Below are 72,089 nucleotides of genomic sequence, written 5' to 3'. Positions count from 1 at the left end.
CTTAGTGTCTTTCATGGTCTTCAATTTCCTGTTTACTGGCGCCTTAATGTCACCCTCTTTCGTTCCTGCATCTTTTTCCTCTAGACATTTTCTCGTCTTTTCGTTTCTTCTTTTTCTTTCCTTTTTTCCATATCTTCAATTGCCTTCTTAACATCACCTTTATTATATTCCTTCTTCATTCTTCTCTCTTCCCTGTCCTTCCTTCTCCTCTTGTTTCTCATTCCATTCATCATCCCTTCACATTTTCCACCTTTTGTATTGTGTTGCCTTATCTTCTTCTTTTTTTTTTTTTTTTTTTTTTTATCTCTTCCATCCTTCATCTTTATTTACTTCTTCCTTCATCCTTCCTCCCTCACTCTTTGTACTTCATGGCTATAGTATTCTCGTCGGTTGAGGAAGCTTTCTGACACCGTTTCTCAAGTGATTTATTTTGTCTGTTTCACCTTACTGTCCTCTGTGTTACATAAATCCTTCTAATATCGCCATACCCTGGGGAAGTAACGTACAGAAAGATAGTAACCATCCATATTCAATAATAAATCGCTAAGGAAAAGGTGCTAGGAAACTTTACGGGCCCATGTTCCATTATTTTCTTTACTCTTCTTCCTGTAACATTCGTTCTTTTCACTTGTTTTTCTGCCATTCATTCTTTTTCTCTTCTCCATCTTTGCTCCATGTTCCTCTTTATTGATTTAGTTTCTCTCTCTCTCTCCCTTCTTCTCTGCTCTCACTTCTGCCAAGCTTCTTCTCTGCCCCTCCCCTTCTGCCTCTCACTCTTCTAGCCCTTCTCCACCCACCTCTTCCTTTTCCCACTTTCTTCTCCCGACCACGTCTTCTCTCCCGTCACTCACTCTCTTCTTCGCCCTCTCCCTCCCACTTTCCTTTCCCTCCCACTATCCTTTTCCACGTCATACTATTTTTTTTTTTCTCTCTCCCAAAGTCTTTTTCTCACTTTCACCATTCCACTGATTTCCCTCCCTCTCCCATTGTATCCGCCATTCCCTTCCCTCTTACAGTCTCCTCTGTAGCTTTTCTCCTCCCTTCCTCTCCCTCACTCTCCCCTCACCCCCGTCGTCTGCTTGTATTGACAGGTAAGAATTATGACCCTGACCATCCCAGCCCAACGCCAGATACTGACTAGAGCAGCGCAGAGATTTTTTAACACAATGTACACGGATATATCTATGTCTATCTATCTATCAATCTATCTATCTATCTGTCCATATATATAATTCTTTCCATCTGCTAGCGATATTTATTCGACTTAGGAGAAACTTTTCTAATTGGAGGGAGTTAGATTTAGCCTTCAATAATACTTCAGTACTGGGGGTCTTTCATGAGGTGCATATAATTGCCAGAATGAACACACGTTATCTGAGTCACGGGGTTTAGCTGTGTTAATCCAGCGATTAGGGTGTATTATATACCTTGTTTTGAAGAGTAACTTGTTAGTTCTTGGTGAATAATTAATCAAATATAAACATGTTTGTCTGTGTCGTTCGAGCAGTAGTGTTAATCTGCTATTATTAAATGCTTTGCGAATAATGATATATATAAGCTAATTTTTGCCTGGTGTACTAGTGCAGTGGTAGCCTTTCCCAACCCTTTCACTTCAGTATATGTAAAAAAAAAAAAAAAAGTACATTACAGCCGTTCCAAATTGATGCATTATACCAGTTCAGTAAAAAAAAAAAAAACTTCAAGCTGCCACTGAATAAACCGAAGAACAAAATTATATTGCTTGCGAAAGGATTTAGTTTCATAAAATCACGAATTGATCCTGGGCTGGAAATAGTAATGTTTACACGGCAGGCTCTATGTATACAAGGTTTTGGTGACTGCTAGGCTGGTGGATAAGTGGTTAAGGTGTTGGTTATGTGGGTTATATATTTTTTGTTTCAGCTTTAGTTTTGTATCCAGCCCTGGGCATTGGTAGTCTGTTCCCTGAGGCCCAGCGATGTGAGGCCAAGATTTCGAAGGTTTGTGTGGCGTATGTGAATGTCTGTATGGCCCATTTCACTTAGTAGTCTTGTTGTGCCTCTGTTTTTTCCCCGTGTTTCTGGATCTGTCTCACCCCTTTTTTACTGTATGAGGTTTTAGCGTTTATGATGATGATGATGATGATGATGAAGGTTATATTATTTAAGACAATTGAAGAGGAAATAGCAGAGGTATTTACATAACATCACTGAGTTTTGTATATCATTGAAAACTGTTAAAACAATATTCAAGTCCTAATTTTGTTCTCTGTCCCAGCAAAAATTAATCTAGCTGTCTTGGAGAAATAAATCTTTTAGCCTTTTTTTTTTTTTTATACCAAAATAAGTAAGTTATCTTTCATTTTTGATATAATACGTTTGTTATAATAGCGCATGCTTAAAGGTAAGTAATATCTAAAATTTCCGTGTCGTTGCTTAACTACTGTAATTTTTGACGTTTTTATTGTTCGAGAAGATCTTGAGTTTACGTATTTTCACCATGCTGTTTAAATTGCTTGAGATACCCGGTACCACGTTTATTCATGTGTATTACATTTCATATGAATTTATTGCATTGCTAAGGCATCATCGAGACTCAACCTTCATGTAGTAAGAGTATGCATAACACACGTACGTAGACTAGAAATGCGAATCCTAATTGAAACGTTGTCTTTACTTTCATCCTGCTTATATCGGATTACCGCTATGATATTTATAACATTACTTGTTTCATCTGACTCTTGTTTTATTACTAGATATTTTCGTCTGTCATAAGTCCGTGTTAATGAGGTTCAGAACGATTCAATTATATATTTTTAATCCAGCCTGTGGCAACCTTTGTCTCCCTTCCCACACACCCCCTTAATCCCCCTCATCCTATCCCACTTCCCCCTCCCACACACCTCCTCAATCCCCTCATCCTGTCCCCCTTTCATCCCTCCCACGCCATCTCCCCTCTTTATCCTGCCATCCTATCCCACTCCCCCCTTCTATATCGCCCCTCTTTTGGGGGTGAAGAGCGATGATGGTGTGGGGGTGGAAGATAGCGGGTAGGAGCTGAAAAAGAGGGGAAAGTTTGTTCATTATTGTGGCAGTAATTATTTGGTTCATTAGCGTCGTGATGGTGTGTTGCCTCGTTTGTGGTGAGGGGAGAGACGGTAAGGTGAGAGAGAAGCAGGTGAAGGGGAAATAGGTGAGAAAGATGTACGTAAGGGGAGGAGGAAGGTGAGGGAAGAGGCAGCAGGTGAAGGCGAGAGGAAGGTATGAGAAAGAGGCAGGTGAGGGAGGATTTAGGTTAGGGGGAGAGGAAGGTAAGGAGAGAGGCTGGTGGGGTGGAGAGAAAGGTAAAAGATAGAGGTAGGTGAGGGGAAAGGCAGGTGTGGGGGAGAGGCAGGTGGGGGGGAGGACAGGTGTGAGGGAGAGGCAGGTAAGGCGAGGAAGAGGAAGGAAACAATTAAGAGATGATAAGGTGATGAAGAGAGGTCGATGAAGGTGAGGGGAAGGTAAAGCGAGGAAGAAAATAATTAAGAAGCGGTAAATGAAGAAGAGAAGCAGATAATGAGAGGCAGGTGTGAGGGAGCATAAGGTGAAGAGGAGTAATTGTGTTTGGTGATGGCGTGATGAGATTGTGGTAATTCGTGAGGGCTTAGTGAAGATGTTGTGGTGATGTCAGATTTTGATGATGACTGGAAGTGGTGATGGTAATGTGATGAAGCCGTGGTGATAGAGGTGAGGTGAGATCGTGGTTTTGAATGGTCAGTATTGTGACTGGTGTTGAGTTTGTGGTGATGACTGGCTGGTACGGTATTGAATCAGTATGTGGTGATGACTAATGTTGTGTGAGTGGCGATGACTGATTGATGTTGAATGAATGTGTAGTGGTGACTGACTGGTGTTCAGTGAGTGTGTAATGACCTGTGTGGTGAGGAGCAAGTGTGTGATGACAAATGATTGGTGATGAGTGAGTGTTTTTGGTGACCTATGTGGTGATGAATGTGTGATGAGTGACTGGTGTTGAGTGAGTGTGTGGTGACCTGTGTGGTGATGACTGTCCATTGTGAGGGAAACAAAAGCCACCACCGTCACTGTTTTTCCTTCATCATCCCTGGCTGCAAGTCGATACCTCTCTCGCTCCTCTCCTTTTCTTTTTCTCTCCCTTCTCCCCACCCCCCGCCCTTCTCCCGTTGTTTCTCTCTACCCATCATCTTCAGTCCCTGTTTGTATACGCTACCTTCCTTATTTCCAGCCTCTTCCCTTCTTTTTCCTTCTTTGTTTCTCTTCCACACCCTCTGTATCTCACACTCCATCCCTCCTTATTTCTTTCTCACCCCTTCTCCTCCTCCTGTCCCTGCTTCTTTACCTCCCTCTTTTCCTCCTGTTTTTCTCCCCCCCGTTCCTCCCTCTTTTCCCTTGTTTTCTTTCCCCTCCTGCATCTTTATTTCTTATCTCCTATTTCTCGCTTCCGTCTCCGCCTTCCCGTTGTTTCTGTCTCTTTCCCTTGTTTCTCTCCCCGCTCTCTTGCTTATCTTCCCCGTCCACCTTTCCAGTGCGTCTTTCCACTCCTCCCCTTTCTCTCTTGTTTATCTTTCTCCTTCTCCACCCTTCATGGCTTGTTAACTTTTTGTGGCTTATGTTGCACACAGTGTATAGGTGGATATGGAGGAGGCTTTGATTGGTGTGTTAATGCAATGTTTTACAGCGCAGCTGGCTTGTGCTGAAAAGCCTGTAAGTGTTGTAGATATAGTTTTTTCCATTTTTACAAGAAATTATGTGCCAGATTTATAAAAAAAATGCTGGAGAATTATAGGTACCGGTATGTAATTCATCATATTGAAGGTGTAATACATTTGTAATTAAAATGCATGTGAGGTATGTTGATAAAATGTAAGTATGCTGCCAAGTGCTAGCTAAGTGGCACATGCAACTGTGTCTTTACAAACGTGAGTGTGGGTGGATAAAGATAGAAGCAAGTATGAGTAGAAGTTGAATTGTACTTACGTAAGAATATAAAGAGATAACGATTCTAACTACTGTATACACTTGCATAGAAACTGAGGTTGGCAGTCGGAATATCCATTAGCCATACAGGTATCAAGGCAGTAAAGGGACCGGACAGAGGAGCCAGGGTAGAGTCCTGTGTCGCAGATTCTTCTTTTGTGTCCTTGTTTATCCTTGATTTAGGTCAGCCGGGTGGGACGAACTTGACACCTGCTCAAATATTGACACCTGCCGCATCCATCCCTCGCCTCCCCCCTCCCCCCGCCCACCCACTCCACCCTTGCCTCCCGGGCCTCTTGAGTGCCCTCACCCAAATATAAGCTCTTCGTCCCTCGGCGAAAAAATTGTAAAACTGAAATCTGCCCTGGAGAGATCTTGTCACCAGCGGCAACCTTGATCTGCTCTTGTGATGGTGCACCTTGACCTTTGATCTCACCTTCAGTGCAAACCCTCACCACCAACATGGAAATTAATAAGTAGAAACAAATAGCGTGTTCGGGAAATCATTTTAATACATTTTAAATGTTTTAGAACTATACAGTGTGTGTGTGTGTGTGTGTGTGTGTGTGTGTGTGTGTGTGTGTGTGTGTGTGTGTGTGTGTGTGTGTGTGTGTGTGTGTGTGTGTGTGTGTGTGTGTGTGTGTGTGTGTATTGTCCATCTATCTATCTACCGGTATCGGTCTATCTCTATCTATCTGTCTGTCTATCTGTCTATCTATCTATCTGTCTGTCCATCTATCTATCTACCTCTACGTATCTATCTGTGTCTGTCTCTATCTATCTATATCTCTATCTGTCTGTGTCTATCTATCTATCTATCTACCTGTCTGTTTACCTATCTATCTATCTGTCTATATATTTATGTATAGACATATACTGAGGGATAGAAAGATGAAGGGTGATGGAGATACATTCACTTATAAACGTTAATGACGCTCCTCCCAGCTCCTGTCCTCCTGCGTCGTCGGGTAATAAGCTCATTGGCTCAGATGTTCCTCAGTAATGAGACACTACTGACGACAAGCATCAGTGGGTTGCGCAACAGATTTTAACTTTTTCCCTTTGCAAATTCCGTTCCGAGTGAGTCCTCTGATGCTGGACTCGCTGGCACGAGATCCCATGACACACTTGACATTTGTGTATCAGGGTGTTGCGGTGTGCGTCGCTGCAACTCATGAAGAATGTATTTTTGTGTGACTCGCATCAGCTCTGTTTCACAAAGACTTGGTGAGACAGCCTGGAGCATTTCCCCGAACTACTCAGCATAGCGAGGTTAAATCTATCGACGTGGTGAATGTTTTAGAATTACGTAGCCTTGACATCCATTGTGTTTGCCCCTCCTCTTCATATGACACAACCATTACAGATATATTCTTCCCGTCATACTATTGTCAAACTAGATTTGACAAGATACATTAGGAGTAATAGATGCGAAATTACAAATGAAATGTAAAGTATTCTTGCATTTAGTGTTGTGATGTACGGTTTTTCGTGTTGTGACCTACTGTAATGTGATGTGTGTACTCGTTTTTTAGATGATCCCTTTGAAGTCGGCGCCGACCGTTAAAATATTGTTTTCTCTTTGCGATCACTTGCTCCTCATGTTTATTTTAGGCGATGGGATCAAGTCCCTCTTTTCACAGAAATGTTTACTCGCGATTCGAATGTTTGCTTACCAGTCGGATATTATTCCTGCATGAAATCTGTAAGACATGGCATTGGATGCCATCTGTAGGATAAAATACGGTAACTTCGATAAAATACAGTAACTGAAGGTAGACTGACTTTGTGAATGATTTTCTATCTCTTTCATGAAGTGCTGAATCTTAGTATAACATTAAATACATTCAGATCCCGCAATATAGGCATATTCCCCCCAAAGTTGCTGAATTCAGTAAAGCAAAGCTTGGAGAGACTATTTGAAATGGAGGTGTTAACCAGCCTGCACTTACCCCCTCACTGCAAGAGGTCTCCCAAAAGCTGAATTAATAATACGTCTAGAGGCAAAGAGAATAAATAATAAAAACAAAGAGAATAAATAATTAAGATACGTCACCGGTTGGAAGGGGTTGACGTGTATTATTTCTCACAGTCCTCATTTTGATGGGGTTCCTCCTGTCCTGAACAAAATCCTGTCAGTAACGAGTCTGGGTTCACGTCGTAAGCCCTATTGGTCGGAGCGTGTGATTCGGCGCTTCTCCCTTAAGAACCTAAGCCCCTTTTACGTGCTCTAATTGGCTCGGCTCGAATCGAATCGCCTTGGCCTCTAATACCTACATGCAAAATTTCTGAATGATGGGTCAACTCTTAAATATGGCTTTTGAGAAGAGAATGAAATGATTCTAAGATTTTTACGTTACCCCGCGTGCAACAAACTTAGAAACTTGACGAGATTATGGTGAGATTCGGCGCATAAAAGGTTGTCATCACAATTTCGTGGGTAAAAGTAAAGAGGCTGCATTCCCCAATTTACTTGCATGTGGGAAATAGGCTTAGGACGATGACGGTGATGAGGAAGAGGATCATGCAGGAGGGAGGTGGAGGGAGGAGAGGAAGAGAGGAAAAGGACTGAAGGAGCTGGAGAGGGAAGGGAGATAAAGGGAGATGGAGAGAAGAGGGAGTAAAGAGAGAGGAATGATGGAGCTGGATAGATAAAGAAGAGGGGATACCGAAAGTAGTGACGGAATTGGGGAGAGGATAGAAACAGAGGAGAGGAGTAATAGAGAGAGAGAGAGAGAGAGAGAAAGTGGAGGAGGTGGAATGAGAAGAGTGATAGAAGGACCTGGAGAGAGAAGAGGGACACAGGGGAAGGAGTGACAGAGCTGTAATAGAGCCAAGTTTATGGTGCGGGCGTGGGTGAATTTGAGCAGACTGAGCAGTAAGGGATGAGGGTAGGGGGGGAGGGGGTAGGAAAGAAGTTAAAGGTCAAGGAAAGACGGCGCCTTGGTTGTATTAGGTTCGCCTTGGTTGTATTAGGTTTGGAAAATGGAGAGGAAAAACATTAAAAATATGGAAACTGTAGGGGACGTTCGATTGTGGAGTAAAATTCACAAAAGAATAGAAAATAAAACAAAAGGAGGGCTGGAGGGTAAAAGGAGCTGCAGGATTTGAAGATCAGAGAGACAGGACACAGGGTTTGTTAAAATAGGTCTGGGAAATGGAAAAAGGAAAAAAAAAAAAGTGTGAAATCTGTACAGGAAAAAAGAAGTTTAAAACATTATGTATAGCTAAGCAAAGTAAGAGAATTCGAGGAGATAAAAGAGTAGACAGCTTTTGGAGGTCAGAGAGAACGATAAGGCTCTACTAGTGTTTTGATATTTAGATCGCAGAGAAGAAAAGATCTGTGACATGTAGGGGAAATTAAAGTTTGGAATAAATCGTATGATATAAAGAAAGCCCAAGGGTAAATCAGTGATCGGGATATGAAGGCCAGGGAGGAAAAACACCGCCTGGTTGGTTATGTCAGGTTTAGAAAATAAGAGAAAAGATGTGGTGAGTATAGTAAAGAAAATTAAAGAAAGCAGAGAGCAAGAGGATGAGAGGATTTGAAGATCAGAGCCGGGCTGGTTATATCAGGGATGAAAAATGCGTAAGAAAAGGTATGACAGCTTGTGGGGATAAAATGCCAGGAATAAAATGATGGAGAAAAGAAGCAAGAGGAAGCCGTGGGGTAAGAGGATAGGCGGGATTTGAAGGTAAGGGAGAAAGACAGCGCTCTGGGGTTGGTTATATATACAGTATTGTAAAGAAAATGGAAAACAGAGGAGAATAGGCAAGAAGACTGCAGGAAAAAGTAGAAGTATGATGAATAAAAACAGGAACAGAATGAAAATAAACCTAACACACACACACACACACACACACACACACACACACACACACACACACACACACACACACACACACACACACACACACACACACACACACACACACACACACACACACACACACACACACACACACACACACAGCTTCCTCCACCCTCTCCACATACACGCGCGTGATAGAAATAAGAAAGGTCAGAACTAATAACCTGGAGGAGACAGTGAGGCCTGGAGCGTGGGAGGGAGTGAGAGAGGGAGGGAGACAGGGAGTGAGTGAGTCAGGGAGGGAGGGAGGGAGTAAGGGAGGGAGTGAGGGGCTGAGGTAATTAAGAGAGGCCTGTTGGCGGTATAGGAGGGAGGCTTTGGGATAAACGCGTCTGTGTCACCAGGTCAATATTGGGACACCGACGCCTTCCTAATTGAAGCATTGGTTGCAAGATACCCTGGCCTTACTATCGTGTTAGTTTAGTTTACCACAGTTATTCTTTCTTTATTTACAGTTTTAACATCATTCTTCTTGTTCTTTCTTCATTCACGGTTATTTCCTTGGTGTCTTACTTTTTTTTCTATCTTCATTTACAATTTTAAGTGTCATCATCTTGTTCATGCTTTATTTACGATATTTTCTTAAGTGTCATTCTTCTCGTCCATTCTTCATTTACAACTTTTTCTTAAGTGTCATCTTTTTGTTCATTTTTCATTTACGATATTTACTTAAATGTCATATTTTTGTTTATTCTTCTTATACGATTTTTTCTCAAGCGTCATTATTCTTGTTCATTTTTCATTTGCTGTTTTTTTCTTAAGCGTCATTCTTCATGTACTTTTTTTTTTTTTTTACCCAGGTGTTCATTCATCAGTTACCAATTTTCTTAAGTGTTCATTCATCTTTTACGAATGTCGCGAAAGTGTTCATTCTTCATGTACGAATTCATCTTGAGTGTTCATTCATCATTATACTAATTTCTCGCGAGTGTTCATGTTCCATTATACGCACTTCTCTTCGAGTTCTTTCCCGGTGTTTTGTGTTGTTGTGTTCTTTGTCATGCTTTTATTTTATTATTTTTTTTACTATTCATTTTTCATGTACACATTTCTCTTAGATTTGTGTATTGATTTTTGTTTATTTATTTTTGTGCTCGTTATATTAGACATCTGTTCTTCACTCCTCTTCTTCTCTATTCTCCTAGTTACAAGTTTTCAGGGTTTCGAGTTCGTATTGTAAGTGGGTTTGGAGATGTCGTAACACCTTTTCCTTAGCGATTTCTTTTGCACGTGGCACCTCACTGTCCTCTTCCGTGTTACATGTGCAAACTAGGTCGATAAAATTAGCACACAAGACAATGTTAAGATGTATTATGCAAAATAAATCGCTAATGAGGAGGGCCAAAGTCCCCCAGTGCCACCTACAGTAGAACACTGCATCCAGTTTCATGCCAGCTGGCCATTGGATGCCTAACAACATTTCAATCACAGGGCCACCTTTGTTTATTTATTTTTTCATCTTCGCACACGCAATAGGTCAGTGGTATAAAGGAAGCCTGTACATTATTAAGGTTGTAGTTGCCAGTCACCCAACAAACCCTTGCCCCATAACGCATCACAGTTTGTATACGCAGTGGCTTAGTACTGTGAACGCCCTAGTGCTCTGCAGCTCTACATACACAGGACGACTATAGTAAAGATGAAGTCCAGTGATTTTCAAGGTTTTTGGTCACCCTTTGCACTACCCTCTCCCCTCCCCTCCCTTCCCTGTAGCTTCCTTCCCCTGCCATCATCCCGCCTTCCCTGCAGCTTGGTCCTTATATCCCCTTCCCTGCAGCTTGGTCCCCCTGTCCCTTCCCTGCAGCTTGGTCCCCCTGTCCCCTTCCCTGCAGCATGGTCCCCCTGTCCCCTTCCCTCCGGCTCAGTCCCCATGTCCCTTCCCTGCAGCTCGGTCCCCCTGTCCCTTCCCTGCAGCTCAGTCCCCCTTTCCCTTCCCTGCAGCTTGGTTCCCCTTTCCCTTCCCTGCAGCTTGGTTCCCCTTTCCCTTCCCTGCAGCTTGGTTCCCCTTTCCCTTCCCTGCAGCTTGGTTCCCCTTTCCCTTCCCTGCAGCTGGTCCCCCTGTTCCCTTCTCCCCGCTTCTACCCGGCCTGAGAGTTCACCCACACGGAAAATATAAGCAGATTGAGTCAAAGGTTCGAAGGGGATCTCTTCGCGCTGTCTCCCATCCTCATCCTTAGGCACTCCTGGACACTCTTTCAGTACTCTTAAAGTTTCCTTCAGTACACTCAGATTCCCTTTTAGTACACTTTGTTTCTTCAGCAATGTTAGATTCCCGTATCCTCCTCCTCTCAGAACTCTTAAACTCTCACTCCGTACTTTCAGATTCTCTGCATCATTATTCAGTTTCCCCTGCATTAATGAAAATTTCCTGTTGTACTTAGATTCTGCCTTAGTACCCTGAAAACCTCTCATCCTTGTTTCACCTTTGCCATTTTCTTAATGCTTTCAGGTTCCTCCACGCACCTTCCATGGTACTCAGAATTTTTACTTTAATACTCTCAAACGCCAAAATCCTCCTTCAGTAGTAGCCTACTCACAAATTCTTCAGTCTTCCCCTCTTGGTAGCCCTACTCTCACATTCTCCCTTCGTACTCTTAAATTCTCCCATCCTTCTCTTTGATTGCTCCTCATTTTCCCACTGCCTTCTTCCTCCTCCTTCTGACTGTCAGCCTTCCTTCTCTTCCTGTCTCATTCCTTTTTTTTTTTTTTTTTTTTTTCCCTCAGTGCCTCCCATCTTCCTCTCCCTGTCCCTTTCTTCCTCTTCCTGCCACCCTCCTTCTTCCCCATGTAACTCTTTCACTCTCGTGTCTCATTTTCCCTTTCCCTGTGTCCCCTTCTTCTCCCTATCCACTTCTGCCTCCCGTTGTCCCCCCTTTCTCGCTCCGTTCCTTCCCACGTCTTTTCTGCCCCTCCTCCCTTTTTCTCTCTCTCTCTCTCTCCCCGTCGTCCTCAATACCTCCCTCCCTGCAGCCATTTCTGTTTACTCCTCTGGCATCAGACGATTTTTTTCACTGAGAAAATTTATGCTTTTCAGATAGGTAGAGGCTTGAGAAAAGAAGATTAAAATTTAGCCTTCATTAGTAATACTTAGTCAGTATATATAAATTTTTTTTTCATACAAGTCAAACTGTGCTCAGCTAGAAATAGATATTAGTCGTAGGATGGAAGTAGGAGATTGTGAGCTGAGGGGCATCGTTCCTGAGAAGTATAGAATATTAAATGATGGGGTAATATACTGTTTATTTCTTCAGACACGGTAGTACAAAACGCCAAAGAATTTCATGTGCTACTTGATGGTTCCTAAATCTCAAGTTATCATTGTTTAGAGCCATAGATCATACAGAGATATATGCCATGACGATAGCACTGGTAATATTTGTGTTGTAATATATGTGCTTTGGAAACCTCTGCATGTGGAGAATTAGGTTTGTTTTATATTGTTAGATTATTACTCCTGCTATTGCCTGTGTCTGAGATCCAGTAGTCCACTATAGATCCCCCACACACCCATACACCCACACCCACACCCACACCCACACCCACACACACACACACACACTTCCTCTGGGGCCACCATTTTAGGACTATTGGAACAGTGTTATCCCGGGATTTTAGCCCACCAAATCTGGGAGTGAGGCAGGGCGACTGGTGTTGAGGTGAGGCAGGGTGACTGTGGTGTTGGGTGAGGCAGGGTGACTGTGGTGTTGGGGTGAGGCAGGGTGACTGTGGTGTTGGGGTGAGGCAGGGTGACTGTGGTGTGAGGTGAGGCAGGGTGACTGTGGTGTGAGGTGAGGCAGGGTGACTGTGGTGTTGGGGTGAGGCAGGGTGACTGTGGTGTTGGGGTGAGGCAGGGTGACTGTGGTGTTGGGGTGAGGCAGGGTGACTGTGGTGTTGGGGTGAGGCAGGGTGACTGCGGTGTTTTGGTGAGGCAGGGTGACTGCGGTGTTTTGGTGAGGCAGGGTGACTGCGGTGTTGAGTGAAGTTGGATGACTGAGGTGTGGGGTTGAAGTAGGATGACTGTGGTGTGGGGGTGAGTCAGGGTGATGTCGTTTGGTTATGATGTAGTGTGTTGATTAGTGGAGATGAGACTGTGTGAGTTTAATTAGGATGAGCAAGAGTGAGTGAGGTACTGAGGTTAGACAGAGTGAGTTAGTGGAGTAAGGCTGCAGTGTGAAACAGATTGGTCCTAGTGTGTGGGTCGCTGAGCAGAATGTAAACAGAATGAGACCATGGTGTGGGAGTCGGTCAGTGGATTGGGACGGGAAGGGAATTGAAGGGAAGGGATGAAAGGAATTAAAGGGAAGGGAAGGGAAGGGAGGACTGAAAGGGATGAGAATGGAGGGAATGAAAGGGAAGGAAAGGGTGGGGAGAGGAAGGATGGGAAAGGCAAGAGAAGGAAAGGGAAGGGAAAGGCAGGATTGAAGTAGAAATTAAAGAGAAGGGAAGAGCAGGGTAAGGAAGGGAAGGGAAGAGTAGGATAGAGTAGGGTAAGGAAGAGAAGGGAAGGGAAGGGTAAGATTGGAAAAGATATTAAAGTGAAGGAAAGAGTTGGGTAAGGAGTCGAAGTGAAATGAAGTGAAAGGAAGGGAAGGGAAGGTAAGGGTAAGAGTAAGAAATGGAAGGGGAGGGAAGGGAAGGCAAGGGTAAGGAATGAAATGGAAGGTAGTGGAAGGAATGGGAAGAGAAGGTCAAGTTTTAAGGTGGGTTAGATTGTGCTCCTTTACCTGGCGTCTACCTGTTGGATAAATGATGTCCGGCCTCACGTGTCGTCTCCCCCGCCCTCACAGTCTCACACCCTTTCTCTTTCACACACACACACACACACACACACACACACACACACACACACACACACACACACACACACACACACACACACACACACACACACACACACACACACACACACACACACACACACACACACACACACACACACAGGGGGAGAGGGAAACCTTTTAAAACCACTAGCACTTTGGGTCCGTTTTAGAAGCAGATTATCCGTACCGCAATTTCATTTATTGTAGAAACACTGTTATAAAGTTTTTCATGTGGCAGGATCCATTAGAGGGGCCTTGTACGTCTGTCGCTCACTAACTTTATTTGGACACAAGATGCCCCACTCCAGTAAATATTTGTGATTTTTGCTTGTATTGCGGCTCTGAAGTTCCCGATTTACACCCGTAGACTTTTACGAATACTAATGTTAGGACAGTGACGCATTTCGCATCTGTCCAGTCGTTTTGTATTTGTTTGAGATTGCGGTTGTCATTTTGTTGCTTTTTATTGTTCATCACCTCACGTAATTTGTGTATACTGGCGTCTCTCTCTCTCTCTCTCTCTCTCTCTCTCTCTCTCTCTCTTATCCTACACCTCCTCCAGCGCTGCTAAATCGCCATGACAGTATACCACTCTAGTCCTTCCACTCTTATTTCTTAGTCCCTCACTCGCTACTGTCATTCATTCAAGCCTTTCTTCTCCCTCTCCACACAAATTGTTCCCCATTCTGTCCATTTCTGTCAGCATTCTTACCTTCCGCCCCTTCCAGCTAATTCCTCCATCACACTTATTTCCTTCCCTCATAATTAGCTCCATCGATGACACGTAAGTTCTTTCGTTTCTCTCTAATTGACCTCCTTACATTTTTACATCTTTCCCAGTACACTTCTTCCTTCCTTCACTTTCCTCAGCAGCCCCACCAGTATATCTCTTCTTAATTAAACGTCTTTTGTCTTCAGTATCTCCTTCTCTCATATACTCTCCTCTACCCCTTTCATCATTTCCTCACTCTTATTACACTTCCTCTCCTTCACTCCCCTCCCTTCTCTGCATTCCGCACTTGTCCTGGTATTACTCCTTTTCCTTCATAGTACAGTTCTTAGCATTTCCATCGTACTCTATTCACTTTAACCTGGCCTAAAATTGCCATATCTCCATCCTGAATCCCGAGCTGAGACAAGAGATTATTACAAGACTATGGTGCTTCTCACGAAAAAGTGCTAAGGAAAGGATGCAGAGCCATAGTATTGTCTTATTCTGCTGTTGAAGGAAAAGTAAGAAGGTGCGGTGACGAATATTTCCACTGAATTAAGGAGGACGAACTAGAATTCTCCTGGTCTTATATTCCAGCTACCCCTACATTCCACGCCTACTCTCATTTTCTGTTCAGCGTTCCATATTCAGACTTGGCTCCTTTCTTCGCGTTCTCTTCTTTCCCCTACAATTCGTATCTGTATTGAAGTTTTTTTTTTATTATTATTATTATTACTTCGTTTATTCCCATACTTTTAGAGTCGTTCCCCACATCCTTATCGTCACTCGTCCTCTGTTTCTTCCCCTACACTTTAAGCTCTCTCTCTCTCTCATACTACTTCTTATACCCTTCAGATCGTCTTCTCCCCCGTCCACTTCTCCCTCTCCCTTTCTCCCTCACACTCTCTTCCTTCCCTCACACTCCCTTCCCTCCCTCACACTCCCTTCCCTCCCTCACACTGCTTTCCCACCCTCACACTCCTTTCCTCCCTCACACTTCTTTTCCTTCCTCCATATTCCAAGTCTTCCTCCTTTGCATCTTCTCTCTCGCCTCCCATATTTTCTCCTGTGAGTCAGTCCCTCATATATGTACACACCCATCTCCCCCAATTTCTCCACCTCATTCTGGCATCCCATGAATATTTACATAACGTCACGCCTCTTTCCCCCCTCCCCCTTGCCCTTGCTCCTCCCTCCCCTCCTCTCATCTCCCTTCCCCTCCTTTACTCTACCTTCGCTTTCCGTTCTGCTATGCTGCTCTCTTCTTCCTCTCCTTTCCCGACGCCACCCTCCTCCCTTCCTCTCCCCTCCACTCATCTTTCTTCCGTTTCACTCCCCTCCTTTGTTCTCTTTTCCCTCCCACCATTCCACACCCTAACTCTCCCCATCTTTCCCTTTGTCACATTTCCTTTTCTTTCCCATCCTGTTTCACCGTTTTCTTCTCCTGTTCTCCCTTGTTTCCTTCCTTCTGCTTCTTTCTTTTTCTCTCCTACTTCCATCTTCGTTCCTTCCCCTTCACCTCACTTTCTTCCTGTTCGCATCGCACTCTACCTAACTCTTCGTCTATGATTCCCATTTCCTGTTTGTCTAGTCGCTTTTCCCATCTTCTTGTCACTTTCGTTTTGCTTTCATTCTGCCAACTTTCCCCAGCCTTCTTCTACTGACCTCTGCCTTTTCTCTCTCACCTCCCTCTCTTTCATCACCTCCCTCTCGCACTCCTCTTATCCCTTCAGTTTTCTGCTTCTCCCCTACCTTCCTCTCCCCTTCCTCCTCTCCTCTCCCCTCCCCTTCCATTCCTAGCATTGCTTCAGTCTCCTCCCTCTCACTAACTTCCTTTTTTCCTGCCACGTCTTCCAAGTCTCCATCCCTCTCCCATTTCTTCCCATTCTGCTTCCCCTCTCACCTTTCCTCCAAGTTTTCCCCCCATCATTCTCCCCTCTCTTCACCCCTTACGCCTCCTTCCTCCTTTTCTATCCCTTCGCATTACCCCCTTCACACCTAATCTCTTCCCACTTCACCCTCTCACATTCCCCCCTTCACACCTAACCACTCCCCGCTTCACCCCCCTCACATTCCCCCCTTCTTCCCCCTCAGTTCCCCTCCCATTCGGCTACTCAGCTCTGAATATTCTCCCCACGCCTCCCACTATAACTTTTCTCCTCTCCATCACCCTTAACAGAAATCTGTTTGTACTGAGTTTGCTTTCTCCCTGTTTATTTCTTCAAGCTCCCCAGTCTCTCTCTCTCTCTCTCTCTCTCTCTCTCTCTCTCTCTCTCTCTTTCTCATATTCTTTGGCTCCGTCTGCTAATTCGCCCCATCACTCCTTCCTCTTCTCCTCTCTTCCTTCCTAACCTTTCTTCACTCTCGAACGTCTCCGATACCAGAATCATTCCTGGGTCTTTTCCTCTTTTTTCTCCCCACATATTATCATCCCCTCTCCCACATCTTTCCTCCTTTCTTCTCTCTTCCTCTCCTTCCTTACTTCACTCCCCTACGTCGTCCTCTCCCATCGCCATCGTCTTTCCTCCTTTCTTGCTTATTTCAGCTTCAGATTACCTCCACCCCCAACGCTTCCCTCTTCCACAACCATCATCTTTCCTTCTTTCTTCCTCTATTCCTCCCCCGCCTTGTCTCCACCCCCTGTGTTTCCCTCTCCCACAGCCATTATCTTTCTTCTCTCTTTCATCCTCACGTCTAGACCTCTACGCATCCCTCTCCAATCGCCATCACATTTCCTCCTATCTCCTCTCCTCACCTTACCTCATTCCCTGCGTCTCCCTCTCCAATAGCCATCATCTTTCTTCCTTTCTTCCTCTCTCCTCCCCCGCCTTGCCTCAGACCCCTACGCCTCCCGGTCCCGGAAACACTGCTCATCCATCACCCCGGCACTTTATTCAAATGCAGCCCCCCACGGCATCCATCACACCCGGCAAAATAGTCCCAACCATCAGAAATTTTATTGCTTCCGCTCTTCTCTCTGTCTGTCTTTCATCTTACGTTTCTCGTTTCTCGTCTCTCTCTCTCTCTCTCTCTCTCTCTCTCTCTCTCTCTCTCTCTCAGAGAGAGAAAGAGAGAGGCGAAATAAAAGATTCAGGCACTTCGGTGTCGAGGGAGAAATCTCAGTTTCGGGAGAGAGAAGAGTGACAGCAGGAGAAAGAGGAGGAATAGGAATAGAGGAAGGAAAGAGGGAAGGAAGGAAGATGGGAATTAAAAGAATAAAAGAAAAGGAAGAGGAAGTAAACCTAAGAGGAGAAAAGAGAATAAGTTTCAGAAAGCAAGAGGAAGAGGGCGGAAGATAAAGAAGACGAAGTGAAAGACGAGGAGGAGGAAAATGGGTGAAGGCGATAGTGAGGAGGAGGAGAGGATGATGGGAGGAAAGAGATTTATAAAGATGAGTATGAGCTCAAAAATATAGGAGAAGCTGAGTGGAGGAAGATGATGATGATATTGATACTGATAGGGATGATGAAGAAGAAGAAGAAGAAGAAGAGAAGAAGAAAAAGGAAATACGAAAAGAAGAAGAAGAAACTCAGTGAAAGAAATAGAATAGGAGTTAAGTAGAAAAAGAACTGAGAAGATGGAAGTTAGAAGTAAGGTTTATATTTATGGACGATTGTAATGTTGTACACCACAGGAAGAGGAAGGAGGAGATGAAGATGAGAGGATATGGTAGTGCTGGATTGTATGTTATTTTGGTATAATTTCAGGATTATTGTCTTTAACCCTTTCTCTCCGATTACGTAATTCTTATCGTAATCCTGCTGTGTGTGTGTGTGTGTGTGTGTGTGTGTGTGTGTGTGTGTGTGTGTGTGTGTGTGTGTGTGTGTGTGTGTGTGTGTGTGTGTGTGTAGGGATGGTTACGTAACTCACTAATCTCCATGACTACAAAATATCTCCCATTTATTGAAAGAAATTGTCTTGTGGTAGCCCAGTTGAAATGAAAAAACAGACGTCATCGAGCTGAGAGGGTTAATGGCAATCTGTTTCTCTTACTAGATATTTACATGGTCAGTCTGCCTCCCGATAAATTCTCCTGACTCTTTACATTTCTGAGTTATTATTTTTCCACAGCTGAAAGAAATCGTCTGGCGTTAGAGCAAAATCCCTAAGTGTGTGTTCTTTGGAATGAAATTAGTATATTAAATTCATGTGTACTTTGTAGTCTCTCTCTCTCTCTCTCTCTCTCTCTCTCTCCTGATTATTATTTTCACCGCCAGCAAACTTGGAAACACCCAAAGATTAGTTCTGAAAGTTAAGACGCTGTGGCGGCGAGAATGGCTGCCATGATTTTGGGAAAGACGAACAAATAATACTGATTTTTTTTTTTTCCCCTTTTCGACCTTCAAATTTTTTTTTTAGCCCTTCACTCCGACGACGAATTTTTAGATGTTATTGTTTCTATTCTCGTGTGTTGAGGAGGCTCCCTAACACATCTTCCTCAGTGATTATTTTTGGACGTGGCTGGTTAACATCCTTTTGTGCCCTATTTATGCAGGGTATGGGCATATTAGAAGGATTTATGTAAGACAGAGTAGAATAGTGTGGTGTAACAGGCAAAATAAATCGTTTAGGAAAAGGTGTCAGGGAGCTTCCATACTTGACGAGAATACGGGTCCATAACTCCTGCAGTTCGAAAAGTCTGTCCTCAGGTTAACAATTTTTTTTTTTATACAAATAGGACGAAATATAAAAACGCATCATCAGGTAGATGAGATTAAGTAAAAGCTTTACCAAATATATCAGTAAATATATATATATATATATATATATATATATATATATAGAGAGAGAGAGAGAGAGAGAGAGAGAGAGAGAGAGAGAGAGAGAGAGAGAGAGAGAGAGAGAGAGCAACGAGTATGCATTTCTTCAGTATCCAAGTTTTCAACAAGTGTATTAAAATAGAAACTCGTACCGCTATATTTCAGAACTGCGCCATGACCTGATAACCTTGACTTCATGTGGGGTTTCCTTCCACGCTGCCAATAATGTCGTCTATTTTTAAACCTCTGCTCGAAAACATCAACTCTTTTATTTTTCCCCCCTTTTTTCTTTGTCGCGAGGCGTTGTGAGAGGTTGGTGAATGGTGGATGGAGAATACAGGAGGCAGAGACAGTGTTTATTCCTTTTTCTGTTGTTGTCATACCAAAGCCCGTGTGAGACATGCAGAAGTCTGTGAAGTGGGGAAGTGATGGATCGTAAACAAGCACACAAGCACGCAGTCACACACACACACACACACACACACACACACACACACACACACACACACACACACACACACACACACACACACACACACACACACACACACACACACACACACACACAAAGCCGTCTTGGTTGGTAGGGGTGTTTCTGCCTCTGCCGCCACATGCACGTTTTGTCTGACTAGAGCGGTTTATTATTTTCACCATGTTAGGAAATGTTTTATTATATATTATTTTCATGATTGTTTCGATTGTGTTTGTGTATCAATGTCTATCATTCTATCTGTCTCTGTCTGTCTATCTGTCTGTCCATCCATCCATCTATATCTATGTCTTTTTGTAATACTATTGTAGGTTTATTTTCCCTTGACGGAACAAATCAGTCGCACAAATATAATACGAAATCATTGTCGCATGAAATTTGATTAGCCTTAGTTATGAGGTAAAATAATGCTCCTTGGTTACTAGTCAACAGTACACACACATCTGACTACTCTCGGCCATGAACGGAGCTGAAGGGATTAGGGATTTCTGTTGGCTAGAAAAATCCGCCAGATTAGTTGCATTCATGACCTGCCTCAGTGATGAAGAGCAACTTGTGGCGCTGAAATTTTTGTGGATATATTTGCTTATGAACTTTTTTATATTGATGGGCAAACTATTAAATTTATAACAGTTTTTCGAACTCTGAAACAAACGCACATGTTATTTGGATTGCTGTGTGGATTGTGGACAATGAATGGTGGTGAATCGTCATTAGCGACAGTACGAATGATTTTTTTTTTTACATCGTTTGTGTGAGGCGTATAAAATTATAACTCTTGGGGACATCCTATTCCTCTGTCTTCATTCCAGCCACCCTCTGAATTAATGGGAGATGGTGTTAGAGTGATGATGATGGTAATAGTAGTGGTGATGGTGATGAAGATATTTGTCTAATTTAAGTGTTCGCTGTGTTTTATTGTAGTTAAGTCGAATGGACGAAGAACTTACGTGAAGTTAGGAGAGCGTACTGCAAATGGAGAGGGGAGGTGGAGAGGGAGACTGGAAACTGAGTGAGTGAAAGGAGAGAGCACAGAGGGTGAGTGGGTTGAGAGAGAGAGAGAGAGAGAAGGGAGACCGTTAGTTTCATATTTATTTATACTTATTGCTACAAGTCTCAGCAGTCATAAACACAAATACGTAAGCATAACAAATCCCAAGGGCTGATACTGGGTGCTATGCGTGTGCTTGGGTCATGTGCACTGGGCATGTGGTGTAAGTCAATTAGCGGGTAATAAATGGTCCATATCCAGTGCCATATACACTGCACGCTACAGCAACGACACGACACCGATCATCACGAACATAGCACGACGTGGTACTCTACACCTTACACTGTACAATACTACACTAAACAACATATTCTACACTACACTACACTGCAATACGATGCCTAATTACACTAGACAACACTACACTGGACTATACTAGACTACTTACTTCACAGCAACTACAGTACTCCACACCACATTACGCTACCACACTTTACATTCACCACGCCATACCACCCTTAGCACTACACAGTACTACACTACTGTACTCATACCTGTAGTATCATACCAAACCACACGCTGCTTTGTACTGCACCACACCACGTTTACACTCAACATCACACCACGCTGCATACTACACCACCACAGAACACGCGGCAGTGCATCACACCACACCACACCACACCACACCACACTGGAGACTACATAAAGCCATACTACACACTGCATCGCACCACACACTGTGCACCTTCACACACACACACACACACACACACACACACACACACACACACACACACACACACACACACACACACACACACACACACACACACACACACAGTAACCCTCCCAAGTCATACACTCCTTATACTTACATAAAACGTCATTGAAAACAGAGACCTCCCTCACTTCCACCCCTTTATAATATTGTGGATATATTTGTGTACGTCAATTAGGGGGTTCTATTTTAACGCATATTTATCAGGGTTCAATCTCGGCTCTAATCTGTGTTGACTGTGGCCGTTTCAAAGGTTGGCATTCATTATCTGGTGCATGTGGAGAGGATTGAGAATGAGAGACTAACTACGAGGAGAGTGTATGTGAGTGAGATGGGGGGGGGGAGAGAAAGGGGAGACTGAAGATGAGATAGAGGGATGGAGTGAAGAGGTTTATGAGAGAAGGGTGTGTGAGTTGGGGGGAGGACTGCGTAATGGCGGGGGACAGGGCGACATGGTGGTGATTTGTTTGTGGCCACCCCTTACGGGATTAAGGTGTTTGGCTATAGTTTGATATATAGACAGATCGATGAATTTTCGGCTGGATGGCTGTTTGATTTAGTGTATTGTTATAATTTTCATTTTAACTCACTCCAAGATGAATAAATTCGTCTGGCGTTAGCTGGAATAGGATGCTAGAGTTACTCCTATTGTGAGAGGGTTATTGGTGACACTGTTTACTCTGTCAGGTTCCTGTACTCACTTTCAGCTGAATAAAGTTGTCTGGCGTTTGTTGGAATAGAATGCCAGAGTTGTCTCTACCGTGAGAGGGTTAACTGCTTCACTACGAGGGATCATGCGTTTCAGATATTCCCCATTATGTAGAGCCTGTGGTTTTAGATGGGCAAGTGTTTGATAATTTTTAGTCTTTTATTTAATCTGTTTTGTATTTCAGGCGCTTCACTACGTTGGGTCTTTCGTTTCAGAAGTGTGCCAGTTCTGTATGAGGTGTGATTTTTTTGACGATTTTTTTTTTATCTTCACCTACAAGAGCTTTAAAAACAGAATAAAATTGCTTGATGGTAGCATGATTGGAACAAGAAAGGCGTCATCGTGCTCAAGGGGTTAATGGAAACTGTTTCTAGCCCATTCACCATAAGGCATTAAAGGGCTCTACTAAAATTACTACAATCGTCTGGCTGTGGCAAACCCCAAAGTATAATGGACGTCATCGTGGTGAAGGGCTTAAGCCATGTGTTGTATGTTCCCTCTTGTGTCCTATTTATCTGCGTCGTATTTTAAGGCACGAATTGTAGGTTCCTCGGACTTTTTATTTTTAATACTAGGAAAAAGTGAGGCTGAGGAAGCAGTGAAGGGCGATAGTGGGTAAAGGTAACGGTATGGGAAACAGTGAGGATTTGTTAACTCTCGTGGTCGGACCAGCTCAGGTACTCAGTTCGTTGTGGTGGTGGTGGTGGTGGTGATGATGGTGGTGATAGTGGTGGTGTCGGTGGTTGTGGTGGTGGTGGTAATGGTACTGATAGTGGTGGTGTTGACGGTGGTGGTGGTAAAAAGTGGGAAGGGTGAAGGACTAGAGCGACAAAGACATAACGAGGTATTGATGCTACTGATGATGCTAATGGGGGAAGGCGAATTTACGAGAGGAGGAGCCAGAAGTGCGCAAACGGTGAAGGGGAGAACGATGAAGGGAGAGAGGTGTCGAGGCTGATGATGATGGTGGGGGAAGAAAGAATTTACGAGAGAAAGAGGCAGGAGTGATGTAAGATTGAAGTGGTGACAGAGGTGAATGGCGGGAGAGGTCTTAGTGGATGACAGGGCAGGTTAATCAGGGAGGTGTCTGCATGGGAGGGCATAACACTGACATAAATAAGGCTCGGTGAATGGACGTGGGGACGCAGGAAGAGCCGATTAATATAGTCGTCCCCTCATCTCTCTCTCTCTCTTTCTCTCTCTCCTATTACCACTTCTCTTCTTCCTTTGGCTTGTATGCCGTCTCGTTATTGTTTTGGTTTCCTTCCATCTCTTCTTATTTCAGCCACCTTCCATCTCTTTTCTTATCCATCTGTGTTTCCTTTCCTCATCTCTCTTTCATCTTAGTTTCCTTCCATCCCTCCTTCACCCTCTTATTTTATCCTTCCTACTGACTCATCCTTGTCTCTTTCCCTTGTTTCAGCTCCCTCGAATTTCTCTTTCCTTCTCTTCGTTTCATTCGTGTCTTTTCTTTCTCTGTTTTCGTTCCTTCCATCTCTCTTCTTATTTTTTCTTTCTTCCCTCCATCTCTTTTCTCATCCTTTTCTCTTTTCCTTTCCTTCCGTCTCTTTCCTAATTTTTCGTACCGTCCCTCCTTTCATCTTTTTCTTAACCTGTCATTTGTCTTACCCTATTCTGTTTCTCTTCCGCTCATCTGTTTTATCGTTTTGCCTTCCATGCCAGTGTTAACTGTGTCTCTTTGTCTGTTTCCCTTCCTTCCCTGCCTTCTTAATTTTCCTACTATATCCCATACTTGCACCTTTGCCTCATATTTCTTTTTCTTACTCTTCTGTCTGCTTCTTTTTTCTCTCCTTCCTTCCGTCTTTTTTTTTTCTCCTGTTTCCCACTTCAGTTTGAATTGTACCGTCGTTGTGTCCTTTATTGCATTCCACGTCAGTTTCAAGTTTTTCGTCGCTCTGTCCTCTCCCTCCATTTCTCTCGTCTCACCTTCCAGCCATCCCTCCGTCACTTGTTCTCCTCGTCGTGCCCCTCGTGTCAGTGTCGTCTCTTCCCCTTGTTTCCCCTCTGTCAGTTAGTTTTGTTATTTCCCCTGCCATGTCACTCTTAATTAAATTTCTTTATGTTTTTTGCACTTTCAGTGTCTTCTCTCGTTTTGTTTGGCTTTATGTGTGTCTTATATTCATTTGTTTCTCAGTCTTCCAACTGTTTATATTATTTCGCCGTCCGTGTTACTCTTAATAATATGTACCTTTGCTTTCCCTCTTGTATCGTCTCTCTCTCTCTCTCTCTCTCTTTTTTTTTTTACGTATGTCTTATAGTCTTCATATTTCCCTTCTACAAGCTGATTTATTATTAATCCTTTTTAGCCTGTCATGTCACTTTTAATTAAATCTTCACTGTTCTTCCTTCGATATCTGACCCTCTTCCACCTTCCCTCCCTCCCTCCATCTATATTCTAAATTCACTTTCCTTCATTCAGTTATCTTATTTTGCATTTCAAGCTTCTTTTATGTGTATTTCATTTTCCCTCAGTTCTTTTCTGTTCATCTGTTATAGTATTTCGGCATCCACGTCACTCTCAGTTTAACAACTTCCTCTCTTCTCCCCTGCTTCTTATATTAGTTTCTATTTCTTCCTTCCCTCCTTTTTTTAATTTTTCTTATTTTATACTCATGTTCCTCTTATGTATTCCTTTTTATCCATTTGTTTCCCCTCCTTTCATTTTTTCTCAATATTTCGCCTGTCATGTCACTCTTAATTGCATTTCTCAGTTCTCATTTCGTTTCAGTGCACTTTTCTCATCTAATATTGTTTTCTGTTTTACTTTTGTGTATGCTTTATATTCCATTGTTTCCCTTTCTTCCGTTTGTTTTCTTCTTTCACCTTTTCTTCCTTCCTTCCACCTCTCCTTGTTTCACCTTCCTTCCCTCCTTCGATCTCTTTTTCTTTCTCCTTCCTTTCCCTTCCTTCCATCTTATTTCACCATTCTTCCCTCCTACCATCGCTTTTCCAGCTTCACCTTCCCAGTTTCTCTTACTTACGCCCCATGCTCCTGTTTCCCTTCCTTCCCTTTGTTTTGTTACTTCCCTAACAACATCTGTCCTAACACATTCAGCACGATTACGTATTTTTGAATTTTGTTCTTGCTGTCTCCAGATTATTTTAACTTATGGCAGATATTTTATTTAACTTACGAGAGACTTCCAGTAACGATGTAGCCTGTGATGTTAGTGACTGATGACGATGACAAAGGAAGAGCAGGAAAGGAGTACAAATGACTGCTCAGAAAAAGATGAATGGTAGGCCAGGGTCCAGAAGGGAACTGTATGAAAGTGGGAGAGAGGAAAGCAAGGAGTGGGAGTGTGAAAAGTTCTTACTCCGCAAGCACGGGTGTGATGAATGAAAATATTAATCAGTTTATTCAGTAAATAAATAAATAAATCAATGTACTTAGTAAAAATATAATATATTATTATAGTATGTTAGATTTTAGGTCTTGTCGGCATAAATACCTTCCCTACCCCCTTGTAACTTTCCAACCACAACAGCATCTCTACCTGTCTCCCCTAAAAAAAAAAGAAAAAAAAAAAAATCGCCTACTATCTCTTCTCGTCAACCAGTCTGTTCCCGTCCATATTCCCCGGCCAAAACAACCCTTCTCCCCATTACATAAAAAGGTCTTCCAATTTTTCTTCATCAGCCAGCCCTCCGTCCCCATCTACCGATCACACACACACACACACACACACACACACACACACACACACACACACACACACACACACACACACACACACACACACACACACACACACAATCTTCATCTCTGTCTGCTAAAATAAAAAAAATCACCCGAATTTCTTCCCTCATAAACACCCCATCTCCATCTAGCTTTCTTTCCAAAACATTTCCCTTTTCCTTCCCCCCCCCAAAAAAAAAAGGACAGGGAAAATTATGTATTCGCCCCTCCCACTACCCCTCCTTACCCCATCTCCTTCCCTCCTGTCCCCTCGCTCCTCTCCCCTTCCTTGTCACCTCTCTCTCACCCACACCCTTTCTGCTTCTCTCCCTCTTCCCATTTCCAACTCTCCCCTCCCTCTTACCCCTTCCACCTCTTCCCCTCACCCATCCCCTTCCACCTCTTCCCCTCACCCACCCCCTTCCACCTCTTACCCACCCCCTTCTACCCCTCTCATCTCCCCCTCCCTTCCCTCTCTGTCCCCTCCATCGACCCTACTCCAACTCTCTCCCCTCCCCATTTCCCACCTTTCTCAATTCCCCATTACTTTTCCTGTCTCTCAACTCCCTCACACCCTGATACTTCTCCCCTTCCCCCCATAAAAAAGACCTCCTCCCCCCAAAAAGACCCCCTCCCCCAAAAAAAGACCCCCTCCTCCCCAAAAAAAGAGACCCTCCCCTCCCCGAAAAAGAGACCCCCCCCTCCTTCCTGACGTCGACCATCGGAGGAACCATTTAGACGGCCGTAAACCCCGACTCCTTACGTCCCTCTCCACCCCATCCCTCCTTCGACCGAGTTTCTTCCCCCCCCCCTCCTCTCTCTCTCTCTCTCTCTCTCTCTCTCTCTCTCTCTCTCTCTCTCTCTCTCTCTCTCTCTCTCTCTCTCTCTCTCTCTCTCTCTCTCTCTCTCTCTCTCTCTCTCTCTCATTTTAATTTCCCACACCGTCCCTCCCTCCTGCCACCACCGTTCCAGTAATGGATAACGAAATATATGTTTCTGTTCCCACCGGGACTGGTATTTTTTTTTTCTCTCTCTCTCTCTCTCTCTCTCTCTCTCTCTCTCTCTCTCTCTCTCTCTCTCTCTCTCTCTCAACCCCTATCTGTCTCTTTCTCTTCACAGTCCCCATCCATCTCCCCGCCACCTTCTCCCATCCCATCATCCTTTCCATTTCTCCTCATGCCCATCTCCCTCTTCCCCCACATTTTTCTCCCTTTTCTTCCCTTTCTTATCTCCCTAACACATTTTTCACTATTTGCCCTTCTCCCTTCCACACTCTCCTATCATCCCTCTCTCCCCACCACTTTCACACCTTCTCCCCATCACACCATCGTCACCCTCTCTCCACAAGACCTCTTCCACTTCTCCTCCTCCACTTCTCTGGGTGGTGGTCGGTGCTTCGTCTCTTTCCCCCACACTTTGCCCGCGATCAGCATAAAAATGGAGGAATTTGGATCACTGATGGTTAACACCTTGGTTTTATGTTTTTTTTTTTTAATTAATTTTTTTCCTGCTTCTTAAAACTCCATGCATATCGATTTGTGCTTATTTTTTTATTATTATTAGTAGTAGTTGAATTATTATTATTATTATTATTATTATTATTGTTATTGGAGAGAATTTTTGACTTAATGCATCACCACGCCCATACTGACCGACCTTCAACTGCCACGATTTACTAAACCCGTCCTCTTCCACCTACGGACCACTTCGGCTGTGGTTCCACCATCCCAGGAAAACGTTGAAGGGAAATCTATCGATTTAATCGTTCCATGGCGATATATGAACTTAATATTATACTGTAGTCCTGTACTTGAGAGGTGCGGGATTTTTTTTTTTCCTGTTCATGTCATGTCAACTTTTTTTCACCTTAGACTAGACTTCTTGATCTGGAGGAGTTACATATAGCTTTAATAACACCTATCAGTGCAAAGTGGCACTTCTTAAATTGAGCAAAATCATGTGGCGACAGCAACAGTCAAGTAAAAATGGCGTCACCAGGATTAAAGGAGTGATTTGCGGCTAGTAAAACTGGGTGACACGTTAGGATTTTATTATACTGAGTTTTGCAAATGACGCTTATACATTGTAGGACGGGTGTAACAGACAGTAACTTACCTATGTACTGAGTTTGAGTCGAGTTCCTCTCTGTCAGTGTGACATGTACTACTTAACCTCCATATGTACTCAGGGTCAAGACATGATTCGGCGTAAACGTGAAACACTTTAGAATTTCCATGTTCAGTTAATACATGACTAACATCAAAATATGTAAATATGTAATGTTTTGCTGCATCATCACAACAAATTCTTACCCTGGCCTTTGCAAATAATAAAGCTGTTCTGTTCTGGTCATCTGTCACACTTCAGTCCTCTTTGTCTCACCGTTAGTATTCACTAGACAGGTCACACGCACTAGCTTTTGCATTATACCGTTCAAGAAATGAGCGGACTTGGTGGGTCATGTGACTGTCATTATGACCCTGTGTAGGCTATATGACCGGGAAACTTGTTGGATGTCCTGCGTCTTAACCTGCATTCGTGCTGATCATAAAGATCATTTTGACAGCGAAACAGGCTTCTAGAGCTTTGGGAAGTCTTGACTGTGAAACCTTTGCCATGTAGGGTAAAAAAGTTTCTGTCAGAACTAGGTGTCGGTGGCTATATGTCAGGCTTTTGTTCACAGTTGCAGTAAAATAATCATTTGATATGTTTGTGGGACTATAAGCATGTGGCGCAAAAACTGTGAGTTCAAACCAGAACTGGACACTGGAACCATCAGTCCTGGATGAGTGAGAGCTTGCTGGAGTGGATGTCGTGAGAGGGATCTTATGTATGCTTTTTTTTTTTTTTTTTTTTTTTTTTTTTTTTTTTGTTACGGTATTAACAGCATTATACCCCAGTCCCTTCTTTGTTGTTCGTCTACCCTCACTGCTCTCATTGTTTTGGGTTTCTTCACTCACAACGTACTCAATATGTCTTCTTATACTTCCTTGTTTGTATTACTTCCCTCCCTTCATTTTTTGTTTGTACTGTCACCCCCTCCCCCTCCCTTCCTCCCTCCCTTCTTGTTTGTCCTGCCACCCTCCCTCTTACCCTCTCTTGTTTGTGCTGCCGCCCTTCCTCTCTCCAGTGTTTGTGATGCCTCCCTCCCTCCGACCCTCTCTTCCTCCCATGTAGCATCTTCCTCCCGTGTTTTGGTACCTCCTCCCCTCACTTGTTTGTGCTGCTTCCCTTTCCCCAGTTCTCAACGACGCCTCTTCTTTTCTGGTAGTCGTTTCTATGACTGTGGTGCCACTGATAACAGCTGCATCCATCTCCCCTCCCCATGTATGCTGTCTTCAAATATCCTTTCCTTGTCCACTATTCCATCCCTCTTCTCTGCCTCTCTTCTTGTACTCTGCCCCTTCCCTCTTCCCCGATTCTCTCTTCGTACTCTCGAAAGTAATAACTGGTATCCCCTCTGGAAGTCAAAGTCACGTGTTGTTAAATACGGGAGAGTAATGGAACAAACCATTTAGACATGACTGTCAGAACTACCCAGCTACATCTTGTTTTCACCACCAGTAGATGTCTCTGCCGATCACATACCAACCAGGCTGGTGTTGTGGAAAAGAAATTGTGATGTACTTATTCTCCTACTGTGTGAATTTTAAGTCTCATTCATAGGTATAAGTACTGTCCATATGAAAGTAATATTTTCACAAAATAGTTCTGACAGTCATGTCTGTCTGGTTTTTCGATTACTCACCAATATTTAACAACAGTTGACTTTGTCTTCCAGGATGGATATCGATTATTGTTTTCGAGTGTTCGTTGCCTCTTTCCTCTTCCCTGTTTCTCTCATTGTACACTTCCCCTTCCTTCCTCTGTGTCTCTCCCGCACCTCCGTACATTTGGCCGTGACCCTGCCTCTGCCTCCCCGAAGTACCGTCCAATCAGCCACTGGCTCCTGCTGTGACGCCACCGGAATTTAGATTTGTTCTCCTGAGTGCGGCCGGCGTGTCTCATGGGACCTTCCCCACCAGACACACTGCTGGGGAGAAGATGAAGGGTAGACGCGGGAGGAATGGGGAACAGAACAGAGACGTATTACACGCACGCACTCACGCACGCACGCACACACGCGCACACACACACACACACACGCACACACACACACACACACACACACACACACACACACACACACACACACAGACACACACACACACACACACACACACACACACACACACACACACACACACACACACACACACACACACACACACTCTCTCTCTCTCTCTCTCTCTCTCTCTCTCTCTCTCTCCTTGTCCATAACTGGGGGTGGGGGACGTGAGACAACTGGCAAAACTTAATATTAGGACAGTTTGTGGAATCCCCTGGGGGCAGCTGGCCTCAAGGTTCTGCCCAGGCCTTCCTCAGCCACCCCTCGCCACCAAGACAAAAAATACAACACACCCAACCACCCACCCACCTGCCCAACCCACCCCAACTCATCCACACACCCTCCCATCCCCACACATCCACCCACCCGCCCACTCACCCCATCACACTTCTGGAACTTAGCCGTAAGAATAATTTTACAAACAATGAACAAATTTGTCGTGGAGAGTGATATATCAGCTGTAATGGCCTTCTTGGTGGACGCGCAGATCACTGTTTCTGTCCCCACCACCTTCTGAGTTCCGGCGGCTTTGATACCCACTACATGAACTTTATTCAGCGCTCGTGGTGTCTTTTTCCTTCTGCCTACTATACCGGAGGGAGTGGTGGGTGGGAGAGAGCTTTTTTTTTTTTTTTAAATCAACGTTTCATGCACATTGGTTGAATCTTAAGTGTAATTAGTTGTACCCGAACGGATATCCCCGTTATATGCCGTATATGCCTCCTGTTCATCTGTACCACAGATGTATTAATAATTACCTGGAGAACCGGGTGCCTGTATGTAATTAGCGCAAACTCGGGCCCATATAAATCAGGTCCTGCCGCTTTCAAACTACTCTGCAAACCCTGACATATTCAATACCTTGTATAGGGTGAATATCCTGGAAATAATAGTATAAACTGCATTTTCTCTTACACTCCACTCCAAGTATATGATATATTGGTAAGTCAGTGATATTTTATGCAACAATGAAAATCAGCAACTGTAGCAAAACGATAAACAGGCAGATCGTGACGTAACTTGAAGACACCAGCCATTTTATTACTTCTGACCCACGCTTTGCTCCTCAACTCGATTCGTTCCTATTGGGCAGAACCACCTAATTAAAAGTTTTGTGGGTTATGAAGCAATGTCACTGGGAGGCGATACGTGGAATCAGTTTAATATGTCACTGATGGAATTGCCAGAAAATGTGCGGGAAGATTATTAAATTACCTTCAAGGCCGAGAAAAAACCAGGTTATGTCATTAGATTCTGTTTTCCTGCTTTCGTCTCCGTTTCACTTTTTTTTTTTTATATCGAAGTGGCAAAACACAAGTGGATATTATTAAAAGTTTAATTTAGTTCTGTTATCAGAGTGTTTATTGCAAGTGCACCGTCTCACTATTTTCAGCTCCTGAAGTAGAAAATTATATAATGAAGATAGATTGAGCCATTGACTGAACAAGAAAATAATTCCTAAGTGTACGTCAACCGCTTAGAGCCTTAAAGCGTGGGGAGAGACGTGGTGCCGGCTGCGTCAAAACTAATATAAAGAATTTGACACTAAACGGGACCGACATGGAGGCGTGAACGACAAGTGAAAATATTTCTTGAAATATTGCACGAACTGTGATTGCACAGGATGTGAGGTTATACGCTCAGGCGCTTAAATTGGTGGATTTTCGTTGCAGAGGACACACGCCTCCTTAAACTTTTCTCGCTCATATTGTTAAAAAAAAATATTGTGGAATTCTTTGGGAAATTTCTTGTAGGTTATACCAAGCGCGCACACACACACACACACACACACACACACACACACACACACACACACACACACACACACACACACACACACACACACACACACACACACACACACACACACACACAAATAACTAAGGAGGGCTTGAAACACCTCCAACAAAGTCAATCCCAGCCACCCCACAACACCTCCCCACACACGCGCCATTAACTGTTGCATCCATCCATTCAACCACCACCACCACCACCAATGTTTGTTCTCTTGTGGCGCACCAGGTGGCAGTAGAGTGAACGGTGAATGCATGAATATTTTATTTCCTTTTTATATCAATATATTTTTTCTTTTTGCCATCGACATCCCCTTTTACAGTGTCATATTTTCTTCTTACCACTTACTCTGCTGTTATATATAGTTTAAGACATCCCCCCTAACAGTGGAATAGCTAAGGAATCTTATATCTAACCTTTCTTGCTCGAAAATTACCCCCTAACCAGAATAAAGTTATCTGGAGCTAACAAGAATAATCTAAAATGTCACCTGAGTCAATGGGTTTTAGATGAAGCAGTATTATGTCTGATGGACGGAAATTTCGTGATACCAACCCCATCAACACAAGTGGTTTTTCCTAAGCTGAATAAAATAGTCTGGCGTTAACCGTAAAAGTGACGATGGCCTCGAACTGAGGGGGTTAGCCGTTAAAAAGGGGTTGGGAGCATTGTATATGTTGTAGGTAGATAGTTATGATTTTTATCCAGTAGATTAAAGAAAAAGCGGAGTTTAATCCAGTTATCTAGTACGTTATGTCCTCAGTCACTCAAACTATGAAACATGCATTTTTGATGGTGCGGGAGAAAAATTTACTGTTTTTTTGTCAGTATATTAAGCAACTAAGTAAAGTTCCGGCCAACTTTAAAAAGGTCATTTTCGCAGTGGGAAAAAATATGCAATCTGCGTGAAGGTTACTTTATACAGGAGAACGACAGTGCTCTATTTTTGGTAGTTATTAAGCAGACTATGAATGTAAATTATTGTATGTTGGTCAGAAATATCGTAACCTTCGTCAGAAATTATACGAATTATGCATGACCATAAATTTGGGTGAAGTTCTGTTTTTTTTTTTTTCCTGTAGACTGTGTAAAAATTCCTGGGTGTAAAGTGGCATGTCTCACTCAAAAGAGTTACATGAACTACTTTGCCGTCCCCTTCTATAGAAACCCATGTCTCTCGAATTTGCCTAATCTAGTAAGCCCAGTTCTCATTTACAAAGCATGAGAAACACACAAGGAAATAACTTCCTTTGTTTTTACTGATATCTTAAACCGTGAGCCTGCAGAGAAGAAATATGAACTACTTTGGCTTCGCGAGGATTAGAAACTCAGATCCCCTTAACGTGCGTTGTGTGATAAATCTTGTTTCCAGTTACAAATATACACAGGTAAACTACTACACTTTTTTTTTCCATTACCATAAGCATCTAGTAAGCTGTACAAAACCCAGAATTATAAAGTAAATGTGTAGTCTCCTGCCTTCTATAGGATCTCGTCTGTTATGTCTTGTCCTTCTTCAGAAAATGCAAGACACCCACAAATAAAATACTTTTCTTCTCGGTCCATAATGTAAACAGTAAGTAAGCTGTTCAAACCCCAAAATAAAAAAGGAAATAGAAACCACTTAGTCTTCCTTAAATTTTTGAAAACTCACCTGGTAAGTCTTGTCCTCAGTCAGAAATTACATGAGACGAAGAGGCACATTACTGCATTGTTTATTTTATTTTATTTTATTTTTTGCCTGCAGTATAAACAATAAGTAAACTGTTCCCCACCCACAAGGAGCCAACAGATATGAACAACTCTATCTTCCCTAACTTTATAGACTCCTGGGCCCCAAACTTGCGCATTCCCCCACTCTGGCACACATTAAACTTGTACACGTGAAGAATATTTTAACTGTGCTTTGCTTTCGATGGATTTTTTTTTCGCTGGTGTGTGTGTGTGTGTGTGTGTGTGTGTGTGTGTGTGTGTGTGTGTGTGTGTGTGTGTGGAGTATGCACGTGGGCTGGCAGCGTTAATTTCTGATTTTTTCCTTTTTCTTTTTTTCCCCTCTGTGTGTTGGGAGGCAGGGGAAAACGTGGAATGAAAACTACAGCTTTATGTGACGTGTGTGCACCCTAACGCATGCACTCTCACCCTTTCCTTACACACACACACACACACACACACACACACACACACACACACACACACACACACACACACACACACACACACACACACACACACACACACACACACACACACACACACACACTGGTACAAATCCACGCTCTTGCACACATATACCACACATACACATGTACGTACATACAGGTGCACCAGATGTATTTGTATTAATGAAAATATACATACACCTACACGCAAACCTGGACAGAGAGAGAGAGAGAGAGAGAGAGAGAGAGAGAGAGAGAGAGAGAGAGAGGATTTTAAGTCTACATATATATAGCTATGCAGGTGTGTGTGTGTGTGTGTGTGTGTGTGTGTGTGTGTGTGTGTGTGTGTGTGTGTGTGTGTAACTCTTGTGGCTGTGTTAGTGAGACTGGTATGTGGAATGCAGATTAATTCCTTGGCTGTTTGTGGTAGTGCTTCAGTGTGTGTGTGTGTGTGTGTGTGTGTGTGTGTGTGTGTGTGTGTGTGTGTGTGTGTGTGTGTGTAAATGTGATTGTGTGTGTAAATGTGTCTGTCTGTGCATATATGTATTTGAATGCATGTACGCTCGTGTATGCTGATCCCCTTTGTGTATAATGTATGATAATGTCGCCTCCCGAGAAACACCCTCTCCTACTGTTGAATCTCCAAGCATGAGCCTGACTTTACTTGTGAAAAAAAGTATAATACTGGTAATTTCTCTCTCTCTCTCTCTCTCTCTCTCGATAAGGTAATAGCATAATAAAGACGTCACAGCGTTGAAGGGACATTATGCTTGTTGTTCAGCAGCTGAGAATATTCACGTCACATTCTCTTCTCCACAGATCTGCTTGACTAACCTGTCTGGAGCTCACACGTGTCGCAGGTGAGAAAGTTTATGATTTTCTTGTACTGTTAAATCCCACCTATTGGAAAGTGAGCACAGGAATAATATTGTACTACGTTTTGTGCTCTCTCTGTGCTCATCAGGTGCAGTGAGAAGATTAAGTATAGAAGGAATGACAAGACGGAAGGTGGAGAGATTGGTAGGTGAGGCTGGGTGAAAGTGGAAGGGAAGCAGGTCGTTTGATTCGTTGGTTTAGTCATACTGATGCTGCGGGATGAAAGATACGTGAGAACCAGTTGTATCAGGGAAGCAAGGAATCCAGGAGCCTGAGGAAAGGAGATGAAGGAAAGGGGAGAATAAAATAATAACCTAGGGACATCCTTGAAATGTGAATGGAGGAAAGAGGGAAGGAAGGAAACTAAATGATAGAGAATTAAAGAACATGGCTGACATGTGGTGTGAATTATTGTCACAAAATTGCACCACTTGCAAAGCTGTTTCAAAATTATTGTTGTTGTTATTATTATTATTATTATTATTATTATTGTTATATATTATTATTATCATTAATGTTTTTTTTTCCGCCCGGCATGCAACTTTTAGATGGATATGTGTTACGGGTTTTTTCAATATAACTGTCATAAAAAAATTCCCAGATTATTTGGGGAGTGCGACAGGAACGAAGTTTTAATATTTTTCTCCTGTGTTTTAATCCTGATTCCGTGTGGCAACCACTTCATCACCTTCCTCTCCAACTAATTGTAAATCACGACCGACGCGGCTGCAGGATAAAAGAGATCTCGGTGGAGTGGTGATGAATTCTGTGGTTACTTAAATTTATATGTGTGTGGTAGTGGAGGATATTGTAGCTAAGTTAAATTCATAGTTATGTGTTATAGTGGAGGAATTTATTGGTGAACGATTTGGTAAGTAAAATTAATGCCATATGTACAGTATGTGTAGCTCTTTCAACTTAACTAGACCCAAGTTTTCGTCCTTTTTACAGATTATTTCACGTTGCTCAGTGGTTGAAAATAACAGTACTAATTGCCCCTTATATGGAGCAAAAACATACGGCACATCTGCTGGACCAATAGGATAGGTCTATATCTCAAAAGAGCAAAATCCCCTTGGTAACTAGGAAGGGTAGGAATTTTTTTTATGGACTTATTTTTGCTTGAAGTTTGATATTTTGCGGAAACATTCAGTCGTTGCGTGCCAGAGCTGAGAAAAACAAATCACTTTCTCTTCAGCCTGTTGTGCAAAATGTGTCTGTTAGTAGCATTGTATGTATATTATGTAATGTCAGAATTTTGACCGTAATGACCATGCTGACCGGAGGACGTTAGGGTACCCGTGGACAAGAGAAATATAATGTGTACAAGAAATAAGTAACAGTAAATTAGGAATAGTAAGAGAGTGACAGGGAGAGAGAGTGAGCAGGGCGGGGGGAGAGGCTGTTGCATGACCTACGAATCGATAGGTATGGATTACATGGAGTCATAGCATGCCCCTCCCGCCTCACTTCATCCTCCACACACATTTCTTTCACTGTTACATTCCACCGCTGTCTCCTTCATTCCACCTACTCTCTTTTTATTACACCAGTTTTAGTATGGACTTACTCAGTCTTTTCCTACACATATTCCCAAATTCTTCTTTCCTCTCCATCTCGTTGTACCAAGTGACCTTTTCCGTCCATCATTTGTCTCACACCTGTTCTCCTCCACATTGCCTTCCGCTTTTATCACCGTTTATTTTCTTCCTTTCTCCATCCAATTCTCATTTACTCCCTTCTTCGTTCTATACATTCTTAATTTTTTTCTTTTCCATCCTTGATATGAACTGTACTTCATCAACTAAGCCCTCCTTTTAACACATTCCAAGCTTTTCCTTCCCTCCTCTCTCCACCCTCCCTCGCTCCCGCCGTAACTCCTCCTCCATCACTGCTATCATTAATCTCGTTTATCGTCTTCCCGTCGCTTCCTTCTTCCTCCCTCCCTCCCCTGCAATCGCCTTTTTCTCCTCCTCCACCAGCATCTTTTCTCGGTCGTCCACCTCTCTTAAACACTCCCCATTTTTTCCCTCCTTTACTTTCCCGTCGTCATCATCATCATTAATACCGTCATCGTTATAATCATCATCATTATTATTACCACCACCACTGTCATTGCCATCGCAGTCTCCACTATCATCATTACCATCGCCACCACTACCATCATCATTATCACCACCACCACCACCACCACCACCACCACCACCATCATCATCAGCATCATCATCAGCATCAGCATTAACAGCAGCAGCATTTTTACGTCTTCTCTCCCCTCAGCCTCTACTCCGTCATCTTCTCCATCATTTTCTCCATCTTCTCCATCTTTTCTGGCTTCATTCCATTTTCTCGGGTCTGCTCCTGCTCTTCCTCCTCCACAACTTCAGCCTTTTCATCTTCATTTCCTCCTCCTCCTCCTCCTCCTCCTCCTCGTTTCAGTCTCACTCCGTCTTCCCTCCCCTATGCTCCCCTCTCCCATCCTCCCCACGCGTCCCATCAACTCCCTTACCGTCTCCACCCCCCACCCACCCATCCACCTGGAAGATCATCAAAATATCATTAAGTGACCCCGCCTTTCACAACATGGCAGTACCACGTCTCCATAACACCACAACACCACCTTACCATAACACCACAGCACAACACCACCACAACACAACAGCACCACCACGACACCACACTTCACCACCACCACCACCACCACCATAACACCACAGTAACACCACAGTCTCACACCTCACCACCACATCACTTTTCTACTGCACCACACCTCCATCCTTATTAAGATACCTCTCCAACACACTACTGTACAACACCACCTCGACACAATACGTCACCAATAGCACCTTAACACATCGCTGTATCACCACTTCATCACCATAAGATAACACCACCTCACCACAACAGTTCAGCACAACTCCATACCGCATTACCACACAACAACACACTCCTGCCACAACACCCCACCTCAGCTGAACACCGCAACACCACACTAAAACACCACAGAATCACATCACCTGACTTCAGCGTCTCACCCCACCTTAACATCACAACTTCAGCTCATCACACCACCTCGCCTACACACAACAGGACCCCACAACCACACCTCACCACTAAAATCATAACCACCAAAATCATCATCACACTTCACCATACCGCTACGTCACCACACCAACACGCCACAACTCCTCACTGTAACACTACATTTCCAGCTCACCACAGCATCTCACAGTAACACCCCGTCTCCTAAACACCACTGTACCTTACCACCACACATCACCACCACCACATCACCTCTCCAACACACCACAACGCTTCACCACCACCACCACTCTCCATCACGTCATCTCAGCCAGTATTGATCCATTTCTTTTCTCCTCTACTTCCTTATCAGTCCTATCTCCCCCTTGTTGTTGCCTGGGTTACCTGCGTCTGTTTATTATTATATATTTTTGGACATTTATTTTTTCCTATTTCGCATTTTTAGAGAAATTAATAGTATTCCTTGCTCTTGCTGGGTTGAACTTTCATTTTTCGTTCTTTTATTCATTAGTGTCCCTTCTGTCACTCATTGTTATTTTTATTGGTCACACACACACACACACACACACACACACACACACACACACACACACACACACACACACACACACACACACACACACACACACACACACACACACACACTCTCTCTCTCTCTCTCTCTCTCTCTCTCTCTCTCTCTCTCTTACACACTTACTCTTACTTACAATTGCTCACTTACACTCTTACTGTCTCCCACTTTCGTCAGTCTTCTCTCTCTTGCAGGCTACGTTAATTTCTGCCCATTATGCTTCGTTTCTAGGTTGTCATGTCACTTTCTGTGCGTAATTTCTCAGTCTCTCCCTCTTCCAGCTGTTTCTCACACATCACCACTCCCTACCACACATCCCTCCTTGCCACACACCTCTACCTCCCTCCCTACCAGACACACATATCCCTCCCATCCTACCATACACACTTCTCACGCCCTACCACACCATCCCTCCCTGCCACACTCCATCCCTTTCTCCCTACCACACACACACATCCCCCCTGCCACACATCATCCCTTTCTACCACGCACCCCTGCAGTTCCCAAGCACGCATTCTTTCAGTTTTGCACGAACTCCATAGCTAACCCCCCCCCTCTCTCTCTCTCTCTCTCTCTCTCTCTCTCTCTCTCTCTCTCCCCATTACCTTCGTCACAGATCTCTCCCTCTTTGTACTCTCCCTCAGAAGGCTCCTATGATCTCTCCCTTCCTTCCCTTTTCCCCTCTCTCCCTTATAGATCAGAATATTACGTTTTCACCGACCTATAATTGTCATCTTTTCTCGTCAAGTAAATATTTTTCTCCCCATATATATTTTTTACGTGTTAATTCCTCAACTCTGAGGACGTATTATAGTATATGGTTTTTGTGACCAACTAGACGATTTTATTGAGCTGAGGAGAGACTGTGAACTGGAGGGGTTGGATCACACTGGAGGGGTTGGATTCAGCCTTCATTAACTGACGCTTTCCCATGCCTAAGAAAACCGTCTGGTAGAAGCGTGAATGAAAACCAAGTGATACTCTCGGCCTGAAGGGGTGAAGTACCTGAGTATTTTGCGACATGAGAGATTCTGATGTTTCTCTTTGTTAGTGATATGAAAGCTTAAGGTAGTTACATTAGTTATTTTAAAGAGTACAGTGGTTAACTCCTTTCACGCGAAATTCATATCTCATCTGTATAAAATTTTAGCCCCTCAAAACAAAAAAAATCGTATCTTAGTACAGTTTTAGCTCCCCTCCTCCTCCCCCCAGTAAAAAGCTACCTCCTCTCATTATATTGAAAGGGTTAAGTGGTTTCAAGTCAGTTTCCTTGGTAGGGTATCTGGCTACTGAATGTCATGGTGTCGAGTTACCGAGAGTCCAACACCATACCGAGTCTCAGTCACCACATCTGTAGAGTTAGATAGCACTTGAGATCTCAGTCTTTGATATGTAAGCTGTTTGTCGCTTCACTACGAGAGGGTCTTCTTAGTGCTTTTAAAAATTGTCTTGGAGGAGGCCAGAACTGACCCCTTCACTTCGATGACATAATGGTTTTTTCTTATGTTACCTCCAGACGATGTTATCCACCCAAGGAAACACGTCTCATACTGAAGGGGTTAATGAAGACTATATGTAAGCCGTGCACTTCAGATAGAATAAAAATCGTCTGGAGATGGCAAAGAAAAGTGTAATCGGATTCTAGGAAACTGAAAACTATTATAACTGGAGCAAAAGGATTAATGGGGTATTTATAGACTGCAATTTGAAATGATCGTTCCTTTGTCCGAGTTTTAAATTGGTGGTGTCATGCAAAATTGATCTGGTAATGGCGGATAATGGTTAAGTAGTTATAAATTATAGAGAAAGGAAGACGTACGAGCGCAGACGAGAAGTATGTGCCGTAAAACCTACATCCGACTCTTTTAGTAAAACGAGTGTGGTATAAAAGTCTGATGTAGTACTGACGCTGGTGTTTGAAAGAGGTGATGAATTATAATCTGTTGTAGTATTTTCTGCCGTGGACGAAAGTGTGGAGCATAAAGTGAAATGGACTTGGGTCATAGGGGGAAGTAGAATGGTGTAGTAGTAGGTATTAGTGTTAAAAGTGCAGACCGTTTTGCAAAAGGTGGATCATCCGTCAATAGGCAGGGAGTGCTGAGCCGTAACTGAAGTAGGACAGCGTGAAGTGGGTCGACACCAAAAGGTAATGTAAGTGCACTTCACCATCGGCAGTGGTGTGGTGTGGTGGTGTGGTGTGGTGTGGTGTGGTGTGGTGTGGTGTGGTGTGGTGTGATGTGGTGTGGTGTATTGTTGGTGTATTGATGGAAGTAGTTGTGGTGATGTAATGAGGTCTGGTGGTGTGTTGTGGCAAGGTGGTGTGGTGTTCATGGAAGCACTTGATGTGGTGTGGTGTGGTGTTGAAGTGATGATGAGGTGTTGTGGCAGCGTGGTGTGGTGCTAATAGAAGCTGTTGTGGTGATGTGGTGTGGTATGGTAGTTGAGGTGATGTGGTGTGGCGTGGTAAGTGAGGTGATGATGTGATGTGATGGTGAATTGGTGTAGGGAAGTGGTGGTGAGGTATTCCCAGGATCACATCTTAATACGCAATGCATCTCGGTTTAGAAGGTCCATTAGGAAACCTTAATGAGCTTCGTTTGCAACTATGTCTGCTTTGTTGAAATGATGTTGCCGCAGAACCGTAAATAGTTATTACAACTTTGTGTGTGTGTGTGTGTGTGTGTTTCACATTCACTCATTCTCCAGGTGTTAAAAAGGTACAAGTGAGTGAGAAATGGAGAAAAACACACACACACACACACACACACACACACACACACACACACACACACACACACACACACACACACACACACACACACACACACACACACACACACACACACACACACACACAGGATAAGCGATAGACGTATTGTTCAAAACCTAGCATGCAGGAAAAAAAATACCGTATTACCTCTCTTCTTGGACAGTATTCATAAACACTGAGGGGGGAGCCGGAGGCCTTGACAGAAACCTTATCAGTAACGCCTAAGCATAACCCTGCCGGCGATACCGTTGTTTACCTTTACCAGCACAGGAGCAATTTTCCTACCGTCAAGGAGAGTAGGGGACAAGGGTAGGGATGGAGGGGATGGGGAGAGAGGTGGATTAGGAGGGAATGGGGAGAGGATCAAGGGTTAAGGGGATAGGGAGAGAGGTGGTGGGGTTGTGGTGGTTGAGAACAGGGGAGGGAGAGGGAATGGGGAGCTAGGGGGTGGGGAAGAGGGGACTGGGGTACAATTGTGAGCGTAGCTGAATTATTAACGTCAGGGTTGTTATCCATACACGACCTCCCGTGCTGAGACGAGAGGTGAAGCGCAGGATGTTAATGTCACGAGGAATATTGGGAACAGAGGAGTGAAATCAAGCGATGAAAAACAAGATTTAAATCAGCAGTATTTGTTACATTTAACGTCTCATATATGTCGTGATGTCAGAAATGCATTATTTCACAGGAAGTTTTATTTATCATTTTACTTTGCGGAAGCAATGCACAGGGGAAAAATGCTTAATGAAGTAAATAGAGTTCATTGTAACACATGAACGTAATTAACAATCACGATTTTATAGACATTGGATGAAAAAGGCCTTCCATGAAAAATTAATATAAAAAAGTATCGATAATTAAAAAAAAAAGATTCTGCAGTACCACATATCTCGTGTTTATGTCTTGTTCTTATGATATTCAGAATCATCAGCAGTTAATACAAATTTAGGCTATAAAATAGTTTTAGATTAAAAAAAATGAATGGGAAGTTATCGTATATGAAGACATATTTAGCAGTACTACATGCAAGAGTCAACCGATACTCCCAGTCTGTCATGTATGCAAAATGTCAGCTACTGAAACTGTCTTCCTCTGTCTGTATTTCCCGCTGCCTATGAATTGCAGTCTTTACACGCAGTGTGTCCAGGCATCTCGAAATGAACGGATCGTGAATTTGGCTCTTTTTTGTTCTGGAATGGAACAATCTTACGGATCTCTAGCCTTTGGTTCGTTCTTCCTTTTATACAAAAAACGGGAATTAATTTACATGATTATTGCCCATCTTACCATGCATATTATTTAATTTTATCACTGTAGCAGCAGCTTTCAAAATGTAGCAAGTATTAATTTCTTCCTGTCAGATTGCAGTGAATATTTTTTTCTTACTGAAGCAAATTTAGTACATTTTATATTTATTTGTACTTATCTGACATTTACACTGTACAGAATTGTGGAACATAACTTGAAACACAGCATTATGCACTGGTGAATTTTCATAGTTTTTCAAGTGTACGGTATTTGATTTGTATTTCCGTACATTTGTAACTTTACAAATTTATGACAGGTGTGACGTTTATGACATGACGTGATTCAAATAACTCACCGCCATACATCATTTATGACACGTTTTTTTCCAAGCCTGCGGAGAAGTAAGACCTAGGAACGTGTGTAATACTTAGGCTGACAAGATGGGAACGGAGAAGTAAGAGCAAGGAACGTGTTTACTGGTCGTGTTGAAAGGGTGGGAAGGGAGGAGAAAGAAAGGGAACGTGTGTACTAGCCGGGTTGAAAAACTGGGGGTATGGAGGGTTAAGACCAAGGGAACGTGTTTGTGATAATTAAAAGGTGGCAGAAGGAATGGGATGGGTGACAAGATTATGGAGGGAGAGGAATGAAACAGCGAGGGGGACTTGGAGTGCAAGAGAAGACTAGAGAGACACCTTGGAGGGACGGGAGACGGCTTGAGTGTCGTGGAGGAATGACGAAGGCTAGAGAGGTGAATTGGAAGGAAGGGGGTGAACTGGGGAGGTGATCAGCAGGGGTGGGATTAAACCTGAGGAGTGCCTTAGAGGGACGAGGTGAACTAGTGAGGTAATTTGGAGGGACGAGAGGAATTGGAGTGAGGACATACAGAGACGAGGGGAAGTGGAAAAGGAACAGGAGGACGAGGAGGGACGAGAAGGCGGGTAGGGGGACGAGAGGAGACTGGAGAAGGGACAGGAGGACGAAAAGAGACTAGGGAAGCCACATAGGGGGGCGAGGGGGAGACTGGAGAGGGTACATACGGGGCGAGGGAGGACTGGAGAGGAGACATAGTAGGACGAGGGGGGGGATTGGAGAGAACTCACCCGGGGCGAGGAAGGTGGGGAACGTAATAGAGCTGGAAGGACATAGATGACAGAAATAACAACACCAGGCTGCACAGCATAGTGTTGGGGTAATCGTGACATGAGGACACGGCGTGAACGTTGGTTTGAAAGTATTATTAACTCACTCAGGCGATTATACTGAACATAGAAAAGCCCTTGAGTCCTGAAGGGATTAAGGGAAACTACAGTATATACTCCCTTCAATTTGAAAACCCTGCCCCAAGCTGAATACGATAGCGTGGAGAAAGCAGAAATATAATAAATATAAACGACGCTATGGTAGTAAACAGGTTAAGGGCCTGTTGTGAAAAGTAAATGATAAAAAAATATAAAGCGAGAGGAGTGAAGAGTAAACTGCGGCTGTGATGAAGTGAAGGGATCACTGGCCAGGCTTATCTCATCGCGGCGCTTCCATTAATAATACACAGCACAGTCACGCGCTAAATGTCACTTCCTGGTCTCGCAAACCACTCGGCTCCTGCCCTTTCTCTCAATGTCTGTCCTCAAATGCGCTTTATACTTCCGTGGTACTCGCGTTCGAAAAATTCACTTTAAGTTCATGCTGGTATTGCCACTACGAAAATTGGCTTGACATTTTTCGGGCATGGAGACGAAGCCCCGCTGTGTAACAGACAAAACAGCAAAACAATTATTTTTATTTAATAATTATTTTTAACACTTCACGTGCCGCTGGGGAAGTGGCCACTGTACCTGAACCTTGGTGTTAATTGGGTAGGCCAGCGCTCATCACTCAACACTTCTTTTTAGTGAGGAATGGTCTACCTTCTTGCCGGAGGGTAGCCTGATGTAAGGACTGGGTGTTGCTCCTACAAAGAAGCTTGAACCAAACAGTTCTCCCCAGGACGAATTGTATCCCCTTTTCTCGGCTCCCCAATACTTGCACCCACACTGCCGCCCCTGTACCCCTCACTCCTCATTACTCCTACTCTGCTTCACCACACTGTTCGCACTTCTCCAAACAACACATATCCCACGTCAGCTCAGCCACATTTGCCGCAAGTTCAGGCGTCCTGCTGTACTCTACTGTGTGCAGGTCGTTGTCATTTACATCGTGCCCGAATTTATAACTAGTTTACGCAGTGCTGTCTAATAAAATCAAATTCATTTACAGTTTACCTGCCTGTAGTCCATACCTTACCCCACACTATTTATTTGCTCCTTTGATGTATTTTGTCAGTGGTCTCTGCCTTTCAGGTGGTCACAACGGTGGCCTGTTAACCTCCCCACCTGTGAACATGCCAGTGAGTGACAAAGCACCTACTCGGATATCCCTCTCAGTTCTCTCAGCTTATTCTCTTGTTTCTCCTATCCCTTACTCTTGCTTCTCTTCACACTGTTGTTTCTTCTTCCCTCTGTCTCTTTTCCTTCCTATTCCACATCTTTCGAGTCCTTCCTTTCTTGGCTCCTACTTCACATCACTGCCTGCATAATTATAGTTACTGAATCATAGTTGTCACTGTGCTCTGACACTTTATCTAATTCTCTTCCCTTGACCTTATCGTTCTGCTATCGTGGTGTCGGCCGTCTGTCTCCGCCAAGTGACTCATTTCCGTGGCCATCCGGGGTGTCCGTCGTCACTTGTGTTTTACCACCCTTCCCTCCTCACTTCTACCCTTCCCTCCTCACTTCTACCCTCCCCTCATCACTCCTACCCCCCCTCCCCCTCCTCCAACTCCCTGAACGCCTTCTGTATGGTGGCTTTTTTTTTTTTTTTTTTTTTTCCCGTATTCTAACCGTTCTCTGTCCGTAGATGATTTTACTAAGCATAAAAGATTTTTCGAATTTTTGGGGTTAGATACAGTCGTCATTGTAATAAGAATAAACTAAGGAATATATACATCAGATTCAAAGAGTTAGCTCGGCCTGGTTGATTTGTATTAGAATCAACCACTACAGCAGTTGATAACATATCTGAGTAATGTTATGTTGAGATAAGACCAAAGTCCTTCACGTCTTCACTAAAAATAACTAAGGTGCAGCCACGATCAATAATCAGTTTACACGCCAGCGGTTTCGAACTAGTGTATCTATTCCAGTCCACTAGATTATTGATGTCCTAGTTATGAGAAAGTGGTTGATGCTTAGCGTTACAGGATATTCCTAGGTTGTGACTCCCTCTCTACACAGTGTAAAGGAACAAGTGCCCTCGATTGTATGTATTGGCGCATAGAAAGAAACATAAGGGAAGTGCCAGAAAGCGAGTGTTTTGTGCCAGCCGTCATTATTTACACCGCTGAGAGCTGGCATCTCTTACACCACGGCGATCCATCTTATTCGCAGGGAGGTGTAGACAATGAGTAATGGAAGAATCTGTGCGTTTTCCTGCAAAGGCAATTATGATCCCAGTAATTACTGACAACGTGTTTTCCTTCGCATAATATCAATAATAATTAATAATAATAATAATAATAATGATGATGATGATGATGATGATGATGATGACGATGATGATGATGATGATGATGATGACGATGATGATGATCTATCAATCTATCTATCTATCTATCTATCTATCTATTGCCAGACGCCATAATCCCGTACGGGGTGGCCATTTGACCCTTGAGTTATTTGTTTTACAGGGAGGGGCACTAACCCTCCACCAACCCACTTGACACGTAGGGAGCACGTATGGTTTGGTTGTATGGTTACCACCCAGCGTTGTAAATGGTTTCTTGGCTCACAGGAAACCATTTGGCTTGTCACTCAATGTAAAGCCACCTGTAACAGAAAGAAAAGCAATAAGTAGTGACAGGAAAGATGGGAGAAATTGGAAGAGAGGAGGGCAGGCACAGAAAAAGAATGATAAAGGCTAAGGAAGAAGTAGGCAGCACTACATCACGTGAGTGGATGATGGTCGCCATCACCTACCAAAATGATGATAATAATAATAATAATAATAATAATAATAGTAATAGTTATAATAGTGGCAAATGTGTGTTTAATAACCAAAAGAAGTAGATCAATAATGGATATGCATGAGCCTCAAGTTACCATGGCAACCCCGCAACAACACTCAAGATCTTCCACCCTCCAACACTTGCCCTCCACCCTCCAACACTTACCCCATCCTCCACGAGCAAGACATACTACCACTCCCACCCTTCAACACTTACCCTATTCTAACACTTACCACACCCTCCAACACTTATTACACCCTCCAACACTTATCCTTACCCACTCCAACAATTACCCTATTCCAGCACTTACCATCTCCCCTCCCCAGCACTTACCCCCCAGCCCACGCCCTCCAACACTTACACACATTCCAGTACCTACACTTGCCTTTCAGTACTTACCCCATTGCAGCACCTTTCCCCACCCGTAGTGCAGTGTATCGAGCCTCCATTTGATAACAGATTCTCTCTTCCTGCAAAGAACAAGAATAACACTTTAATAACAGCAAATAACCTCCCACCGAAAAAAAGAAAAGAAAAACAGCCATATAATATCAGTAACTCCTTGGATCTACCCACATTTTAATATACTGTGCCCTCATTAATAACAACTGTCCTTTTCCCTCCAAAATCACCTGTTCTCCCCTTCCAGAAAAAAATGACATCTCTCCGGACTAAAATATTTCTTACCATACCAACAGAAGCCTGAGACAAATGCACTTACCTTCGCTACAGTCTCATTTATCACCGACTACTGTTGCCCGTCCCACAGCAACCCTTGTTTCTCTCTCTCTCTCTCTCTCTCTCTCATGACTTTCAGTATCAACACTTATTTTCCCTCTCTCCATCCCTCCTTCTCTTCATTGCGCAAAAAATAACAACAGTGATTTTCCCTCTCTCCATCTCTCTTTCTCTTCATCACGAACAACAACAACAGCAACAATTATTTTTCCTCTTCCCCTCTTTCTCTCCAAGTTCCTAAAAGAACAACACTTATTTTTCGTCTCCCTCTTTCTCTTCTCAGCGTCACGTACCCAACAACACTTATTCCTCTCTCTCTCTCTCTCTCTCTCTCACACACACACACACACACACACACACACACACACACACACACACACACACACACACACACACACACACACACACACACACACACACACACACACACACACACACACACACACGAGTCCACCACCAGCAACAACACTATTTTTCCTCTCTCGCTACCTCTTCCTTTATCTCACGAACTGAAAGAAAAACAACAGCAACAGCATTTTTCGTCTCCCTACCTCATTCTCTGCAATCCAAACTCCTACAACAAGAACAGCAACAACGACAACAACAACAACAACAACAACAACAGTATTTTTCCTCTCCCTACCTCATTCTCCATCACTAACTCCACCACCAGCACCAACACTTACTTATCCCCCCTCTCCCAACCTCTCTACCTCCCTCTTTCTTCTCCATCACGAACCCAAACTCCAACCACAACAAGAGTATTTTCCCTCTCTCCCTCCCTCCTTCCCTCCTTCCCTCCATCACAAACTAGCGGTGGAGGCCCCGAGCAACAGGGAGCCTCGGGAGTGAAGGGCAATTTACGCCAACCCCCCCGCCAGGATGCAGTAAAGTTGGCTGCATCAGGGACCTCCTTGCCTTACTCCCTCCTGCAATATCACGGCCCTCCTGCTTGCCGCTTGCCGGGTTTCGCAGATGGTTGCTAGGCCGCGGGATCTCGTGTGCAGTTTTATTTTTCCGCGTGCTCGTGTGTGTGTGTGTGTGTGTGTGTGTGTGTGTGTGTGTGTGTGTGTGTGTGTGTGTGTTTTGGGGTGGGGATTTTTTTTTTATTATTCATTCTTTCCATCACTGCTTATTTTTCAGGTACATTCATCTATGTGTTTTTTATTTTATTGTCCGAGTTGTAATTTTGCCTTGATAGATAGTGGGTGTTGTTTGTTCATACTTTCTTTGAGGATGATTTATGTGTCCATAACAATTGCATATTCTACTTCTATTTATAATTTTGTCAAAACAGATCGAGTGTTTATAGCCTATTTAGATATTTTTCTGGGGTGTGCATACTACCCAACTTCACAATTAAGAAACATCATTCACTCACATTCATATGTTTTATAATAATTTCTTCATTCTCCTTCCATCCTCCTTCATTGGCATCCAGCCTCCCCCTCCACATCATTACACACACTGCATCCACTCATGTTACCTTGCCTCGCATCTCTTTTATCTCTCCCCCCTCCACATGCATCGAAACCTACCCTCTGCCGGTCTCCTCGTAGGCTTTTAACTGTCTCAGACCGAGGACTTCATACATGTATATTAAACTTGCTGTGCGTCTGTGTAAAAACCTGTGACCTAAGCTTAGAGGTGTGACGTCACGAGTTGCGATGCCTCCCACTGATTGATGTTAGAGTGGAAGGAACCAGGGGATGTAACTTTATGGGTAGCGACTCATCCCACTGGTTGGTTAGGGTAGTGGGCAGAGCCTAGGGGAGAGATGTCATGTTTTGTCGCCTCTCATAGTCCAGGAGTTTAGTGGGAGGATGCTGACTGGATTGACTGGGTCCTAGTTTCCCCGGAGGACAATATTGAGTTTCAAATATCAGGTGTGCAGCCCAAAGTTAATATGTCAAATTTAGGTAATAGACACTAACGTGCTTAGCGGGCTGACCCTCCATAATAGTGGAGGGGATGGTCCACCATTGGAGGTTAGAGTCCCTTTGGGGGAAAGGGTTGGCCCCTTGATGGAGGTAATCTAGTAAGAGGTAGGGGTGGAACTCCGATGAGAATGAAAGGATGTGCTTACGTGAGCGCACGCACTCTCAGGGAGGTTAGACAAGGATTCTGTACTTTCAAGCGCACATTGTCGTATCACTCACTTATTAAATCCTGTGCCGGAGACGGGCTGTGTTGCTAGTTTTACTTTATTATTTCCATCACCAAACGAGTTTACCTGAGTAAGATGTCAAATACTGCCGGAATTATTGAAGGCTACCCAGTGTAAGAAACACTGCCACTTTACAAGGGTTCTTCTAAGCTGCAGAAAATCGACTGGAAGTTTTAAGTATAAATTTAATGCATATTATCGAGTTGAAGGGCTTAATTTTTATGTAAATTAGTGCTAACTGGGCGCTCATTTTATCTTTCCTGCCACCCATCTCCACATGCAACCCGCCTACAACCAGCACAAACCCCCTCGTCAACCCCACGCTCCCCCTCCCCCCTTCCTCCTCTCGACACACACACATCCACTTATCGTGACATCCTCTACCAACTGCCACCTTTATCGCTTACCGAGAAATTGGAGGAGAAGGCAAGAAGTCCCTCACACTGAGATAAAACGCGAGATGCGGGAAAAGCTTGTCTCCACGCATCCTCACTTTTTTCTTGTTTACGTTGGAGTTGTTTGTTGTTTTACTTGTCTGCCTTTGGTTGGACGCTTGTGTGGGTATGTGATTTTTGTGCTGAAATCCTGTCTTGGTGGTTGCTTTCAGTGTTTATTGTTCTGGAAGCTCGCTTGATGTTTATTGTTTATGTTTATTTTTGTCAGGAATGTAACAGACCTGAATTGTATATTTGAATGTGTTATCTCATCACATAATACCTGTTGCAATTGGATTTACAGATTACGTACAGGTTTATATGCGTGTCTTGGGTTATTATTTATTGATACACACTTTGTAGTTGATATTAGTGCGTTCCATTTTGTTATGAATTTGCGTAATCCCATATATTCGTTTGATAATTTTCGGCCGTTGAACGCTTACTTGCTTACTTACTGTATATCAGTTTCTTTTCCGGAAGACACTTTTACTCAGGCTCTTCCCCAGCTCTTTTCCCTAACCCCTCTTCCTCGATCCGTTCCTTTCAAGCTTTCCATCCTATCTGATCTCTTAAATTTTCCATCCGATTTCCTCTTATCTCGTTCGCAAGTTTTCCCAGGCACTCCCGTCACTTTATGGTAGACCTTAGAGTAGTTGATTTTTTGTGCATTAGTAGATTGTTGGGTTTTTCGTTTATATTTTTGTGTTGATTGATGGTCACGCGTAAAAAAATTATTCTGAAAAAGTATTGAGCGTTTTGTACTGTGCAGCAAAATGCATGGTGAAAAATGAATGGTGGCAGTATTTGTGGTTATTATTATTACTGGTATTGTTATCACTATCAGTATCATCATCATTATTATTATTATTATTATTATTATTATTTATTATTATTATTATTATTATACTACCACTACTAATGCTACTGACTCAGTAATGTTTATCGTGTACTACCGTACTTGCCTCATGTTTATATTCTTAGGACAGGTAATTTTTCACCGCGAATTCAGTTTAGTTGCTGGGCCTTAGTTACCTCCGCCAAGGAGGTTATGTTTTACGCCGCGTTGGTTTATTTGTCTGTCAGTCAGTCTGTCTGTCTTTTAGCAGGATTACTCAAAACTTTATGAATGGATTTTAATTAAATTTTGTGGGAGGGTGGGTCATGGGCCATTGAACAAATGATTAAATTTTGGGCCGGATTCGGATCCAGATTCGGAGTATCTCGCACAATATCTCCAAAAGTTCTCAGTGGATTTCAATGAAATTTTGTGGAAAGGTGCACCGTGAACCAACAAAGAATTCATTAAATTTTGAGGCGGATCTGGATCCGGATCCGGATCCGGATCCTACATCCACGTATCCGGATCCGGGATTGCTCAAAAGGTTATGAACGGATTTTGATGAAATTTTGTTGAAGGATGGGCCATGGATCAAGGAAGAAATGATTATATTTTGGATCCGGATCCGAAGTATTCCTCACAAAATTTCCGAAAGTTCTCAGTGAGTTTCAATGAAATTTTGTGGAAAGGTGGGTCCATGGACCAAGAAAGAATTGATTAAATTTGGGGGCGGATCCAAATCCGGATCTTATGTCCACGGAGCCAGATCGGGATCCTTTTTAATGGCATTGGCATTGGCGGAGGTCTGCGCTCTCTGAGCGCTTTCTAGTTTTATTTTATTTTTTTTTTTGCACTGAATATTCTCGAAGGCAGAACGGATGTCGATTGTGTCCTCAGCTTTGTCTCGCCATGAACAGTAACTGACGTTATATTATAATCTTTTCTAAAATTTTTAAACACGTCTCTGTCATATAAAGCGTACATTAAATAAGATCCTTTTCTGATCAGTGTATTTATCGTATCGCTTTTCTGTATATCCCTTTTGCTGAATAAAAGAATGAGGGTGCGTTGTTGCCCATTCGGTCGTGCCCTTCATCGTCTCAACCTTTGTGTGTCAGTCTCGTCTCAGAATGGCAAGACCTTTCAGCTTAGATAACAGACTTTAATTCATGAAGCTGCTCAAAACTGATGCCATGTTATGGGCAGATTTTAAAGCTCACACGCTTGCTTGCTTCCTTGCTTGCCTCCACACAGGCTAGCGCTCACACGCAAGCGACCACGCACGCACAAATACGCACACTGATACACACGCACGGAAGTAAACACACAGTTAAGCACGCTTGTGCTAGAGAGAGAGAGAGAGAGAGAGAGAGAGAGAGTGTGTGTGTGTGTGTGTATGTGTGTGTGTGTGTGTGTGTGAGAGAGAGAGAGAGAGAGAGAGGTGTAGCTGTGACACCTGACATCGCCCGAGGGTTCTAAAAACAGACTATTCCTCTCACCAACAGAAAGCTGCAATAGATGAACGAGAGAGGTGAACTTGAACAATAGACGTGAACAAAAGAACCTTGACAATAGGACAGATCATTAACGCTGGCTTCACTCAGACACACCTGCCGTCTGCGCACTCACTTGTCTGACCTAGTAGTGTTTTAACCTTTGTCGGGGCTAATCCAAGGTCAACGATTCTTCTATACTCGTTCTTGTTGTTGTTGTCAAGCTGTTAAACTCTTTCACATACTGGTGCCGCATCTAGAAAGGATCCTGACCTGTTTTTACGATGAAGGAAACTTATTACTAGTCAGTCGGTATGAAATAGCTTTGTTCGCATTTTTATTTATCTATTTTTTCATTTTTTGCTGTCAAGTTTGTGAATTGTTTGATGGGCCTAGATTCACTGATTGAAGAAGCTCCTGAACATCCTTTCCTAAGCGATTGATTCTGTTTATTACACCTTACTGTTATCATCTGTGTTATATAAACCTTTCCGGTACCGCCATACTTTACATGAATAACGTACAAAAGGATATTAACCACCCATATCCGAAAACCCGAGGTATAGATTTGTTACGGCGCCTTCTTCACCGACGTGAATACGAACCATAGTCGTATGAGCGAAGATAAAGTGTAAACGAGAAATCAAGCCCACCATATGCTCAGAAAACATAGAAATACGGGATATCTGATGCTCAGTTGTTATAAGCGAACCACACATGAGAGGGTGAGTACTACGGGTTTTGGGACGTTACTGTTGGCGGTTAAGGAAGCTCCCTAACACCTCATCCTTACTGGTTTATTTTTGGATACAGCTGGCTGATATAATTTTGTACGTTATTTTTGCAGTGCGTGGTGATATTAGAATGATTTAAGTGACACAAAAAAGGACGGGTAAATGTAGTAAGAAAAGAAAATCGATCAGGAATAGGTGTTACGGAACCCTCTTAACCGAGGAGATCAGTAGTGTTTAATATTCCTTGCACATACATCTATCTCCGCTCACACATCCACCAACCAAGTCACAGTCAACCCAGCAGTGAAAATTACAGTGAAAAATAGGCCAAAATAAAACGATTCCTAATATTACTCGTAGTTCACAGTTACGGACACTTATTTATTGCAGAAGCTGGGTGGTGTCCATGGAGAAAACGTCCCCCTGAGCTGGTGACCTTTGCACACTCCTTGACCTGTTTGTGCCCCCCTCTGCCAGTGACCTCTAGGCTTTCAAACGCGATGTGTACAGGATCTCAAGGGTAAATGGACCTTCACTCTTGCTTGCTTTGCTTTGACTTGTTTTTCCTTTACGGTTGATTTCTTTGCCTTTTGACATTTTTCTTTTACTTTTTTGCGAGGGATGGGGGAGGCAGGGGAAGCTTTTGGAGCACTTTTAGCCTTTGGTATGTCTCTTTCTCTCTCTCAAAAAAAAAAAAAAGGAAAAAAAGGAAAACGTCTCAGTTCCCTACCCCCGCCTCAGCATTTCCTCTCTTGCTGTGCTGCCTCCATTGGATCCAAGTCACTAGTCATTTTCCCACAGATTCCAAACCTCACTCTCCCCAAAGAACAAATTTCCATGAAGTTTTTTCAGTGGTGCAAGCTGAGGCTGCCTGAGAGCACTGACTTTCACTTTATGTTGGCTCCATGGGATTTACCTTGACCTGGGTGTGCATAATATGGAGAGAGAGAGAGAGAGAGAGAGAGAGAGAGAGAGAGAGAGAGAGAGATCTAAGGCATCATGAGAGACAAACTACCCTCTTCACTTTAACTAGGCTTGTAATTGCCATCTCTCCGTTTTCAGTTTCTTGCTGCAACACTGGAACATGATGCTAGTCACGAAGAAGTGCTATGGAATGGCTCTGGAACCGCAGTATTGTCTTTTTTGTGCCATAGTTACGAGAAATAAGCAGCAAAGAGATGCACAACTCCGTCAAGTTAACGTGACTGAACAATGAGGGAATGATTATGAAAGCGATCCCGAGAGACTGAGTGACCGAGGACAACCGAGACTGCCAGAGGAATGAACGAGGCAGAGTGAAGGAGAGTGTAAATGAGAGTGAGGGAGAGTGAGGTAAATGGAGAGTGACAGAGAATGAGAAGTTTAAGCTGTGGAGAGCCGAGGGAGAGTGGAGATGAGATTGCCGGAGAGAAGATGAAGTGAGAGAGTGAGGTAGAGTTTTTTTTTTTTTTTTTTTTAATGCGAGGAAGAAGGAACCAAAGGCCATGAGCCCGCAGTAACAGTTCCCTCCAAGAGAAAAACAAAATACAACAGAGAGCCAAATTCAAGATCCGTTCATTTTGAGATGCCTGGACACACTACGTTTGAAAGACTGGAGATCATAGGCAGCAGGAAATACAGACAGAGGGAGACAGTTCCAGAGCTGACCTGTTGCATAAATGAAAGACTGGGAGTAACGGTTAACTCTTGCATTAGAGAGCTGGACAGAAAAGGGATGAGAGTTTGCTGCCAGACGGGTGCTACGCGCCCGTCGTAGAGGTGGAGGAATGCAAGCAGACAGTTCAGAGGAGCAGTGACCATTAAAGTAGCGATAGAAAAGAGATAAAGATGCAACAGTGCGGCAAAGAGACAGAGGTTGAAGGGAGTCAGTAAGAGGAGGAGAGTTAATGAGACGAAAAGCCTTTGACTCCACCCTATTGAGAAGAGCTGTATGTGGGGAGCCTCCCCTCACATGAGAGTTGTACTCCACACAGGGGCGGATAAAACCCCTGTATAGAGTCAACAATTGTGTAGGGGTAAAGAAAGAGCGGAGTCGGCTTAGCACACCCAATCTCTTGGAAGCAGATTTTACAAGAGATGTAATATGATCTTTCCAAGATAAGTCCCGAGTAAATGAAACCCCAAGCATGTTCAAGGTTGATGCAGGATTAAGCTGAATATTATTAAACATTAGTGGGTATACCTGTGGAAGATTTTGTCGGGTTGATAGGTGTAAGAACTGAGTCTTAGATGTATTAAAGACAACCATATTATTTTTACCCCAGTCAGAGATATGAGCCAAGTCAGACATTAGGTGTGCCATAGCCTCATCCCTTGTTTCTTGAAGTAACTGTTGAGATGGGCGTTGCGGGAACCGAATGGAAAGGTGAAGGGTGGAGTCATCAGCGTATGAGTGGATAGGGTTAGATGTACAGCTTAGAAGATCATTGATGAATAAAAGGAAGAGAGTTGGTGATAGGACAGAGCCCTGAGGAACACCACTGTTGATAGATCTAGGAGAAGAACGATGGCCGTCTACAACAGCGGCTATAGAACGACCAGAAAGGAAGCTAGCGATGAAGGCACAGATAGAAGGATAGAAACCGTAGGAGGGCAGTTTGGAAATTAAAGATTTATGCCAGACTCGATCGAAAGCCTTTGAGATGTCAAGTGCAATGACAAAGCTTTCGCCAAAGTCCCGAAAGGAGGATGACCAGGAGTCTGAAAGGTAGGTGAGAAGATCGCCAGTGGAGCGTCCCTGACGGAACCCATACTGACGATCGGAAAGAAGGTTGTGATAGGAAAGATGCCTTAAAATTTTTCTATTAAGAATTGACTCGAAAACTTTTGAAATACAGGACGTTAAAGCAATTGGACGATAGTTGGAGGGTTGGGAGTGGTCACCCTTCTTTAGGACTGGCTGAATGAGAGCAAACTTCCAGCAAGAAGGAAAGGTACAAGTTGACAGACAAAGGCGAAAGAGTTTGCCTAGGCAGGGTGTAAGCACAGAAGCACAGTTTTTGAGAACAACAGGAGGGACCCCATCAGGCCCATATGCCTTGTTAGTACTGAGGCCAGTGATGGCAGAAAATACATCAACTGAAGAAATTTTAATGTTAGCCATGAGGAAGTCAGAGGGGGGAAGTGATGGAGGAACAGCACCGGAATCGTCTAAGGTGGAATTGGAGGAGCAAGTCTGTGCAAAGAGATCTGCTTTATCAGTAGAAGAAATAGCTACAGAACCATCAGAGTAGAAAAGAGGAGGGAAGGATGATGAGGTAAAGTTGTTAGAAAGATTTTTGGCAAGGTGCCAGAAGGAGCGGGAAGAATTCGAGTTGGAGAGTTGAGAGCATTTAGTATGGATGAAATTATTTTTAGTAGAGCGAAGAACAGACTTAGCACGATTCCGGGCAGAAACGTGAAGATTATGTGATTCAGGGGTGGGTTGGCTCCGGTACCTTTTGTAGGCCTTCTCCTTGTTGCGGACAGCATTAGAACAAGCGTGATTAAACCAAGGCTTTCTTGCGTTAGTCAAAGGATATGAGAAAGGAATGTATGCTTCCATGCCCGAGAGAATAACCTCCGTAATGTGCAAGGCACACTCAGATGGCTCACGGCCATGGAAGCAATAATCATTCCAGGGAAAATCAAAGAAGTACTGCCTGAGGGCCTCCCAGTCCGCGGCTCCAAAATGCCACAGACGACGTTTCCCTGGAGGGTCCACAGGCCGTACTGGGGTGATAGGACAGGTTAAGGTAATAAGGTTGTGATCGGAGGAGCCCAACGGAAAGAAAAGATTAACAGAGTAAGCAGAAGGATTAGTTGTGAGGAAGAGGTCAAGTATGTTGGAGCTCTCTCCAAGGCGGTCAGGGATACGAGTAGGGTGCTGTACAAGCTGCCCTAGGTCATTAAGGATAGAAAAGATGTAGGCTTGTTCACCAGGTGGATCCGTGAAAGGAGAGGAGAGCCAAAGGTGGTGGTGAACATTGACATCTCCAAGAATGGAGATTTCAGAGAAAGGAGAAATGGACAGAATGTGTTCCATCGTAGAAGTAAGATAGTCGAAGAATTTTTGATAGTCAGTAGAATTAGGGGATAAGTAAACAGCACAGATATATTTAGTCAGAGAATGACAGGAAAGCCGAAGCCAGAGTGTGGAGAATTCAGAAGAATCAAGTTCAGGAACACGAGAGCAAGATAAGTCGTTGCGTATGTATACACAACAGCCACCTTTGGCTTTGAAATGAGTATAGAGAAAGTAGGAGGATACAGAAAAGGGTTTGCTGTCAGTTGCCTCAGACAGCTGAGTCTCCGTTAGAAAAAGAAGGTGAGGTTTAGAGGAGGAGAGGTGGTGCTCAACAGAGCGAAAGTTAGATGAAAGTCCGCGAATGTTGCAGAAATGAAGAAGAAGAGAGTCAGACAGTGGTTCCAGGCACCTCGAGTCGTCACCGGGAGAGGGGCAGATGGCGGGGGCATTTATGGTCCCCCCCCCCTGGGGACTCCGAGGCTGAGTGAATTGACGCCATTTTTGGTGAATTTTGAATAGGAAGTGTAGTGTGTACTGTGCATGTAGTTTGGTGAAGATAGTTAGAGAAATTTGTACTGGAGAGCATGCTGGCCTACTCTCTGTGTAACTGAGACACTGAAAAAGTTCAGCAAAGGGGGATGGTCAGGAACTAGTCCTGAGGGCTGATGAAACGGGAGCTCCAGCACTCCCTGTCATCAGCTTTCCATCCACCTCGAGAGTACTGCCCTGCTCGACTGGTGCTACAGTCTACTCCTCATAAAGTGAAGTTATGAAGGAGAGTGAAGATAAGAATGAGAAGGGGTGGACATGAGTGTGAGGAAGTGAAGATGAGAGTGAGGTGAGGGAGAGGAGGAGTGTGAGGGAGAGTGAAGATGAGAGTGAGGGAGAGTGACAGGCGCATGACAGGCATTGTGTGAACGTGTCAGGTGTCCCCCATCACGCCACTCCAGTATCCTCCCCCCACCCCCACACACACACACACACACACACACACACACACACACACACACACACACACACACACACACACACACACACACACACACACACACACACACACACACACTCTCTCTCTCTCTCTCTCTCTCTCTCTCTCTCTCTCTCTCTCTCGACAGCTGAGTGTATCGAAGCCTGGCTGTGAATGCATGGTTAAACTTGGCTGTCTTGAAGGCCACGCTGTGTTATTGTGTTCTGGTATTGTATTGTATTGGATTGTACGTCTATTTTTATCCTAGTGTTGATTCGGGGAGGTTGTACAGTTCGGGACATAGATTACGTGTTAAAGTGATGTCCTCGATTACGTTAGAAAAGGAGACAGTGAAGTGTCTTTAAAAACCCAGTGATGCTATCTTTGAAACCCATTAGACTTTTCATAATATTAAGTTTCTCGTAATTGAGTAAAAAGTAGATGTATTGTTGTCTTCATCTATATATTACTTCGTTGAATCTTGGAGTCATTCTCGTGGGTTTTGGAATCCTTTTTAGTGCCTCCTGCGTATCATTCTTTTTTCATCCAATGGCACTTTAACGTCTTCCCTGCACTCCACTGGGTTCTTGGCCGAAGGAGCTCGGAGATGCAACAACAACAACAGTCCCTTCACTACGAGCGCTCTTCAAAGCCGAATAAAATAGCCGCTGGGAGCAAGGAAGAATGCAGAACTCGTCATCGTAGTGAGGACGTTAATGGAGACTCTTGCTTCATCACTGATTTTTTTTTTTTTTTTTTGGTAAGCTAAATGTAACAGCTTTTCAGTTTTGCCTAATTAATCAGTAATATATTAAGAGGTTATATTCACGTTTCATTAATTGCCATCAGATTATGACGGAGACGATACAGCTTTGAACTATAGCATTTTCGTGTGTGTGTGTGTGTGTGTGTGTGTGTGTGTGTGTGTGTGTGTGTGTGTGTGTGTGTGTGTGTGTGTGTGTGTGTGTGTTTGTGTGTGTGTTTGTGTGTGCGCATATCCGCCTCCGAGCGTGTGCATATCATCTCTTTTTACGGAATTCCTTTCGCATTTCTCCAGCATCCCCAGCCACATCCGCCCAAGTCTCCCTTTCCCCCCGCAAGCTCCACTCCCCGTCTTCCTGTCCCCCCTCCACCCCTCCTTACCCCTCCCCTCTCCCCATCCCTGGGTTCACATCACCTTATACTGACTGACGTGAGGCCGATGAATGTCATGAAGATCATTTTTCGTATCATTATTTTTTTTTTTATTTACGAAGCATGTGGCATACTTTACACTCGGGTTTTTTTTCATACCTGGCATCATGAATTGTGTGAAGGTATCGTTAATCAATGAGTGTGCCACCTGGAGAGTGTACAGAGCGAGGGCTGGTAAATAATATATGCATTTCGAGTTTCTTCTTGCATCAGGCTCTAAGGATGAGAAGCACGCACGCACGCACACAGAGCAGCCAACACACACACACACACACACACACACACACACACACACACACACACACACACACACACACACACACACACACACACACACACACACACACACACACACACACCTTTGTTTTGGCATGTGTTCGATCTCTGGCCTCGTGGTGTGTTGTGGAGAATTAATGACTGTTTTCACTACAGTAATTTCCTTAGGTAAATTTACTCTTCTGGGTGTAGCTAGAAAGAAATACGGAGGTCATCGGGCAGGATTTTATGTATACACCTGTTGTTTTTACCCTGTCTTTGCGAGAGGGCTCCTTAAATCTAAGAATGATCACTTTGACTGTAGGTAAAATTCTACGTGGGCATCATATTACTGAGGGAGTTAAGATAAATCCATCGCTGCACAACATTTACAGTAGTATCGAACAGCCCTTCTACCCCCACCCTGTCTTCAGTCTCACTAACAATCTGCTTTCTCTCTCTCTCTCTCTCTCTCTCTCTCTCTCTCTCGCTTTTCCTGCCTCTCCATTATCCACTCCCCTCTCCTCTGCCACCCATATCCTTTTTCATCCTCTCTCCGTCGCGATTTACTTTTCCCTTGCCTTGTCTTTTTTCTGTCTTTAGTCCATTCTTTCCGGTCTCCCCCTCTCTTTCTCAGTTCTCCTCTTAACTGACTCGGTTCTTCCTTCTCCTGTCTCCTTCTTTCACCCCTCCCTCCTGTTTCTCTTCTCCTCTTCTCTTTCTTATTTCTTCCCCAATCTTCCTTTTACCATGCTTCTTATCTTTCATCCCCCTTTCTGTCCTTCACATTTGTTCTCTTCGTCATTTTTCCGTTGCTTACATCTCTTTTTTTTCTCTCCACTCTCTTGTCTCTTATTTCCTTTGCTTTCTTTCGTATCTCGCTCTTTTCCTTCGTCTCTCTTCTGTCTCCTTTCTTTCCTGTCTTTCTCCTCCCATCTTTTATCCCCTTTCTTGCTTTCTTTTGCTCCCGCACCCCCAAGTAATGTAATTTTCTTTTTCCTTCTCTGTATACCCTATCCTGTCTCACAAGTTTCCTGTGTCCATCTTCTCTTTTCTGCCTCCCTTCTCTCTTTCCTTTCTCTCCCCTCTCTTTCTTTCTAGTTCTGTTTCCCTCCTTTCCCTGTTTTTGCTTCCCTTTCTCCCCATCTCCCTTCTATCTCTTTCATGTTCCCCTTCATCTCTCCTTCTCGCCCTCTCTCATTTCTCCTCTTCCCTCGCTTCTCATCTCCCTCCCTGTCTCTCACCCCCGATCCCCCCCTCTCTCTCTCCCTCTTGTTTCTCCTCTCTCATCCCCTCATTCCCCTCCTTCTGTCTCCCCCCCACTTATCCCCCTCCTTCTGTCTCCCCCCCCACTTATCCCCCTCCTTCTGTCTTGTCCCCCTCATCCCCCTCCTTCTGTCTTGTCCCCCTCATCCCCCTCCTTCTGTCTTGTCCCCCCTCATCCCCCTCCATCTGTCTTGCCCCCCCTCATCCCCCTCCTTGTCTTGCCCCCCCTCACCCCCCTCCTGTCTCTCCCCCACCCACTCCCCCTGCTGCCCCCTCTCACCTGCTTGCCGCTGGTCGATGTGAGGGGAGGTGAGGACATTATGAGACCGAGACTCTGGCCACTTCAGACTTCATTACTCCTCCCCTCTTTACTCACTCTTTTTCTCTCCTCTCCTCTCCTCTCCCTCCCTCCTTCGTCTCACTCCTCTCTTTTCCCTTCTCTCCTCTCCTCTCCTTTCCTTTCCTTTCCTCTCCCGTCGTTCCTGGCCTCCTGATTATCCATTCTTCCATTTCCCCTCTCTTTACCTCCCCCTCCTCCTCTCCTCACCTCATCTCTCTTCCCTTCACACTTCCTTTTTTTCCTCGCCCTCTTGCTTTCCTTGTCCTGTCTTTCCCTCAACCATTTTCTCTTTCCATCTTCTTCTCTTCTGTCCCCTCACTCTTTTCCTTCCCTCTTCACTCTCCACCGTCCACTCTCTTCCTCTTTCCCTCCTCTCTTTTTTTTCCCCTTCTTCCTTTTCCCCCTCTTCCTTTTCCCCTCTCTTCCTCTTCCCCCTCACCTTCCTCTTCCCCTTTTAGACTCCTCTTCCCCTCTCACTCTCCTCTTCCCCTCTCACTCTCCTCTTCCCCTCTCACTCTCTTCTTCCCCTTACTCCCCTCTTATCCCTCACTCTCATCTTCCCTCACTCACATCTTCCCTCATTCTTCTCTTTCCCCACTCTTCTCTTTCCCCTCATCTATCTTTTCCCTCAGTATCCACCTCCCCATCACTCATCTTCCCCCGCACTTTCCCCTTCCACCTAACTTTCCTCTTCCCCTCACTCACCTCTTCCCCTCACGCTTCTCACTCCCCATCCCCTTATTATCCTCCACCTGATTCTCCTTTTCCCCTTTTCACTCTCTCTCCTCCTCCTCCTCCTCCCCTCCTTTTTTCCTTCATGCTCCTCCTCTTCTCTCACTCTTCTTTCCCATACTATACTGTTTGCTTCCTTCCCTTCTATTCCTCCTTACTATTCCTTTCCTTCACTCCTTTATTCTTCCTTTCATTGCCCTCCTTATTGTTCATTTCCTTCCTTCCCGTTGTGCTTATTTTATTTCCTCCGCTACTGTTCATCTCTCCCTCCCCTAGTGTCCATTTCCCTTTATTTACTCCCCTGCCCCACATCTCTCTCTCTCTCTCTCTCTCTCTCTCTCTCACACCCACCCACCCACCCACCCACATACACACACACACACACACACACACACACACACACACACACACACACACACTTTTCCTTTCACCCCTTCAGTACGGTGATTTTTTTTTCTAGAGTTACTGTCACTCTCAAACGAGTTCATTCAGCTTTCGAAGAGACTTGTAATGACGTCGTATTATGATTTAGTTTTGTTTGCCTCGGATGATTTTCTTATTTTTTTCTTTAATCAGGAAAGACATTTCGTATTGAGGGTTATTTTATCATGAAAACTTTAGACATTTTTTTTTACATTTTTTTCCTTTATCTGATCGTCTTGGCCAGCATCATTTATCATTTTTACCTGCATTATCCTTTATGTTTATTTCCTGCGCCAGTTATATTTCTCTTTCTCCTTTACCGCCTTTAATTTTTTATTATCGCTTTCTTTGTCACCATCCTTTATTCTCTTTTTTTCCAGCTGTATTTTTTTTTCTCGCCTCCGGCTTTTTCAGTTTATTCTCGCCCTCTTTGCTATAGTTCTTTTACCTTCACTTGGCCCATATTTTGACCTTTTGCTGTTTATTTCACATAGCTCAGCAGCAGAAAGTGACAATATACTACGACTCTGCATCCTTTCAGTAACACTTCTTCGTGACTGGCGTTATATTCCAGTCTTAATCTCTTGTTACAACTCAGCATAGAAGATGAAGAGATCAGTTTTAGCTCAAGCTAGCGTAGAAATACTATAACTTGCCCCTTTGCTCTAATCCTGTTTGCCAGCTTCATCCTTTACTCTCTCCCTCTTTCACTGGCATCCTTCTGTCCATTTCCCCTCCGCACTTCCTCCCCTCCCTTTGTGATTCTCCCCTCCCCTCCGGCTCCTTTTGTCCCCTTTCACTCCCTTCCGGGTCCATCTATTCTTCCCCTTTCCCCTTCCCCATTCCCCTTCTCCTTCTCCTTCTCCTTTCCCTTCCTCTTCCCCCTCTCATTCCCCTTCCCCTTCCCCTTCCCCCTCTGTTCCTCTCCCGTATTCTTCCCCCATTTCCATCCTTTCCCTCACACTTACTGTTTCTCTTTGTTTTCCCCCTTCCTCCTCGCCCTCTCTCCTTAAATCTCCATCCCTCCTCTGCTCTGCCTTTTCCCAAGATAAGATCGGCCGCCCCTGATTATGGCAATTATTGTTGATTATGTCTTACGCTATGCCGGTGATGATCCTCTTTCATATCCTCTCAGCTCCCTTCCTTGGCTCCCCACCGTCTAATCACACCTTAATTATATCGCAGTCATTCACCTAACCACCTCTTAATTCACAGTCATTCACCTGTCCATGTCTTAATTCACAGTCATTCATCGTACTACGCCATAATTCACAGTCATTCATCTCTCCATTCATGCCTCATCTCGCCTTGCCATTAACTCCCATTCAGGTCATTAGGCCGTCCTCACGTCACTATTACTATCCTCACAGCGATCTTGCAGACTCCCATCATACGCCTGACATTACCTTCAAAATTAAAGATTGTATTCTAGTTTGCATAGGAGACTTCATAATACTTCTACCTTAGCGATTTTTTTTTTCCATTTTATACCGCACTTTCGCTTGTTTGGTGTTCATATCTGCTTAATATCGACACAGCATCAGTAGCACACAAGATGGTCATTAAGGTGCAGTTTGACTCATTCTCCTCTGTATAAAATCGCCTGGCTTTGGACGAAAAACTGAGGGTAGGACGTGATCATGGAAAGGTTAGTAACAACAGTAGTAACATTCTCGCTCTTCTGTGACTTAATTGAATACTCTTGTCATACGGTAGCAAGAATAAAATGCTAGAGTTGTCCTGACCACGAGAGTATTATTGGCCACCTCAACCCTGTAGTTTTCATTTTTACATCTCTTTCTCATCACATCATATTTCACCACCAAATACTCATTTCTTTTCACCAATAAACATTTTTTTCCCCCCCATCCAGCCCCATTCTGGACGTACCTTCATGTTTTCCTTCACATATAGCCACCTCATCCCCACTCCAGTATTCCCAGTTCGTGCTTAGAAACTTTTCCTCGGGTCTTCGTCACACTGCTTATCCTTGCAAGTTAATGTGCCTCTTGGGTCAACCACGGAACGCATTTCATTGCATTTTACACTAACCCCAAAGCCCCTTTCTTACTGATTTTTACTTTAACCTCAGAACACTTATATTTTCTTTTAACACAAGCCCGAATGCTCCACTGTTTTTACTGCCGCTTTCAGAAACCCCAGACACTTCACGCTAACTCATTTACCCTTTACACTGACTTATCTGCCCTTTATACTAACCCCACTGCCCTTTCCACCCTCCTCACTGCCCTTTGCCCTAGCTGCACCACCCGTAACTCAGATCCAGCACATTGCTTCCCTTTGTCCTAATCCCCTTGCCATTCACACCACCTCCACGACACCTTTCATTAACATTCCCTCCCACCAGTCTCTTTACGTCATCCACTTTACGACGCTTTCCCATGCATTACTGAACACACACACACACACACACACACACACACACACACACACACACACACACACACACACACACACACACACACACACACACACACACACACACACACACACACACACACACACACACACACACACACACACACACACACGATTCACCCTCCTTGCTCCTACTTTCGTCAAAATCTTCTCCAACAGCATTTAGTTTCTTTTCTCCACACAGCCTCCTTGTCCCATCCAGCTTCCTTGCTCTTACCTTTTCCTTGCTACAGCCTCCTTTACTGCTTTATTGCTGCTGACACCACGCGAAGGATCCTGACGGGGGGTAGGGGAGCGGAGAAGAACGAAAGCCGGTGGGATAGTGGCACTGAGGAGAAACTGTGGACATGCTCTCAGCTGGGGGTGTGGCGTGGGTGTCGAGGTCTGGAAAAGTGTTAGTGTTATTGTGAGAGAGAGAGAGAGAGAGAGAGAGAGAGAGAGAGAGAGAGAGAGAGAGAGAGAGATTAAAACCTTCAGTATGGTCGTGTGCCGTGGGAGTGGTTTTTGTTAAGGGAGTTGATGGTTTGGGAAGGGAGTGAGGGGAAGGAGAGATAGGATGTAAAACTTTTAGTTCACTGGTGATGGCGTGGGTTTTGAGTTTTGAGAGAGCGTTGTTGTGTTTGTGAGGGAGTCCGAGGTGCTGTGGGAGGAGAGAGAGAGAGAGAGAGAGAGAGAGAGAGAAAAAAAAAACACTAACCTCTTCACTTCGATGGCGTATTCTTTCGTATTATTTTTGCCATCTCCATTTGATTATATTTTGCTTAGAGACTTTGATGGGACTGGATTTGGGCCTCATTAATCCTGTCAGTACGAGAGGTTAATTCTGAGCTGAATAAAATCGTCAGGAGACAGCAAGAGTAATATAAAGTAAAAATGTCCTCAGAGCGAAGGGGTTTCAACGGGTATGCTGCGTGGGTGCGTAATACTGAAAAAGTGTTGGAACGAGAGAGAGAGAGAGAGAGAGAGAGAGAGAGAGAGAGAGAGAGAGAGTGGTTAAATGAAGGATATGCACACACACACACACACACACACACACACACACACACACACACACACACACACACACACACACACACACACACACACACACACACACACACACACACACACACACACACACACACACACACACACACGATGAATTAAGCCCTTCAGTACAGTGATGCCTTTAATATTTCATTCTTGCCGCCACCAGACGATGATAATATTCAGTTTAGGAGTGAGCCTCGTAGTGAAGGGGTTGTAAGCAGTCTCCAAGAACCACTTCACTACGAGAGGTCCTTCCTAAACCCCTGAACCTAAAACACATAATCTAGAGGCAGCAAAAATAAGATAGAAAATGTCATCGTAGTGAAGGGTTGACGGAGTTCATTTTTATCCCTTAAGTTAAAAAAATGTTCTTAAGTCACATTAAATCGTGTGGAGGCAACGTTACTTAAAGGCGTCATCGTACTGAAGGAGTTGGGGAGGAACTTGGAGGAGAAAGAGTTGACGGGGGAGAGAAGATTATGATAGTTGGGAGTGAGGGAGGGAAGGGGTGACAAATTATGGAGGCAGGGTATTGACGGGAGTTCAAGGCTGGGGAGATATTGTAAGGAGGGAGAAAATAAAAAGACCCGGGAGAAAAAAAGTGAAGGGAGGAAAGAAAAAAAAGAGAGAGAAGAAAGAGAAGAAGACCCAGGAGAAAACAGGTCAGGGAAGGAGAGGAGGAAGGAAGAGAGGAGAGATGTAGAAGGAAGAGTAGTGGAGGACGGAGAGAATTTTTAGAGAAGAACAAATTTTAAAGAGGAAGAGAAGATGGAGGAAATAAAAAGTAAGAGAGGGAGAATGGAAGGGAAGAGACGTGAGATTGGGTGATGGGTGTAGTTAACGAGTTTATCACAGGAAAAGAATTTAAGGCGGTAAAAGCAGGAGAAAGAGGAGGAGGAGAAAAGAGATCAGGGAAAGAAGAGAAGGGAGGAGGAGAAGGGAGACTGGGAGAGACGCTGGAGAGAAATATGAAAAAGTAAGAGAAGGTAATAGAGGGGAAAGGGGAGAGGGAGAGAAGGAGGTAAAGGGGGTGTGAGGAAAGAGATCAGGGAGGGAGAAAAGCTGGAATTATGCCAACGAAGGGAAAATTTAAAACATGAGGCTCTGGTGCCGTAATTTGCATGCTTTAATTTTACAGCGTGTGTGTGTGTGTGTGTGTGGGTGGGTGTGTGGGTGTGATTAATAAAGAGCACGCGTAATCTTGAGTGCGTTATCCTGAATGGGAGTGTGAAGGTTACGGAATGATAGCGGTTGTATATATTAGACCGTCGCCTCGGTGGTCATTGATTCTCTGGGGGGTACATAGGTCAGAGGTGAAGGTCGCTGGATTTATAAGACATCCCTCCATGTCTCAGGCTACATGACCGGGGGGCTGTGTTGCTGTGATGATCTGTTGATAAGAAGAATGTGTGTGTGTGTGTGTGTGTGTGTGTGTGTGTGTGTGTGTGTGTGTGTGTGTGTGTGTGTGTGTGTGTGTGTGTGTGTGTGTGTGTGTACTGAATTCTCGCACACAGGTAAATACTACACTATGGAGGTTGTAAGAACTGTGCTGCATCATATTGTTATTGACGTACATTGAAGAGCAAGGCTTCATGAGAGAGAGAGAGAGAGAGAGAGAGAGAGAGAGAGAGACCATAACTTTAATGAAGGCTGCAATGGCTCAATTTGCTTTCTTTGGGACAGCACTGGAAACCAAGGTCGATACATACCATTAGTGCGCCATCCGATACTTCTTCGAACATATATTTTTTGATGCTGGTGAAAGAGACGAACAGTAATTACCCTTCACCCTTCCCACACCTTACCGGGGTCCTAGAGAATGCAAGAAGCGCCTTTGCAACTCGTGAAGAATAGAAAAGAATTGATTGAGGTTCATTATTGTCATCTTATATGCAAAGTTTTTTTTTTTAATTCGTAGTACTCCTGATTTATGCAGTACGGAGTCTTTCCAGCTAGACAGAGAGATGGGCTGATAGATAGATAGAAAGAGAGGAGGAGGGTCTGCGTGTGTGTGTGTGTGTGTGTGTGTGTGTGTGTGTGTGTGTGTGTGTGTGTGTGTGTGTGTGTGTATGTGTTTTTAACAGGTACTGAAAGACTCTCATGATGTGTCGTTTTCCAGTCCTCTGTGGTCTTATGGATATGGCTACACATATTATTGCAGGTCTTGTGAAAATAATAATAATGAGCCTTATAGGGAGCTTAGTAGGTTGTCTGTAAAGTCTCACTTGTCTCATCTCACCGTACTAAACATAACCTATCTCAGCTTTTCCTGTAGAAATCTTGCTGATTAGTCCTCAGCCTAATTTAATCTAATCAAACTTAATCTTTCCTGTAAAACCTCACTGGAATAGATCTCACTCAGCCAAACTTAACATTTTCTCGATAACCCCTCTTGAGTTTTTATCTAATCTACCAATCTGACCTAACCCCACGTGTCATGTTATCTTGCCTAACCTAACCTATCAAACCTAACGAGTAAAGTCTGCTCAAGTGTACGGAAAGAGTTTAAAGAGGGTGTTTATGGAGGGAGAGATACAGGTGTGGGGAGGTGTAGCCTTATTGTTCTCCACCGGGTAAAAACTGTTAGTGCCAAAGGTCAGGAATAATAACAACAGGCAATTACGCTTTGTTTTTATTGCACAGGTTATTATGGATGTGTACGGTGCTGCAGTTTTTTTTTTATCACGCCTTTGTTGCTTTGTTTTATCTCGCTCTTTTCTCTTTGCTTTATTCCCCTCCCATTGTGTTCATCTGGTTTCCTTTCCTCCTACTTTCTTCCATGCCTTTTTCTGGACTGCTTTGTAAATATTTGTTCTCGCCTTTGTTGTACGTCTGCTCTTTATCTCTGTGATTCCTTCGCCTCCTCTTTTAGTCTTTTAGTTTCCTTTCCTTCTACTCTCTCCTTGCCTTTCTGTAGCTACACGCAAAGTCTGTCTCTTTCTTTCACTCTCTTTGCCTTACTCTCTTCGCATACCTTGTTTCCTACCTTCTTTCTTTTTTCCTCTCTCTAAGTTCTTTCCATTTCCCTTTTCTCCCATTCAGACATGCAGTAATAGGAACATTAATAATCCATCGGAGTACAGCACGGCTCTTCCTTTCCGCCGTCCTTACCTCCCTATTTTTCTTGTCGATCATCCTCCTTTCCATCCAGCCATCCTTCTTTTCCAGTTACTTTCCTCCACGCATGCTTCTCCTCCCTTTGTTACTTCCTCATCATCCTGTTTCCCTTTTTCCTCTCTTCCCCCTCCCAACTGATGAATAATTTGACAAAATCCTAGTGTGAGTGGAATCGAAGTCAAACATATCCATTTGCCACTCCATCCCCCCCCCCCCATCTCGTGCCGTTATTTTTTTTTCATTCTGTTACTTTTCCGTCCTCCTCCTCCTCCTCCTCCTCCTCCTCCTCCTCCTCCTCCTCCTCCTCCCTGCAGCCTATGAATAACAATGAATAAATCCTTCAGGTAGTGTGGGTGGAGATATGGGACCAGTAATAATACACAGGGAAATAAACATTGCTCTTCCTTCTCGTTGGCCTTGACTCATTCTTTCTGTTGCCTACTCCTCGTCCTCTTTCTTCCTTTACCCTCCATTTCTTTCATCCACTCCTCCTCGAAACATTCTTTTCTTCCATTCCTCCTCTCTCCTGCATCCAATCCCTCCTCCTCCCCTTGCATCCATTCCTTCTCCCTCGCCTTTTCCATACATTTCTTTTCCTTCTCCTTCCATTCCTTTTCCTTCAGTCCCTCCTTCCCTTCCTTCTCCCAGCATCCCATGAATTTTGTGTAAAGTGCTGATGTGAGTTAGGTCGAAGCCAAGCCATTGGTCTGCCATCACAAATAAGTCTCTCCATTCCTTTCTTTCTCCTTCCTTCGGCCCTCTTCAGTATACATTCCATCCCTTCTCTCAAGCCTTCTTCAATCCATGTTTTCCTCCTGCCTTGTCTCTTCAGTTCTTTTTCTCCACACTTCCTTCTCCTCCTCCTTCCATTTCCTCTCCCATATCCCCTCATTTCTTTCCTCCAAACCCTCATTCCATCTCCTTCCTATCTCTCTTTTATGTCTTCCTTCTCCTCCCTGCAGCCAGTAAATAATGCACAAAATCATAGTGTGAGCGGAGCCGAAGCTAAAAATTTGGTCTGACATCTCGTCCTCATATTGCCGTTTCCTCACTCTGTTCTTGCCTTCTTCATTTTATTGCCTGCTCCTTATCATCTCTCTCCCTCTCCCTCCCGCTCCTCGCATCCACTCCACCTCCAGCTATTTCTTTCATTCATTCCTCCTCCTTTATTTCTCTGCATCCACTTTTACTCGTACTTCTTCCACCTCCATCTCCATTCATTCCTTCTCCATTCCTTCCTTCCTTCAATCATACCTTCTCCTTTGTCTCCGTGCAGCTTAGGAATAATCGACAAAATCCGAATGTGAGTAAGGCTGAAGCCTTAAAGCAGGTGTTATGCTCCCAGGGGTTATCGAAATGGCTTCTTGGGGGTATCAAGAAAGGTATCCTGAAAAAAAAAAAAGAGCAATTTCGTGTATGGTAATGGCGACTAACAAATCTGTGTATGAACGTTACTTTGTTGAAAATATAAAAAAGAATCTATAGAATTCAACTGTTTGTTCATAGCCATTCTCTCTCTCCTCTCTCTCTCTCTCTCTCTCTCTCTCTCTCTCTCTCTCTTTTTTTTTTTTTTTTTTTTTTTAAGGAAACTGAAAGTGGAAGGAGTAACAGTATTAGAGAGAAGGAATCGGGTTGACTCGAAATTGAATCTGGGAATATCGAGGCTGAAAAATTTTAAGAACCACTGCCTTAAAGGCTTAAATGGCCTTCCATGCAGACGATAAAGGGGACTATTCCTTTCCCCAGCCACCACCTTCTCGTCCTTTCTTCCTCTCTCCCATTCTTTTCATCCATTCCTTCATCCCTCATTCTTTGCTTTCTCCTCCTCCTCCTCCTCCTCCTCCTCCTCCTCCTCCTCCTCCTCCTCCTCCTCCTATGTAATCCTCCTCCTCCTCTTCCTCCAATCGACACCTTTTCAGTGTGAATGTGGCTGCAGGTAACCCCTCCGTCGGCCACTCCATCCTCAGGGGTGATAATAGACATTAAATATTCACCAGCACAGGACCTTGCCAACTTTGTGCCATATCGATCCGCCAGTGTCTCCAGTCTCGCCAGGATACACTTGATTGCTTCCTTGATTGCTTGCTTCCTTCCCTGATTTCTTGCTTCCTTCCCTCTTTCTGTTCTTGCCTCCTTCCGTGCTTTGTTGCGTCCTTCCTTCCTTGATTTCTTGTCTCCTCCCTTGATTTCTTAATTCCATTCTTGATTTCTTACTTCCCTCCTTGATTCCTTCCTTGATTTCTTACTTCCCTCCCTGATTTCTTGCTACCTTCCATAACTGCTTGCCTCCTTCCTTGAGTGCTTGATTCCTTCCTTGATTTGTTGCCTCCTTCTTGCTTGATACAGATTTCCTGGGTTATTTTGCGTGTGGTTCGCCTGGTGCTTTCTTTGTTTGGTTGTTTTTTTTCTTCCTGCTCAGTTACCTTCCTTTCTTAGATTTTTTGGTTTTGTGCTTCTGATTCGCTTGCTTGATCGCTACTCTGCTTTTTATTCAATACCTTGGTTTTTTTTATTTCCTTGTTTGCCTTTGTGATTAACTTTATTTTTTTTATTTCTCAGTTTGTTTTTCTGGTCTGTTTGTTTTGTCATTGTTTTCTTACCTTTCACGTGCTTTTAATATTTGTCTTTTACCTGCTGTTTCTTTTCTTGCTTTTCCTTTGTCTTATGTCCTTGCTTCATTTTTACTTGACTTTATTTTGTCTTTGTTTTTTTATCTGCGTCCTTGATTTTGTACTTTTCATTTTCTTCTTATTTTTCTTTCTTATCTTTTTGTTTCACTTCATCTTTTACTTGGTATTAAATCTTTTCTTGTTTTTCGTCTTTCCATTTTGTTCCACTTTTCTTCGTGCATTTCATCTTGTTTGATGGCTAGAAAATTACTCACACTTTCAATTTTTGTACCAACCAACTTTTTAATTAATTTTTCATATTTTGTGTGGAGGCGTGACCCTGGGACCAGCAGCCAGGTACGCAAACAGGTGTGATTACCTTGATTAGCTGCTAGAGGATAGGATGCAGGGGAAGGGTGGGAGGAGGACAGGGAGAGAGGAAGGCAGGGAGGGAAGTTGAATGGGAGGGAGGGGGAGGAATGGAGGGAGGGAGAACATGGAGGGAGGGAGGCAGGGTGGAAGGGAGAACAGGAAGGCAGACAGGCAGGTTAGAAGGGAGAGAAGGCAGGGAGTTAGGGTGACAGGTAGGACAGATGGGGAAGGAGGGGGAGAGGGAGGAATGACAAAATGGGAGGGAGGGAGGCAGGGAATAAAAACGGGAAGAGGAGAAAAACAGAACCGAAAGGCAGTGTATGATAAATGTGAAAGGAAAATAGATAGATGAGAAGAAGGAAATGTGGGAAGGAGGAAAGACGGAAGGAAGGAAGCAAGGGTGGGAAAAAGAAAGGTTGGGGGAAGGAATGAAAGAGGGGAGGGAAGCAATAGAAGGA

The sequence above is a fragment of the Coenobita brevimanus genome, chromosome 93, assembly GCF_032717465.1.
Source record: "Coenobita brevimanus isolate Jiangsu-jjx chromosome 93, ASM3271746v2, whole genome shotgun sequence".
Lineage (NCBI taxonomy): Eukaryota > Metazoa > Arthropoda > Malacostraca > Decapoda > Coenobitidae > Coenobita > Coenobita brevimanus.
The sequence above is the reverse complement of the archived record's forward strand: the minus strand, read 5'-3'. Positions refer to the sequence as shown.